This window comes from Lactuca sativa, chromosome 3 (genome assembly GCF_002870075.4).
Source record: "Lactuca sativa cultivar Salinas chromosome 3, Lsat_Salinas_v11, whole genome shotgun sequence".
In the NCBI taxonomy this organism is placed as follows: domain Eukaryota; kingdom Viridiplantae; phylum Streptophyta; class Magnoliopsida; order Asterales; family Asteraceae; genus Lactuca; species Lactuca sativa.
Genome location: NC_056625.2, coordinates 233,862,005 through 233,934,093, shown reverse-complemented (window position 1 = coordinate 233,934,093; position 72,089 = coordinate 233,862,005). Strand labels below are relative to the sequence as shown.

The 72,089-nt window shown below is 37.8% G+C and overlaps 3 protein-coding genes and 1 long non-coding RNA gene across 17 annotated transcripts; 1 reads left to right on the top strand and 3 right to left on the bottom strand.

Moving 5' to 3' along the window:
• The first annotated feature begins 28,371 nt into the window (after positions 1-28,371).
• Positions 28,372-31,624, top strand: LOC111881358 (uncharacterized). 8 transcript variants are annotated; one of them, XR_008231015.1, is made up of 11 exons: positions 28,372-28,450; positions 28,832-29,094; positions 29,508-29,595; positions 29,672-29,775; positions 29,881-30,083; positions 30,181-30,309; positions 30,413-30,483; positions 30,584-30,811; positions 30,917-30,950; positions 31,191-31,255; positions 31,410-31,624. It is a non-coding gene; the product is annotated as an uncharacterized LOC111881358 (long non-coding RNA). The 8 variants fall into 8 exon arrangements; XR_008231013.1 differs by lacking the exon at positions 30,917-30,950 and having other exon boundaries at positions 30,584-30,661; XR_008231012.1 differs by lacking the exon at positions 30,917-30,950.
• Positions 31,625-36,678: 5,054 nt separating this feature from the next.
• On the bottom strand, positions 36,679-48,493 carry LOC128125831 (5'-3' exoribonuclease 4-like). 5 transcript variants are annotated; one of them, XM_052769510.1, is made up of 5 exons: positions 48,363-48,493; positions 47,576-48,239; positions 47,379-47,483; positions 47,236-47,311; positions 36,679-36,888 (listed from the first exon to the last, which is right to left on the bottom strand). In XM_052769510.1, the coding sequence occupies exons 2-5, from the start codon at positions 47,599-47,601 to the stop codon at positions 36,820-36,822; spliced, it is 276 nt and encodes a 91-aa protein (XP_052625470.1). In that variant the 5' UTR covers positions 47,602-48,239; positions 48,363-48,493; the 3' UTR covers positions 36,679-36,819. The 5 variants fall into 5 exon arrangements, 4 of the variants coding, with proteins under 4 accessions (XP_052625470.1, XP_052625468.1, XP_052625469.1 ...); XR_008231010.1 differs by lacking the exon at positions 36,679-36,888 and adding exons at positions 38,269-38,792; positions 46,984-47,133 and having other exon boundaries at positions 47,379-48,239; XM_052769508.1 differs by lacking the exon at positions 36,679-36,888 and adding an exon at positions 39,823-42,828.
• A 549-nt stretch (positions 48,494-49,042) lies between these two features.
• Positions 49,043-50,996, bottom strand: LOC128133078 (uncharacterized). The gene is made up of 3 exons (XM_052770086.1): positions 50,135-50,996; positions 49,468-49,559; positions 49,043-49,384 (listed from the first exon to the last, which is right to left on the bottom strand). Exons 1-3 carry the CDS (start codon positions 50,221-50,223, stop codon positions 49,155-49,157), a joined length of 411 nt encoding a protein of 136 aa, XP_052626046.1. The 5' UTR covers positions 50,224-50,996; the 3' UTR covers positions 49,043-49,154.
• Positions 50,997-57,486: 6,490 nt separating this feature from the next.
• LOC128125832 (uncharacterized) lies at positions 57,487-62,615 on the bottom strand. 3 transcript variants are annotated; one of them, XM_052769507.1, is made up of 4 exons: positions 62,405-62,615; positions 58,467-58,663; positions 57,973-58,064; positions 57,487-57,853 (listed from the first exon to the last, which is right to left on the bottom strand). In XM_052769507.1, exons 2-4 carry the CDS (start codon positions 58,553-58,555, stop codon positions 57,660-57,662), a joined length of 375 nt encoding a protein of 124 aa, XP_052625467.1. In that variant the 5' UTR covers positions 58,556-58,663; positions 62,405-62,615; the 3' UTR covers positions 57,487-57,659. The 3 variants fall into 3 exon arrangements, with proteins under 3 accessions (XP_052625467.1, XP_052625466.1, XP_052625465.1); XM_052769506.1 differs by having other exon boundaries at positions 57,487-57,889; positions 58,467-58,655; positions 62,405-62,606; XM_052769505.1 differs by having other exon boundaries at positions 57,487-57,889; positions 62,405-62,603.
• Between the last annotated feature and the right edge of the window lie 9,474 nt (positions 62,616-72,089).

Here is a 72,089-nt window from a genome sequence, read left to right as displayed (position 1 = left end):
ATCATCTTCTCAGCAAGATGATCAAACACGACATTGAAAGGAAGATTATCGAACAGAAGGTTACTTTCTTGAACGGACTGAGGTCTGAGTGGAGAGCAGTGGTTTCCACAGTCAAAGCCCATGAGCAGTTTAAATCATACACTTTGGCGAAACTGGTGGGTATTCTAAAGTCCCAAGAGAAGATTATGGTACAAGAGAAGAACGTTGTTTCTAGTCTTGGTTCGTTGGCTCTCCTATCTAAAAGTAAAGCTGTGATGGAGGATGAAGAGCTCAACTTGGAGGAATATGACCTCACGTCTGAGGATTATGCCATGATGGTGTCTAATCCTAAGAGGTTCATAAAGAAGAGATTCCCCAGCAACAAAAACCGAAACTGACAGGGGAGTTACAGCTCTGAAAAGGTGAACAATGAACTGAAGGCTGAGGAGCCCAAGAAGGAACCGAAGGCAGATGGAGATTCCGGAGTAAGCTGCTTCTACTGTGGTGGCAAGAACCACTATGCTAAGGACTGTGTTCTTAAGAAGATGGCTGAAAAGGACGATGGAAATGATGAGGAAGCCGTGCTGCAGAAGAGACTGGATGAGTTGAGAAAGAAGAAGTCTACTGCTAACCCTTCTACTAATGCTCTTATTGTGCAGGGTTCGGTTAATGACGATGAGTTCGGTAGCACAGAAGTTTGGTCTACCGACTCAGAAGACGAAGAAGTGAGGAAGCCTACCCATGGAAAAGCGTATGTGGCTAAGGAGGAAAACAGTGGAGGAAAATGCTTCATGGTGACTGACGTATCTCAAATGAGGGGATACAACATCGATGGAGGAAGCGATGGACCGAAGGTACAGGAGGATATGTGCTTTACGGCCAAACCACTCAGCCAGCAGTTCAATGAGCTCGATGAACTAATAAAGAAGGTACAATTTGTTTTTATTTCATCTAAAGTGCCACCATCCTCATATGAGAAAGAACTAAAAAAATGTTAATACAAGAATTTCTCATTTAGATAGTAGCTTAACTCAAACTCGAGTCACCAATTCTAACCTGACTGGTCAATTAAGCAGGGTGGCGTCGAAGAGTGAGGAGCGGCGAATGTGGATTGAGTTAAAAGAGTCGGAATTAGTTAAAGTTAAAGACGAAAACATTTATTTGCAGAGAGACAATTTAAAATTGTTAAAACAACGAAATGTTTTTTGTTTAATTGCTAAACGCTTATATTCCAATATTACTCAACTTCACTTGGACTGTGAGATAGGCCAAAAGATCAATCGCATGATTTTGCCCTTCCTAGAGTTTAAGGAGGATGAAATCGATGCCGAAGCCTACAATTGTGAGAGTGTGATATCGTCTGATGATGTCAATCCGACCTACATGTATGGACTGGACAAAATTGAGTCCTTCATTAAATCCAAAGACCACAAGGACATGCTCAAAAATCTTTTGGACGAAAATGACAGACTTAAACTGAGAACCGAAACCATGCAAAAATTTGACTCTTTAAACGCCAATGTAAGCTCAGAAAACAAAATCGATGTTGAAAATTCATCTGAGCTTAACGAGGACGAAAACATGAGTGAAATTTCTGTAGAGGACACGGTTGACTGCTCAGAATTTGTTAAAAGCGAAACTGAAAACCACAAAAATCTAATTTCAGAAAATTCTGTGGAGTTCGCTCGATTGTCCCAACAAAAGTCCCCGAAATTAGTAGAGAAAGCAGTTGTGTATCAAAAGGTCAGGACCACTCCGAATCAAGTATACAAGGTGACTGGAGTAACCGAACATCAAACAGCTGAACTCACAGCTATTGTTAACGAAGACAATGCTGATGGTTGTGATGAGTACTTCTGGGAAGCTCCAATTGATAATGCAAACGAAACCGTTGGCTTGTCTGAAAGAACCTCCTGGATGAGCAAAGGAAGATACATCCCTGAACCATTGAACAAGCCGGATAATTTCAATGAGCCAAGATATCTAGTTGACATCTCTCTTACTATTCCCGTTCCCATGAAAAGCTCACATGGACCCAAGAAACTTTGGGTTCCTAAATCTGCTTAATTTTTGCAGGTTATAAGTGACGAACAGTTTGACGAAGATTGGTACATTGATAGTGGCTGCTCGCGTCACATGACAGGGAGGAAAGAGGAGCTCAGGGAATACAGATCTCTTGCAAATGGTGGCAACGTCAAGTTTGGAAATAACTCTTTCGACACCATAAAGGGATATGGAATGATAACAAATGGAGACTTCACTATAAGGAAGGTGGCTTATGTGGAAGGACTCCAACACAACCTCATCAGTGTATCTCAGCTTGTTGGAGGTACAGGTCTCAAAGTCTCATTCGATGATGAAGGTTCTGAAATCATAGAGAAAAAGACAAAGAAAGTGATTCTCAAGTCAGAGCGAAAGGGTGAAATGTTTCCTCTAAACATGCAACCCATCAAAGGAAACCCAGCCATATGCTTGTTATCTAAAGCTCAATCCGACGAAAGCTGATTGTGGCACCGAAGACTCTCTCATCTCAACTTCAAAGATATCAACCGTCTTGTCACTGGAGGTCATGTTAGGGATCTTCCATTGCTCAAGTTCGACAGAGAGCATTTGTGTGCTGCATGCGAAATGGGGAAGCAGAGTCGTCAAAGTCACCCATCTGTAATCAACACAAAAGTTGTTGAACCACTCGAATTACTTCATATCGATTTGTGTGGTCCTTCATCTATCGAAAGCATCGGTGGTAGCAAGTATATTCTTGTTATTGTTGATGACTTTTCACGATTTACATGGGTGTTCTTTCTAAAGCTCAAATCTGAAGCGACTCAAAAGCTGAAAGTGTTTATCAAGCAAATTGAAGTACAACTCAAGAAGGTTGTTCGCAACATCAGGAGCGACAACGGTCTTGAATTCAAGAACAGGGAGTTTGAAGAGTTTCTTGCAGAAAAGGGAATTAGTCACAATTTCTCAGCTCCCTACACACCACAACAGAATGGAATAGTCGAAAGACGAAACCGATCTTTGTGTGAAGCTGCCCGAACTATGCTAAGTTTCGCATCCTTACCTCTTTATTTTTGGGCTGACGCTATCTCTGCTGCTTGTTTTACACAGAATAGGTCCTATCTCAACAAGCGATTCACGCTCACACCATATGAGATACTAAATAACCGAAAGCCCAATGTAAAATTTTTCCATGTGTTCGGCTCAAGGTGTTTCATCTTTAACTCTAAAGAACACCGTAACAAGTTTGATGTCAAAGCCGACGAGGGAATTTTTCTGGGTTACTCGCTCTCTTCCAAGGCGTACAGGGTCCTAAACAAGCGTTCAAGAAGGATTGAAGAGACATACTATGTGACCTTTGACGATAGCTATGTCAAGAAGCTGCAGGCCAACGAAGAAACTGCTGGGGAAATCTTTCCTCAAACTGGCCAAGTCACAGTCTCTATCGCCAACTTATATGAGAAATTTCTGGAACTCTTTGACGAACCAGAAAAAGCTTCTCTCTCAGAAGCAGGTGCAGCTGACAACAAAGTTGATCATATGAAGCAGATTGTCGAAGATGCTGCAAGAAGAATGCATGAAGGAGAATCGCTCACTGATGAATCTCCATCCAACAATGCTTTAGTCGAAGGGGAGCCAAGTTCTCATGTCGAGGGGGAGCCAAGCTCACCAGTCCAGGGAGAGCCAAACTCTACAACTTCAACCGAAGGTCCTTCACCAACCGAAGGTGCCTCTCCAACCGAAGATGTCTCTCCAACTGAAGGTGCTTCAACGCCTGAAAGCTCAGCATCTCAAGAAACCCCTGAACCTCATGTTTCTCAAAGCTCATCAATTGAGGGGGAGCATGATGATATGACGCTTGATTACGATAGCCAATCTGAGCCAGAAGAGATGATTAATGCTGAACTAGACCCAACCTTTGATCCGAATTACCCTCCTCTTATCAAATGGACCAGAGATCATCCTATCTCTCAAGTAGTGGGTGATGTATCTAAAAAGGTATTGACCCGATCACAACTGAAGGCAAAACAGACATCCTTATTTTCAAAGGTTGAGTTTTGTATGTTTAACTCATTCGTATCAAAAGTTGAACCGAAGACAGTTAACACTGCCCTCGATCACTCTGATTGGGTTCAAGCAATGCAAGACGAACTGAACGAATTTGAAAGGAATAAAGTCTGGCGCCTCATTCCAACTCCACCAGATGCTTCAGTTGTTGGTTTCAAGTGGGTCTTCAGGAACAAAATGGATAAGGAAGGTAATGTAATACGAAACAAGGCTCATCTGGTTGTAAAGGGATACTGTCAGGAGGAAGGGATAGATTACGAAGAGACGTTCGCTCCAGTAGCTAGGCTAGAATCTGTTAGAATATTTCTGGCCTATGCTGCTCACAAAAACTTTGAGGTTTTCCAAATGGACGTCAAGTGTGCATTTCTCAATGGAGAACTCGAAGAAACTATGTATGTGGAGCAACCTCCTGGGTTCGTGAACGCAAAGTATCCAAATCATTGCTATATTCTGGATAAAGTTGTGTACGGCCTCAAACAAGCTCCAAGATCCTGGTATGAAACGCTTACAAAATTTTTAAAGATGTCTAAATTCAAACAAGGTTCGGTTGACCCAACCTTCTTTCGCAAAAAGGAAGGTAACCACCTTATGATAGTTCAAATTTATATCGATGACATCATCTTTGGCTCCACGAATCCCAGCTTAACAGCTGAATTCAGAAAGTTGATGGAGACTAAGTTTGAAATGAGCTCAATGGGTCCTATTAACTTTTTCCTTGGTTTAAATATAAGACAGGGACCCGAAGGCATCTTTATCAATCAGGAAGCTTACACGAAGACTCTCCTAGCGAAGTTTGGAATGATGGGAGACTCAAAAGTAAAAGTCCCAATGGCATTCGGCACCAAGCTTACCCCTTCACTAGACAAACCGGCTGTCGATATCACGCTCTATCGTCAAATGATAGGCTCACTGATGTATCTAACTGCTAGCAGGCCTGATATCATGTTTTCTGTGTGTTATTGTGCTCGATTTCAGGCTAACCCACGTGAACCTCACATGCTGGCAGTGAAGAACATCCTACGCTATCTCAAGCAAACCACCTCCTTAGGTCTATGGTATCCATCCAACTCAGGCTTCTTCGTTCAAGCCTATTTTGATGCTGACCTTGGAGGATGTGGACTCGACAGAAAAAGCACAACTGGTGGCTGTCAATTCCTTGACGGGAAGTTGGTCAGCTGGCAATCCAAGAAACAAACGTGTGTGTCGTTGTCTACTGCCGAAGCGGAATACATTGCCGCAGCATCCTGCACATCCCAAGTGATTTGGATCCAGAGTCAGCTTCGAGACTATGGACTCAATATGAAGAAGATCCCACTATATTGTGACTCTGAAAGTGCAATTAGGATCTGTCATAACCCAGTGCAACACTCCAAAACCAAACACATAGCACTGAGGTATCACTTCATCAAAGATCATGTGGAAGATGGAAATGTCGAAGTTCACTTCGTAAGAACCACTGATCAACTGGCTGACGTCTTTACCAAAGCTCTTCCTGAAGCATCATTCAATAAAATACTGCAAGGGCTAGGTATGATGGAATCAGAGTCAGTACCTCACACTACCTCTCAACCTCAAATATAAGAAGCGAAACCAACCGAACGTTCAGGTTCGGTTCAATCATCTGACTCGCTCATTACTTCAAAGGTAGTTTTTCTATGTTGTATATTTTTGTACAAAATTTGTTTTTCTTTGTGTAAAAAGTTTTTCCAAATTGCATGTCTAAACTCCTTGGTTTCTTAAAATTTTCCAAAACCGAAACCTACAAAAGGTTCGGGTTCGGTTTTCCAAAATTTTGTTGAACCGAAACCAACCGAAGGTTCGGGTTCGGTTTTTCAAAATTTTCCTGAACCGAAATCAACCGAACGCTCGGGTTCGGTTTTTCAAAATTCTCTGGAACCGAGACCAACCGAACGCTCGGGTTCGGTTTTTCACCTTTTTCCCAACCGAGACCAACCGAACGTTCGGGTTCGGTTTTTCATTTTTTTTCAAAAGTTTTTTTTCATCTTATTTTTTTTCTACTTATTTTTTTTAACTTCTTTTATTTTTTTTATAAATTTCAAAAAACTCCAAAAATATTTTTTTACTTCTTCTTGTGTGTTTGTCTGATTATGGGGATATCATCGATGAACTACTTAAGTGTACCTAGAAGCATGCTGCTGTATGCGTCCCAAGCCCCATAAGATTTTGAATAATAGCCTTCATGACCTGGTATACACAAACCTTGTCTTCCCAATAAGGCTAACACATTTATTCTAATCGTGAGCTACCTCACTCTCTTCTCATATGAGTTAAGAGTTTCCTGCTTGGTCCTTATTTTCGCAGCAGAGGTACTATATTTTCTTACACCATCTCCATAACTCTTCTCCACTACATTCGTTTCATTATCGTAACCCTTGAGACTCTTAGAAACTACCACTGAGGTTTATGGTTACACAACATCTGTGTTTATGATCTTAGTTTCGTGCCACTACGAGCTGAGTGAAACCCAAAATTTAACACCAACGAATTGACGGTGACCAATTAATTTGCTCAAGTTTTCACCAATGAATTGACGAATGTACCTTCATGAAATCTCAATTTTTCTTTTGCGTGATTCCCATGAAATTGTTACACACCATAACATTTCTTCCCAAGGGATCCAGTTTTAAATTTTTATCTGAGATTTTATATTAATCCAAGCCAATACAAAATCAATTCCTACCTACTTGTTCAACAGACTACACCGGTCTCACAAGTACTTTGTTCACTTTCCTTCTTATATCAAGAATAGAATTGATGAATCAAAGCGAAACCACCCTTAATTAGCCTAATTAAAATAAGCCTTTCAACATTTATTAATAAATGTTTGATCGTAATTCAACGGGATTCCACACTTACACTTTGAGGTCTCTCTTGACCTTGAAAGAAGAGATTCGTGCCCGGGATCATCAGTTTCGTGTCATTATTGACATCACAGAATATCCTTAAAAGAGTTGCTTTATTTCTTTTTCTTTTACACTCTTTGCACGAAAATCCTAGATTTTCCAAAATTCCGTTACTAATTATTTACAGGCTGGATTATTACTGGATGGTTAATAATGAAGTTGTGGTCAAAAACTATCCACGTGGGTCATTAATTCAAAACTGCCGTTTAAAAGGGATAAGACGAAAGGTTGCTAACTCGGCGGGAATTAAATGGATAAAAATTCAAACGACGGTAAAAAGGAGGCGCGCGTGAATTTGAAACGGCCGTGCTTTTCCTGACACTTAAGGACGCGTGTGCGATATTGAAGCGTCATCAATCTGGCATTAAAGGCGCATGTGGAAATGGAAACGGTTCCTCTCTCTGAACCGGTGCTTATTGGGCGGCGTAATCCTAGGAAACTGACACTCTCTCTCCTACGTGATCATCGCACGCCCCAATAAGGCTAACACATTTATTCTAATCGTGAGCTACCTCACTCTCTTCTCATATGAGTTAAGAGTTTCCTGCTTGGTCCTTATTTTCGCAGCAGAGGTACTATATTTTCTTACACCATCTCCATAACTCTTCTCCACTACATTCGTTTCATTATCGTAACCCTTGAGACTCTTAGAAACTACCACTGAGGTTTATGGTTACACAACATCTGTGTTTATGATCTTAGTTTCGTTCCACTACGAGCTGAGTGAAACCCAAAATTTAACACCAACGAATTGACGGTGACCAATTAATTTGCTCAAGTTTTCACCAATGAATTGACGAATGTACCTTCATGAAATCTCAATTTTTCTTTTGCGTGATTCCCATGAAATTGTTACACACCATAACATTTCTTCCCAAGTGATCCAGTTTTAAATTTTTATCTGAGATTTTATATTAATCCAAGCCAATACAAAATCAATTCCTACCTACTTGTTCAACAGACTACACCGGTCTCACAAGTACTTTGTTCACTTTCCTTCTTATATCAAGAATAGAATTGATGAATCAAAGCGAAACCACCCTTAATTAGCCTAATTAAAATAAGCCTTTCAACATTTATTAATAAATGTTTGATCGTAATTCAACGGGATTCCACACTAACACTTTGAGGTCTCTCTTGACCTTGAAAGAAGAGATTCGTGCCCGGGATCATCAGTTTCGTGTCATTATTGACATCACAGAATATCCTTAAAAGAGTTGCTTTATTTCTTTTTCTTTTACACTCTTTGCACGAAAATCCTAGATTTTCCAAAATTCCGTTACTAATTATTTACAGGCTGGATTATTACTGGATGGTTAATAATGAAGTTGTGGTCAAAAACTATCCACGTGGGTCATTAATTCAAAACTGCCGTTTAAAAGGGATAAGACGAAAGGTTGCTAACTCGGCGGGAATTAAATGGATAAAAATTCAAACGACGGTAAAAAGGAGGCGCGCGTGAATTTGAAACGGCCGTGCTTTTCCTGACACTTAAGGACGCGTGTGCGATATTGAAGCGTCATCAATCTGGCATTAAAGGCGCGTGTGGAAATGGAAACGGTTCCTCTCTCTGAACCGGTGCTTATTGGGCGGCGTAATCCTAGGAAACTGACACTCTCTCTCCTACGTGATCATCGCACGCCCCAACTGTCACCAATCAGTCACTCAAAAAACCCGCTTCATATTTCCATAAGAGATTTGAAACGATTTTTCTCTCTCCTATCACCTACTATAAAAAGCCGTCTACACCATCTTTTACCTCTTTACTGCCTCCATAATTCCCAAAGCACAAATACTCCCAAACACTCTCCCGTTTATCTTCTTCTCCAAACCTGCAACAATGGCTGAATCTTCTTCTGTTCATGCAACTTCACAGATTCTTCCCATCCGACCCCAACAATGTCTAGTCATTGATCTTAACCCACTGTCGTATGATTCCTACATGTCGCCAGTCATAGAATGCCTAAAGTACTCCCAGCTTGCACCTGCACTGTCCAGAATTGAAACTGTGCCTATGGTGGCTCTATCGTAGGTCTATGCGTCTGCTTACTACGACAAGGCTGTCGACCGGGTATTCTTTGAAGTTGCAGAATACAAGACTTCCATTTCTCGCCCCCGTTTCTGCACTATGCTAGGGTTTGTTGCTGACCCATCGCGAGTTAACCCGGAGACGATTCCGGTTGGGATGCTGTTCAGCATGTTTTACAACATGGGATACACAGAGGTTCTCACCTCTGTCGCCAAGTTCAAAAAGTCTTGCCTACCGCCACAGTGGAATGGTCTATTTACAGTTCTTTTCAAGGGCCTGTCAGAGAGGAGCTCAGGATCTGACGGTGCAAGTCGTCTTTTCCTATCGATAATGTATGGGGTGTACAACGGGATAAACCTGGACTATGGGTTTGTCCTATGGAAACAGCTGATTCAGAGCCTCTCTTCCTCATCCAGACACTCTGAGGTGTCGTTGGCCCGGTTATGGATCTTGATAACAAGATGGGCCATGGACAAGTTTAACGTTCCTACCGCTGATGGTGCATCGATGTCTTCTATTGGTACGTTCCATACCAAGAAGATCATCGTATCCGATGCATCGAAATTTTCCTTCATTGGCTCCATCCCGGAGACAATGTATGCAGATGTGCCCTCCGACAGCAGACTGATCAGGACGATCAAGGAGTTTAGGCCAACTGGTCCAAGGGAACTGACACCGGACATGCTAAGGTCGATTCATGATGCCGACAAACCGGTGGGCAGGGGCAAAAAGGCAGAGAAAGGGAAGCAAGTGTCCAAAGCTCCAAAGGGACCTTCTCCCAAAAAGAGGAAACAACCAAAGGCTGCACAGTCCCCACAGCCGAAGAGGAGGAAGACCCAACAGAAGCGAAAGCTAGTTATTCCCTCCTCTTCAAGCGAATCTGAGGGTGGAAGTTCGGACTCTGAAGGATCTCAAGGAGACGAATCTCCTCAACGAGGCAACACACCACCTCGGTCCCCAACCCCAGAGATGGAACTTCATCAATCCCCAGTTCTTCACCTCCACCAACTATTCCTATTTCCATTCCCACCATAAACCCCACTATTCCCCCAGCCTCTTTCCCTATTCCTCCACCCATATTCACCACATCAACCGAAACACCCCCAGTTACCGAAACCCCACCTGTAACCGAACCACAAACTCAAACCCATACAACCGAACCTACCCATACACAACCACCACCTGAAACTAATCCAACACCCACTCAACCTGAACCCACAAAACCCACAACAACCCCAGCTTCACCACCCCCTCCATCTCCAGAAGACGCCTCCGATGGCGACGACCAATACCTTGGTGGTGATCACATGAACTTTGATTCGGTCTACTATAGTTCGTTTCAAGTTCAAAGTGACGAGGAGGATGATGCTCCAGTGACAAAGAAGCATCTCCGAGAGCTAAACGAGAAGGTTGATCTACTTCTCGCCTCCTCCACCAACCAGCATTCATCTCTTTCTGAAGCTGCCCTTCAGAAGATTGTTGACGCCTTCTCAAGGGCTCAACATGATTCGGTGGCCTCAGCAACTGCTGCAATCAATGCCTCCACCCGAGCCTGTGAGGCTGCGACCGAAAAAGTCGATAAACTATTCACCGACGCTTCCGTCCTGCTGAAGTCCTTGCAGGAAAGCGCCGACACCACCAAGACAACTCTGGAACCAATTGTTCAGCAATTGGCCAACTTCGTCTCAACGGAGTTGACTTCGTTCGCTGCCCTACGCCAAAATCTAAGCGACGACAACTCGGCACTTCGTGCCTCCATCGACGCCCGCCTAGCTAAGCTACAAGAGGATCTTGCTGCTGAGAATTCTCTGATGGATGTCCTGGCGAACAAAACAACCGCCCTCAAGGTCAAGAGCACGCAACTTTACAACTCCCAACAGCAACTGGAAGCTCTTCGATCCGAAAGGGAGGTGATCAAAACGTGTGTTTCGGATGTCCACGCAGCATTATCAAACATCCTGGAAGCACACGACCCCATCTTAAACCATTCGGTGAGGCGAACCCTCGCTGAAAAGCTCTCTCCAGCCATGGACCTTCTCAGCAAAATCGAAGGCCTACCGAGTTTCGTGTCCATTCCGAAACAAGGGGGAGATGAGCAAACAGGATCGAAACCACCTCCTTCCTCCAAAGCTACTCACACAACCGAACCACCTTCAACTGGTCATGCTTCGGGTTCGGGTGTGAAGAACAAGGGCAAAAACATAGCTGAGGAAGATGAAGATGAGGATGAAGACAAGGAGACCATTGCCGACATGTTAAAAAGAAAGAACAGTCGCAATGCTGAAGACGATGCCAGTCGTGTGGCGCGTGAGGCTGAAGAAGCCGAACGCAAGCAAAAAGAAGCCCACGATCTCCTTGAGAGCCGAAAGATGCTCTTCCCTGCCTGGACCAGGGATCGTATGATAAAAGAGGCCATAGAAATTCCAAGCATATTATGGCTCGAGCCGGTTATATCATTCGACTGCAACAACACTATCGATTCGCAGTTTGATATGCCGCTGACTCGAAAGGCGTTCATCTTCCACGCCTTCTCTAACATATTCAAAGTCCCGCATCCGAACGATGAGCTTGACAGGGAGCTCATTGACTTCTACCTGGAGGCTGCTCGCCCTCAATACCTCACCTGGAGCACCCAGAAGATTGTTAATGTTTGGGTGCTGAAGCCTTATGCCGTGGGAAGATTCACAAACGTTAAGTTCAAGCTCATTCGTGGATCAGCAAGAACTGCTCATATTATCTCCCTGTCGGATCTGCCAAATCTGAATCCTCATGACTGGATTGTCCTGTACAATATCCTTCTGACAGATGAAGCCGAATATGGTCCCATCATAGACCATGTCAAAAGGATGTTGGCCTGCTACATCATGGAGGTTGCCCTAATGGATCAGGAGGTCGCCACAGTTTTTAAGAAGAAACCAAAGATAGCACCTGTGGGATCGGCCAGTGATCTAAACCAAATGCAAATGGGCAAGATTGATCCGAGGCGAAACTCAGTAATGTTCACTAGAGCCGAAGGACAGAAATGTCTCTTCGCTTTAGCTGACAAGCATCTTTACACCACAGCTTGCTTGGAGCACGTCTTATCTATTATCAAGCGGTGTAAAGAGAATTCGGCTGATGACATCAAGTACTTCAATGATATGATCAATTGGTACATCCGGTTTAGACAGACCATCCTCTCCATAACCAAGTGTCTGTTTAGCACCGTGAAGAAGAAGGTACCAGCTTCAGCTGCCGGCCCAAGTAAAAAAATGAAGGTCTCGCTCCAAATTGACGCAAAGGGGGAGATTGTTGGGCTGAAGATTGTTTTGATGTTGCGTCTTTTGGGCCCGATAGTTTAGCCTTGTACACTCCGGTTTGGGCCTGTCCAACCGTGAGCCTTTTATGTATTGTATATAAGTTAATGCTTGCATGCATATTAGGTTAATGGTTAAGAGATTATCGATATAGCGATTCATCCAGAGTACAACAGATTTCTTTAATCGTTCTTGTAATCTTCTAATCCTCTACAGTTGATGTTCTTAATCGAGCTCTTCTGAGGATTTTGTTTAATCATTCGACACGTTTGATTCAATCTTGTTTTGTTCTTTTTGCGTTCTTACTGTTTTTATATTCATACACTTGTTCAAGATCTAATCGATCTTCATAGATTAAAAGTTATTTTAATCTCATCAGCTTCTCTGCAAGGTCACGCCTCACAGTATAGTTAAGAATAGGATCATGTGCTTCGAGGATGTTGGAGATGGCAGAGTGGACATCCGAAACACACGACTTTATCACCTCCCTTTCGGACCGAAGAGAGTCAATCTCATGTTGAGAGTTGGAGAGTTGAACGCTCTTGACCTTCAGAGCGGTGGTCTTCCTGGCTAGGACATCCATAAGAGAGTTCTCGGCAGCCAAATCTTCTTGTAGCTTCGAGAGACGCTCGTCAATGGTTGTGCGAAAGGCTGAGTTGTCGTCTGAAAGCATTTGACGAAAAGAAGCGAAGGACTTCAACTCAGTGGAGACTGACGTTGCCAGCTGGTGAACAATAGGTTCCAACGTAGTGAACCTGATTTTAATCAACCGCCAATCCAAGTAAAATGCCTTGTAATTAATAGAACCTGAATTTAGCAAAATCAAAGATTTTCGTGCTTAGGGTGTAAAAGAAAAGAAATAAAGCAATATTTTTGGGAAAATATGTGATGTCAATAAAGACACGAAACAAATGATCTCGGGCACGAATCTCTTCCTTCAAAGTCAAGAGAGACCTTAAAGTGTTTGTGTGGTTTCCCGTTGAATAACGATCAAACACTTATTAAGAAGTGTTGAAAGGCTTCTTTTAACTAGGCTTAGTAGGGTGGCTTTCGCTTCGATTCAAAATTCCTAATCTTGATATAAGATAGAAAGTGAACGAAGTACTTGTGAGACCGGTGTAGTCTATTGAACAAGTAGGTTGGAGATAATTTAATTTGGCTAGGAAATATATATATAAAATCTCAACAAAATTTTAAAACTGGATCCCAAGGGAAGAAATGTTATTGGTTTTAACAATTTCATAGGAATCACACAAAAGAAAATTTTGAGATTTCATGGAGGTACGTCCGTCAATGCATTAGTGAAAACTAGAGCAAATTAATTGTTCACCGTCAATTCGTATTGGGTATTGAATTTTGGGTTTCACTTAGCTCGTAGTGGCACGAAACTAAGATCATGAACACAGTAATTGTGTAACCATAAACCTCAGTGGTAATTTCTGAGAGTCTCAAGGGTTACGTTTGTGAAACGAATGTGATGGAGAAATGCAATTTAGATAGTGTAAGAAATCAAAGTACCTCTGCTGTGAAAAATAGGACCAAGCAGAAAACTCTTATCTCATGTGAGAAGAGAGTTAGGTAGCTAATGATTAGAATAAATATGATAGCCTACTTGGGAAGACAAGGTTTGTGCATACGAAGTCATTAAGGCTATTATTCAGAATCAGGCGAGGCTTTGGACACATACAGCAGCATGCTTCTAGGGACATTTAGCTAATTCAACAATTTCCCCATAAACTAACACACAAATAAAATTAAAGCCAAAAAGAAAATAAAGAACAAAATATTTTTGGAGTTTTTGAATTAATAAAAAAAATAAAATGAAATAAAAAATAAGACATAAAAAAATACAGAGAAAAAAAAATTGGAACCGAACCCGAGCGTTCGGTTTATTTTGGTTGTGAAAAACTTTGGAACCGAACCCGAGCGTTCGGTCTATTTCGGGTGAGATAAATTTTGGAACCGAACCCGAACGTTCGGTATATTTCGGTTGCCAAAGAAAATAGGTTTTAAAAAAGAGAATAACTTTGACAATAAGATAAATGCATTTGGAACAATTATACATAAGATCTACAACCAAGAAAACTACCTTTGATTGATGAGCGAAAAGCAGATTATTCAACCGAAACCGAGCGTTCGGTTCATTTCGGTACATTAGTACAAGACCCGAACCCGAATGTTCGGTCTATTTTGCTTCTTACTTTTGAGTTTGAGAGGTAATTTTTGGTACTGACTCCGATTCCATCATACCAAGCCCTTGTAGAATTTTGTTGAACGACGCTTCAGGAAGAGATTTGGTGAAGATGTCAGCTAGTTGATCAGTGGTTCGAACAAAATGAATTTCGACGTTCCCATCTTCCACATGATCCTTAATGAAGTGATACCTCAGTGCTATGTGCTTAGTCTTGGAGTGTTGCACAGGGTTATGACAGATCCTAGTTGCACTTTCAGAGTCACAATATAGTGGGATCTTTTTCATATTGAGTCCATAGTCCCGGAGTTGACTTTGGATCCAAATCACTTGAGAAGTACAGGAGGCAACTGCAATGTATTCAGCTTCAGCTATAGACAAAGACACACAAGTCTGTTTCTTTGATTGCCAGCTAACTAACTTCCCATCAAGGAATTGGCAGCCTCCCGTGGTGCTTTTCCTGTCTAGTCCACAACCTCCAAGGTCAGCATCTGAGTAGGCTTGAACAAAGAAGCCTGAGTTGGATGGATACCATAGGCCTAAAGAGGTAGTTCGCTTGAGATAACGGAGTATGTTCTTCGCTGCAAGCATATGAGGTTCACGTGGATTCGCCTGAAATCTAGCACAGTAACAAACAGAGAACATTATATCAGGCCTGCTAGCAGTAAGATACATCAGAGAGCCGATCATCTGGCGATATAGCGTAATATCAACTGTTGGCTTATCCAAGGATGGAGTGAGCTTGGTGCCGAACGCCATTGGAACTTTAACCTTTGAATCTCCCATCATGCCAAATTTTGCAAGGAGAGTCTTCGTGTAAGCTTCCTGATTAATAAAGATGCCTTCGGGTCCCTGTCTAATATTTAAACCAAGGAAAAAGTTAATTAGACCCATTGAGCTCATTTCAAATTTAGTCTCCATCAGCTTTCTGAATTCAACCGTTAAGCTAGGATTCGTTGAGCCAAAGATGATATCATCGACATAAATTTGAACAATCATAAGGTGGTTACCTTCCTTCTTACGAAAGAAGGTTGGGTCAACCGAACCTTGTTTGAATTTGGACATCTTTAAAAACTTGGTTAGCGTTTCATACCAGGCCCTCAGAGCTTGTATCAGTCCATATACGGCTTTGTCCAAAATGTAACAGTGATTGGGGTACCTTTCATTGACGAATCCAGGAGGTTGCTCCACGTACACCGTTTCTTCAAGTTCTCCATTTAGAAATGCGTACTTGACATCCATTTGGTAGACCTCAAAGTTTTTGTGTGCAGCATAGGCAAGAAATATTCTAACGGATTCCAGCCTAGCTACAGGAGCAAAAGTTTCTTCATAGTCGATTCCTTCCTCCTGACAGTATCCTTTCACCACCAGACGGGCTTTGTTTCGTATCACGTTGCCTTCCCTGTCCATCTTCATTCTGAAGACCCATTTGAGACCAACAACTGAGGCATCTTGAGGAGTTGGAATGAGGCGCCAAACTTTATTCCTTTCAAATTCATTCAGTCCGTCTTGCATAGCTTGAACCCAATCGGAGTGATCAAGAGCAGTGTTAACTGTCTTTGGTTCAACTTTTGAGACGAAGGAGTTAAACATACAGAATTCTACTTTTGAAAATAAGGAAGTTTGTTTTGCCTTTAGTTGTGATCGGGTCAGGACCTTTTCAGAGACATTACCTACAACCTGGGAAACAGGATGATCTCTGGTCCATTTGACAAGAGGAGGGTAATTTGGATCATAAGATGGATCCAATTCAGCGTTTACCATCTCTTCTAGTTCAGATTGACTGTCATCATCATAAAGCATATCGCCATTCTCCTCCTCGACAGATAAGCTTTCAGGTGTGTCTTGAGTTTCCGGAGCTACAGGGGTTTCAGGTGGTGTCGAGCTTTCGGGTGTTGACGCACCTTCGGGTGTTGTATCACTTTCGGGTGTTGTAGCACCTTCGGGTGTTGTAGCACTTTCGAGTGTTGTAGCACCTTCGGGTACTAATGTGCGTTCGGGAGCAGCTTGAGAACTGTTCTCCCCCTCAACATGTGAGCTCGGCTGTGATGAAAAAGATGGGTCCTCCCCCTCAACTGAAGCATTGTGCTATGGAGGTTCGTTGGAACTTGATCCTCCTTCATTCATTTGCTTGGCAGCATCTTCGATGAGTTGCTTCTGATGATCTACTTTGTTGTCTGCTGCACTGGCTTCCGAGAAAGTAGCCTTCTCTGGTTCATCGAATAACTCGACAAACTTCTCAAATAGGTTTGCGATCGAGGCTGTGACTTGGCCTGTTTGAGAAAAGATTTCTCCAACTGTGTCTTCGTTGGCCTTTAGCTTTTTGACATAGCTATCATCAAAAGTCACATAATAAGTTTCTTCTATTTTCCTCGAGCGCTTGTTTAATATCCTGTAGGCTTTCGAAGTGAGAGAATAGCCGAGAAATATCCCTTCATCGGCTTTGACATCGAACTTGTTACGATGTTCTTTAGAATTGAAGATGAAGCACCGTGAGCCGAATACATGGAAAAATTTGACATTTGGCTTCCTGCTGTTGATGATCTCATAAGGAGTGAGAGTGAATCGCTTATTGAGATATGACCTGTTCTGCGTAAAACATGCTGCAGCAATAGCATCAGCCCAAAAATATAAAGGTAAAGAAGCAAAACTTAGCATGGTTCGGGCCGCCTCACACAAAGATCAGTTTCGTCTTTCGACAATCCCGTTTTGTTGAGGGGTGTAGGGAGCTGAGAAGTTGTGACTGGTTCCTTTTTCGGCCAAGAATTCTTCGAATTCTTTATTTTTGAACTCCAGACCATTGTCGCTCCTGATGTTGCGAACGACTTTCTTCAGCTGTACTTCAACCTGCTTGATAAACATCTTTAGCTTGAGAGTCGCTTCAGATTTGTGCTTCAGAAAGAACACCCATGTAAAACGCGAAAAGTCATCAACAATGACAAGAATATACTAGCTACCGCCAATGCTTTCGATAGATGATGGACCACACAAATCAACGTGAATTAACTCTAGTGGTTCAACAACTATAGTGTTTACAATTGATGGGTGACTTTGACGACTCTGCTTCCCCATTTCACATGCAGCACATAAATGTTCTCGATTGTACTTGAGCAATGGAAGACCTCGAACATGACCTCCAGTGACAAGTTTGTTGATATCCTTAAAGTTGAGATGAGAGAGCCTTCGGTACCACAGCCAGCTATCATCAGATTGTGCTTTAGATAACAGGCAGATAGATGGATTCCCTTTGATGGGTTTGAGGTTCAGGGGAAACATTTCGCCTTTGCGCTCCGATTTGAGAATTACTCTTTTCGTTTTCTTTTCAATTATTTCCGAACCCTCATCATCGAATGAGACCTTGAGACCGGTACCTCCAACAAGCTGAGATACACTGATGAGGTTGTGCTGTAGTCCTTCAACGTATGCGACCTTCCTAATCGTAAAATCACCATTTGTTATCATTCCATAGCCTTTTATTGTGTCGAATGAGTTGTTCCCGAAATTGACATTTCCACCGTTTGAAAGAGACCGAAATTCCCTCAGCTCTTCCTTCCTTCCTGTCATGTGATGCGAGCAGCCACTATCAATATACCATTCTTCGTCAAACTGCTCGTCACTGATAACCTGCAAAAATTAAGCAGATTTAGGAACCCGAAGTTTCTTGGGTCCACGTGAGCCTTTCACAGGAACAGGAATAGTAAGAGAGATGTCAACAAGATATGTTCTTTTTATTAACGTTGTTTCATCTTTCTTTTTAATGGTGAAAACCTTAATTTTATTGGGATTTGTTGCTTTCGGTTTGGATTCTGGTTTAGGTATTTGGACTTTGGGATGATTTTGATTTGTTTCGACTGATGAAACCTTCGATTTTCCTTTCAGATCTGTTGAAGATTAAGGTTTTTGAGTGCGAACAGAATTGAATTTAGAATGTGGTTGAGAGGAATTAGAAGAATTAGAAGAAGTAGAACGAGAGAATTTAAACTGAGATGTTTTCTTGACTTGAGGTTCTAAGTGACCCTTTTGTTTTTGATCATTAGTGGGACCGAACTTAGACCTTTGGTTGCTTTTGCTCTCAGAACCGAACTTATGCTTTCGGTAGCTTGTGTTTTCTGAACCGAACCTTTGCCTTCGGTTGTCATAATTTTCAGAACCGGACGTATCCTTTTGGTTTTTATGACCCTCAGAACCGAACCTCTCCCCCTTCGGTTGTTATTACTTTCTTGCGATCTAACAGTACTTTTCTCTGACTTTGAATTTCTGTCATGATAATAGAAATGGGCGTTTTGAGATTGCCAAAACTGTTTTCTTTCAGAGAGATTCTTCTTGTATCTTTGATTCCTTTGTTGTTTTTGATTTTTCACCTGCTTCGGCTGATGATGGATATTCGCTTTTTGTTTTTGCTTTCTGTCAGCTGGTTCACTTTGAACTGATGATGTTTCGCTTGAAGGAGTGACTTCTTTTGCAGAAACTGCTTTTTCTTCAGGAACATCTTTTGTACCACTAGTACTTGACATGTCGAAGCTATCAGGCTTGTTCAAAGGCTCTGGCACATATCTGCCTTTGGTTTTCCATGACGTCCTTTCTAATAGACCAACGGTTTCGTCAGCATTGTCGATAGGGGCAGACCAGAAGAACTCATCACAACCATCAGCATTATCTTTGTTTATAATGGATGTGAGTTCGGCTGTCTGATGTTCGGTTACACCTGTGACCTTATACACTTGATTTGGAGTCGTTCTTACCTTTTGGTATACGACAGCCTTTTCTTCAAGGATCGGGGACTTTTGTTGGGACAGACGAGCAAACTCCACAGAATTTTCTGAAATAAGATTTTTGTGGTTTTCGGGTTCGCTCTTGACAAACTTAGAACAGTCAACTTCATCCTCTACATAAATTTCACTCATATCATCGTCCTCATTAAGCTCAGATGCATTTTCAACATCAAATTTATTTTCTGAGCTCAATTTGGCACTCAATGAGTCAAACTTTTGTATGGTTTCGGTCCTTAGTTTTAGTTTATCATTTTCATCCAAAAGATTTTTCAGCATGTCCTTATGGTCCTTGGACTTTATGAAAGATTCGATTTTGTCTAGACCATACATATATGTCGGATTTACATCCTCAGACGAAACTACACTTTCACAATTATATGCTTCAGCGTCGATTTCATCCTCCTTAAACTCAAGGAAGGGAAAAATCATGCGATGAATTTTCTGCCCTATTTCACAGTTCAAATGAAGTTGAGTGATATTAGTGTAAAGACGCTTAGCAATTAAACAAAAGACATTTCTCTGTTTTAAAAGTTTCAAATTGTCTCTTTGTAAATAAATGTTTTCGTCCTTGGATTTGATTAACTCCGACTCCTTCAGCTCGATCCACATCCTCCGTTCCTCACTCTTTGAAGACACCCTGCTTATTTGGTCAGTTAGGTTAGAATTGGTGACCCGTGTTTGAGTTAAATTGCTGTCTAGATGAGAGATTCTTGAATTTACATTTTTTAATTCTTTTTCATATGAACTTTGTGGGACTTTGAATGAAACAAAAATGGATTGTACCTTCTTGATTAATTCATCAAGCTCGTTAAACTGCACGCTAAGAGGTTTTGCTGTGAAGCACAAGTCCTCTCGCTCCTTTGTGTCTTCATTCCCACCGTCTGTGTTGTATCCCCTCATTTGAGATACATCCGACACCATCAAGCACTTTCCACCGCTTCCTTCATCTTTCGCAACATAAGCCTTTCCATGAGATGACTTCCTTACTTCATCATCCTCAGAGTCGGTTGACCAGACCTCCACGCCACCGAACTCATCATCTGCTACCGAACCCTGCACAATTAAAGCATTCATTGAAGGGTTAGTGACAGCTTTCTTTTTCTTGATCTCTTCCAGCTTTTTCATTAACATAGCTTCTTCATCTTTCTCCTCATCGTTTTCTTCCATTTTCTTAAGGACACAATCTTTGGCATAGTGGTTCTTTCCTCCATAATAGTAGCAGTTCACACCCGAATCTCCTTTAGCTTTCGGTTCCTTCTTTGGTTCTTCTGCCATCGGTTCTTCCCTGACCTTTCCAGAACTATAACTTCCCTGCCAATTTCGGTTCTTATTGGTAGGAAACCTTTTCTTGATGAATCTCTTCGGGTTTGACACCATCATTGCATAGTCTTTAGAGGTAAGGTCATAGTCCTCTAAGTTAAGGTCTTCATCTTCCATCACACCTTTGCTTTTGGACAGAAGGGTCAATGATCCCAAGCTTGAAACCACATTTTTCTCCTGCAAGACAATCTTTTCTTGGGATTTCAAAATCCCTACCAGCTTTGCCAATGAGTAAGATTTGAATTGCTCATGTGCTTTAACAGTGGACACAACCGCTCTCCACTCAGATCTAAGACCGTTTAAAAACATAACCTTTTGTTCAATCAACTTCCTTTCAATATCATGTTTAATCATCTTACTAAGAAGATGATTGAAGCGATCGAACGTCTGAGTTATAGTTTCTTCAGGACTCTGCTTGAATTCATCAAACTCGGTCAAAATTAAGGTTTAAATGGAATGCTCGAGATCTTCGTCTGTGGAATATAACTCTCGCAGCCTATCCCATATTTCTTTAGCAGTGCTGCACGAACTCACCAGCCTGAAAGTATCAGATTGAAGCGCGAATCTGATTAGTCTCAATGCTTTAATATTGCACTGAAATTTATCTTTTTCGTCTTGGGCAATATCTTTTACGTCTTTCAACAGATCATTATACTCTTTTTGAGTTTCAATGATTCTTGATGTTGCTGAATGAGCGAATGGTCCAGACACGATTGCTTCCCAAATAAGATATCCGTTGTCCTCAAATCCAATGACATAATCTTAAAAGTGATGTGCCCAGACTTCGTAATCCTGGGTGTAAAGGATGGGAATCTTCGTCGTTGATCCAATGTTGTTTGAGATGTTAATAGGATTTGATTGTGACTCGTCCATGCTTGATCGAATAACATGTTTAAAAGATCAGACTTGTAATATATTAAATTAGGGCAAAACGAATAAATGCTGAGTTACGTCAATTATGGGATGACGGCTCAATAAATATTAGTTAATGCGGAATAACCCTAATCGCAACCTTTTTCACAGAAAAGATGTGTATGAATTACACAGCCTCCTGCTCTGATACCAATTGATAAGTTATAAAACAAACGTGAAGATCGATTAGATCTTTGTAACAGGTATTGCGATGAACACAAAATAATAAATAAGACAAGAGTGGATCAAAATATGTCGAATGATTAGATCAAACAATCCTCAGCAGAGCTCGACTAAGAACTTCCGCTGTAGAGGATTTAGGGTTACAAGAACGATAATAATAAAATTCTAAATAATGCTCTGATCGTTCTATTCTATCATTTTTCTAAGATGCATGCAAGCACCTATATTTATATTAAACCCTACTAAACTCACGGATAGACAGGCCCATACCGGAGATACAAAAATGGACTAGCTAACGAGCCCAATAGACGCAACATATTATACAAAACACCAGGTTTACTTTTTTCCATCAAGCACCAGGTTTACTTTTTTTCTTTTCATTTTCTTCTGATTTGTTCACATTGTTCACAGGTAAGTTTCAAGGAAGTCGAATTGGTATGCCCTCTCTTCTCCTTCTAAATCGATCATAGGTTCCTTTTCACACTTATTATTATTATTATTCTTTGGCAGAATTGGTGCAGATCAAAAGATGTAGAAAGGGAAATGGATATCTAGGAATAATAAGGTAACGACTAGAAGCTTATTAACCCAATTACCCCTGAATTGAGAGATTATTTGTTTTATATAGGGAAATGGATATCTTTGAATAATAGGTTTGCGTAGTTTCTAGTTAGGGCTCATATCTAAACTTCCATGATCTAATCATTGATATCTATATTAGTTATTGCTTAGAAGAGTCTTGACAAACCTTTTTGAATTTGGGATTCTTGACAGTGTGTGTTGATTTGGTTCGTGGTGCAAAGGACAAAAAACTTTGGAGTTATGCTAAACCCCCCATTACAATTCACTTACTTCAGGAAGGGTTATCTGAGTGATCAATCTGTTAGGACTCAGGGGTAATTAAGTAATTTACTGCTTTTATTGTTATGATGCTTAAGTAGTAGTGGTGCAGGGGGTGGGGAGATTATAATTTTTCTGTTATTTAGGATTTCATCCTCTAGGAGATTATTGGTTTTTTGAAGTGCCAATTACTATCAATACAATCATTTGTTAGAGTTTCTACAATCTTTACGAGCCATAATTAAAATCCTGAGAAAGAAGAGATTTGAATTTTTTTTATATGTTCCCTAGCTATAAAATGGTTGAAAATTGAAATTAATGTATTTAATGATAATGACAATGATAATCTAAAATATTATTTTGATTTGCTTTTCAGAAAAGTAAAGTAAACAAGAAAAAAGCAAACACACAAAGGAGCATGGTTTGTGTTTACTTGACTTTTGAAGTATTTTTATCCATGATTATTAAAGGTGGTGATAATTTTGGTTGAAATTTTGAATCTTATATTATGATTAGATTTGATGAATGGCATAGATAAAAGCATATGTGGAGTTTTGATAGGTTCTACTATGAGGGTGTCATATAGGAAGATGGATCATTTTTGTGTATCTTTTGCCACCACTAATATGGGATCTACAATGTTGGCCATGGATTTGGTAAAAGAAACAAAATTTATTTATCATCTTAATCAATTTAATAGTTATATGTGACTTATTACATGGAGATTTCAGGTATGGATGGGCCCAAACTACTCTATGATTTTGGAAAAACACTAAAACACTAAAACGAAGAAAAGGGATTATATGCTTAAAACCAAGTCAAAACATAAATTAAATATGTGGATTTTTTTTATCTAGAACTAATATTATTTAATTATATTGGTATATGTTCTCAACAATAGATCTATATAAGTATATAACAATATATGCTTATTAACTTAGAAAAATATTATTTTATCTTATTCTCATTTGTATAAAAATTTTTTATGAAGTACATAATTAGTTAATTGTTGAATCTTATCTTACCTATAAAGTTTTTTTTTTCTTTTTTTTGATATTTTTTGATAACTTGAACTAGATTAAATAATAAAGAATAAATGAAAAATTATGAGGGTTAAAATTTTGACTACTATTTCTTTTAAATTAACTAATCATTCATGGCTGTATGTTTTGCGGTTTGAAATGAAATACAAAGTTAAATATTGTTTTCAAGTTGGTTTAAGCTATAATGATAAATTGAATCAATAATTGTAAATTCACTAAATGTATTTATTTATTCTTAGATATTTTTAATTGAAAAATCTATCTTGTAGTAGTAATATGTTCAAAATACAAAGCAATTTACATTGATATAATTTGACTGACTAAATAAAACAATAATCAATTTAATATCATTTTGAAAATATTTATCTAATGTAATTTGATTAAAATAATCTTATTAGACAACAAAATAGGGCTTTTGAATAAAAGATGGATATTTTAACATTGATGTTTGGATTATTTGCAGTAAAAGTGAGATTTTTTACAACAAATTTGGGATTACTTGACATCCAAAGTGAGATTTTCTCATAAAACATGGTCTTTTAATTACTAAATTGGAGTTTTCTTTACATCAAAATTGGGTTTTTGAAAATCTAACTAATTATAACATTCTAATTTAGTTTTGTTTTAACTAACCAGTTATTACCTTGCATTTCCATTTTTTTAAACTAACCAGTTATAACATTGCATTTTGAACTTAATAAAAAATAAAAAACTAACCAACTAGGAAGGGTAATGTTATAAAATAAAGTTGGAGCTGTAGGGGTTGAATTTGTTTAGATCTAAGCAGTTGTCTAAGCTTATCAAATGCTACTATTTGATCGATCAAGAGTTGTTGTCGAGTTTATTAGAAGTTGTTGTTTTAAAATAAACAACTTTAACTTTATATGAATGATATAACTATAAAATTGTTGTTAAAATTATATAGACAATGAGATTATATAAATAATGAATGATAATTTATTTTAGTAAAAAAATGAAAGTGCTTTGCTTTTTAATGCATTTAGCCCATAGTTGGTGATTTATGGACTTACAATGGCCTTCAAAGTACACCTCCAATGTGAAGTTTGTGCTTAACGATATCAGAAAATGAATTCTCATGAAGGCATTTTTTCAACTTTATCAATTTTTAATTGTTTTTTCTCTATTATGAATATATGTTCAAAAGTATGTTTTTTTCTTTTATGTGAAGTGTATGGCTATTTTGTCTTTTATGTCAAGCATATTCTGTGAGCTTAATCAGTTAGGTGTGCTTCTTCTAACATTGGTTATTGTAACTTCTGATCACAAAGATCTGACTTATCAACTGTAGGAAACAAAGTTGATAAGTCTCTTTTCAATTTCGTTGTATATGGTCACACCTCCAAAGGGAATAGCAACATCGAAAAGGCTAGGCCCATATAACCTTTGTATCAGCACCAGGGGCAAAAACGTCGTAAATTGAAAAGAAACAGGAAGGCTGGGAAGTACATGGAAAATCTACAAAACTCTGAATCCAGCACCAAAAGATAATATCCATATAGAGGAAAACCTCATAGCACGTAAGGAACAGTCCCAAGGGTAAAACGGTCTAATCTCTGAACATGCAAGCTGTTTGAAGGGAACCCACACGTGATTCTCAAATGGCCCTTAAGAAGTTTTGAATTTTGAGTTTTGTAATTTTGTTGATGGTATACTTATAGTTGTAATAATTTGATAATCCATCTCTTGAAATATCTACCTTAACAATTAATGTTGTTGTGACATGATCACTCCTGATCTTGCATAATGAAGATCCAATCATATCTTATAGTACATTGTTACTCTCATTGATAGGTTACTGTGCAAATATGATGGATAGGCTCTTGGTTCACCCTTTCATGGTTAATGGCAATGTGGCTTCAAGGCGTAGAAGTTTGTACTCTGAAAAGTTACTTATTGTTTATGGCAGGAATGAGGTTTCTATATACTTTTCATATCTTACATATCTTATATAGGAATGTACCATAAGGGGGCATGTGCTTGAATGCATATGGACTTTTAGAGTTTTGTGGATATGGATTTTTAGAGTTTTGTGGATATTAAAGAAAATTTCAAGTTTGATACTCTAGTAAAAAACAAAAATCTTGGCCTTTAATGTATTGGCCAACATAATCACATCCGAAAATTTTATGCTAATACATTGTATTTCCAAGGAATGATTATGATTTATGCATTGTTTTTAGCACCATCAACCTTGCAGATATTAGTGGTTTAGTTTTTATTTTTTTTCACCTCTGCACATAATTTAATATTAGCAATGGAATATTTTAAATTTACTCTATTATTTTTGTTTAAGTGGTTCAAAGAATGGTAAATATCAAAGAAAACATGGGAAAATGGAAGAAAACTTAAAATTTATATGTTTCCTCTTTATCCATCTAATTATGATGTGCATACATACATTATTGATATAGATTTAACCGTAATAACATTTTTCCATTCATTTTTTGTAATTTGGAATATGTCATTTTCCATGTCATTTTCAGGTCTACGTTTATTAAGTTTTTTATAAAAAAAAAAATATTTCGAAATGGAAGTATCGATAGAAATGTAGAAGGTTTTTTTTGTATGAAGTTTTTTTTTTTGCATTTAAATTTAGTAGTTGTTTCACTTTCACCACAATGTTATAACTTATTTATCTTACATATAATGTTGATTTTCCTATTTTCCTTATTTTATTTTATATTTATATAAAATTTGATGAAGAGTATGTCCTGTTTTTCATTCATAATGTTGAAATGTGTTTGTATCATAGAAGTATAGAAGATGTTAATATGTAAGAAGGTTTGATGTGATTTACAAATGTATATGAATGATTTCTTATGTTTTATTTATTGTTGTAGAGTTTTGCACATTCCTCCTGATTGTCAATGTTTTATTTGTTGCTAATCTTTTACCTATACTATAAAATCATAACATTTGTTTACCTATAACAACAATTTACTTACCAAATTCATGCAGGTAATAACGAAGTTTATCTCCTATATTGGAAGATTTGGTAAAGTAAGTTGCTATTCTTTGCAATTTGCACAAAAAAGATGCACTGAAAAGCCCATTTAATGATCTTCATGGACAATGTATGTATTTTTGAGTAAAAAAGACTTTTTGTTACTTATCTAAATATTTTTAGTAAATATGTTAGAAACTACATTCATTTGATAAAAATAAAATCGATCTATTTTTTATTTAAATCCGACAACCCGACCAACGGGCAGGTATAACACTAGTTTTTAAGGACCGTCCCACATATTCGGCAATCACGGAGCCTCCTTTTCTTCAAACAACACACATTTTCTTTATTATTCCAACAAAATCTATCACAACAAATCAATCCACCACAAGTGAATTTATTAACCCCCAAGCCTCTTTTTTCAAGCTATAAGCGTTCACTACAAGAAAAGTTCTTTTTAGTGACCACCAAAAATTTGGTCACTAATATGATCATTTAGTGACCATATATTAAGTCGTTACTGAAATTTGTTAATGCTGCAAGTTTAGTGACCAATTCTTTAATAGTCGTCACTCAGTGGTCACTAACCGTAAAAAAAAATTATATATTTAATTTCATAATAAATATTAGTGACTAAAAATAGTGGTCACTGATTTGACCCCTAATGACCACAAATAGCTGTCACTACATCAAAGACTTATTGACCAAAAATAATGGTCATTTAATGTTATTTGTTTAGACCGACACATTGTGACTACTTAATAGGTGGTCACTGAATAAATTTATGACCAAAAAAAAGTGGTCGCTCGGTAAAAAAAAAAATATGACCATCAAACAGTGGTCATTAAACCAAAGAGAAGTTAGTTACGCAAATTATCATTTGGGATAAATTTAATAACATTTCAATGGATAATTTATTAACTTAAATTACAACAATGCCCTTATATTGAACGGAAGAGAAGTCTCATCTCCATTACGCACAATCCTCGCCTCCCTTTCTTCTATCCACAATCTGCATCGACCACCGACTCCATCGTTACCTTGACTTCCGTCTGTCGACTAGACCTGGCAATGGGGCGGGTTTGGAGCGAATCGACCTTGATCCAAACCCTTTTAACAAATTTCAAAATCCGATCCAAACCCGCTCCGTAACCCGCAGGGTTTTGAATAATTAAACCCATACCCTTATCCACCGAATCAGCAGATATCCAAACCCGCCCCGTAACCCGTACGTTTTTTGAATAATAAAACACATTTTACTTAAATCATAAAATCACATTTATTAAATAAAACTAAGTTTTGATTTAGAAAACACATTATGTACTCGAGGACTTTCTATTGGAATTAAAATAATTATTTTAGTTACTTCTTATTGGTTTTTGACCGTCGATTGCATTGATAGAGAATAGAAATTACAAACTTTCTTCCGGTTGATAAATAACCTTATTGATTTATAAATGAAATTGGTGATTACATGATGAAATATAAATGAAATGAAATCATGAATCTTGGGAGAAGAGTAGAAGACTGGAAGTCTAGAAGTTGAGTCCTTGACTCCTATGTAAAAATAATTTAGTCTTTGGCCTTTTATCTTTGGATTTCTGATTGGAATTTAATGTAAACTTTATGCAATATAAAATATAAATTTATATTTCTAAAGTTTATATGGGGCGGGTTATAAACGGAGCGGATCGGTGCTGATCCATACCCGACCCTTTTAATAAAAGGGTTAGCGGGTACGGGTCGTCAACGGGTAAACGGATCAAAAACTATGCTCCAAACCCATATAATTTTTAAGGGTTTGGATCGGATCAGGGTCAAAACCCGCTCCATTGCCAGGCCTACTGTCGACGCTGCTCCAACCCGTGTATGGATACCAACACAAGCTTCTAATACTTACAATTTCATCTTTGCTTCGATTTTAGGTATGTTTCTCAATGCTCATCTACTTCGCATGACGATCACTCTTCCAGAAATAATCAATCAGTTGAATTTTTAATTTTTAATATAGAACATCAAATTGATGTTAAGTTTAGGTGGATTTTGCTATTGTTGGATCATTACTGGTTCTGTTATAGGTTAATTTCTCTAATCTTAATAACTTCAATTTTATGAGCACCAAGTGTTCGATGAAATTCCACAATGAAATGTTAATGGTACAACTCCAGTTCGAACCAAATACCCTTGTAGTAGCCAAGACCTCTGTTTCCGATTTGCATGCATACTTTTGGTTTCAAACTCCGTAGGACATTATATTCTATCAATCTCTTTTTTTAAATACCAAAATGTGCATAGTTTTAACGCAGGTTGTTGAAATGTTGTGGTTTGGGAAACTATTCAAATGGAGTGAGTGGCGGTATTGTGCATGGTGGCAGAGGGGGTACTGAACTGTATCATGGAAGGCTGAGTGAAGGTAGTACAACATATGCCAAACCAGCTCTTTCCCTCTTTATCTATTACTGGAGGCCATGGTGTCCTTGTTGGTGGTGGTTCATTTCCACTGGTCCAAAATTGGCACAACAGATGACTATGTTCCTCTTGCAATGATAAATACTACTAACAACACTTGGTAGGCTTCCTATTCTTAAAACTTTTTACTTATTCCACACTACAACTTATCAATTTGTAGCTTCTAAGTTATTCACCAAGTGTTTACACTCCACACCATACTACACTTATATAAGGAAAGAAATAACATCTTACTTTCATTTGGTCCTTTGGAAAAAGCTAGCCATATATAGCAACATCATTCAAATAAAAAGCAATTTTCATTGCTACAATAGGATTATTTTTTCGAAGTAACATGTCTTGATAAGAAAATAAAATGGAAGTCCAATATTATAATTTGGTAATCTTTTTGAAGAACAAAGCCTCAATAAGTGAAAAATAATGTTGTAAGTTGCTATTTCTTCATTTCTTGCATATATATATATATATATATATATATATAATTAACTGAATCCTAATTTGTATTTACTATAGGAGTGGTGAAGGGAATGGAGAGGCTCTCCCTAGGGAGGATGGTACAGCAACAAAAGGATTTTATGGTACATTCGGCAAGATATATTTGGTAATATTGTGATTTACCTCCTTGTGTTTACCCTTTTAAGTAGGTTCTGATTCTTTATTTATGTGTACATTTGCAGGAATGTCCAGTTGGCATTTTTAAAGATGTGGAAGAAACTAATGATCAAATTATTATTTGACACATATTCATGTAATGCCTTGAGGGAATGAGACTGCTTCTGAGGTATTTTTGTAGAAATTTAGTATTACACAATTTCAAGATTAATATTTTTTATGGAATAAAAAGTGTTTTTTATTTTGTATTTAAATTTAAATTTCACTTTTAAAGATGTGCAAGAAACTAATGAGCATGTGAAGATTGATGGGACACATGAAAGTGAAACTAAGGATATAGTGGGAATGACTGAAGAAATAGTTTTGGATGTGCCATCAGAAATGACTTATTTGCCCCTTACTCGTCAACCACTTGATAAGGATGATGATAATACTAGCATTAGAGTGACTGAACCTATCAAAACGTTTTCTCCCAAGGTAAATCTTTCTAAACATTGTTTACTACTTTACTTTCTTGAATGTCCTTTTCATATATTTTCCATGCTTCAAAAGCTTGATTTATGACTGGTTTTAGGTAAAGCATGCATCAGAAAAGAAACTTACAAGGGCAACACTACTTAAGCAAACATTTATCGGTTTCCAAAACACGCGTCTAATGAAGCATCCAAAGGTTCAATGAAACCTAGAACAAGTGGAAAGAAAGGTTTAGTAATGAAAACAAGAAAAGAAGTCACCAAAATCTTCTAAATTTTCATTTTACAACAATATATAACCATGTTTATTTATTGGCTTTTAACATTGTGAAGGTTAAAGATCTGAAAAAGAATTCAAAGCTCAATCTTCATTATTAAAGTAGTCTCTTCCCTACTGTTAACAGGTTAGTAAAAGTGTGAAACTGCAAAAGTTTTTTTTTTATTATAAATGTGGAATCTAAACTCCAATTTTCTAAAATCTTTTATGAACTTATTTTGTTCTAGGCCAAAACAGACAATTAGTTCAAGCAAATCACTCGGAGTTGATTGTAATTTTTTTTACGACTATGTGTGTGCTACATGGTATGTGATGGAAACAGGGGTGTGAAATTTTAATGAGAAGTAGTCAGGCATGTTAAATTTGTGTTAAGTCAAGAGCTGCAATTTTCATGGTATGAAGTGAAAAAAAGATTTTAATATGTCAAATTTATGGAGGAAACAAAGGACTCAAAGGTAGTCTTTTACAAATTCAAGTTATTTTACTTTATTTACAAACCATTTCTCTTTTTGAGGAACACAAACTTCGTTTACAATAACTGAATGTATTTTTAATGTTAGGAACAAAACTTTTGGTACTTAGGTTTTCTACATGGTAAGAAATGGCAACGTGTTTTCATTTTTGTTTCATATACAGGCATCATACTTTAAAAATGCACAATTATAGCATTGTACTTTCAATTTTATCTTTACTAAGACCTTATACCTTCAAATTACCGCATAAACATGCTTTGTATTTGGATGACATTGTTATAAATTGGTATATTTCATTAACGTAGTATGAAAGTTCATTGTTATTTCTTGCATTTAACCATTTCTAATATCATTCTTGCAGATTGTTGGATAGTCGAATATTTTGCCAGTTTAAGAGAGTTTACACGAGATGCTTCAGTCTCACGGGTTAGTGAGATCCTTATTTACTTTTTAGTTAATAATTTTTTTTCTTCTATTTCAATTTTCCAATTCTATTACAACATTATAAATCCTGTAAATACCAATGCACTTTCATTATTTGCTTATTATAACATCATACTTTCATTTTTTTTTCTATTAGAACTCAGCAATGAGTAGCAGGCCACCAACAGGTCCAGCACTGCCAACTCCAATAATCATTTTTGTTTTTAGATATTGTAGGTTTATTTAAATTTGAGAATAGTTTTTGTTTTATCTTTATAAATGAATCATAGTATATTTTACCATTGACTACTTACTTAAATGGGTTAAATACAAAAAATAGTAACAAAAACCAGTGACGACTTTTTATGGTCACTAATTGAATAGCAAAGTGACGACTTTGTATGGTCACAAATTAACATGGTGACAACCTTTTACGGTCACTAATTGTATAAATCAGTGACAACTTTTTATGGTCACTAGTAGAATAACCTAGTGAGAACTTTTTACGGTCACTAATTGTATAAATCAGTGACAACTTTTTATGGTCACTAGTAGAATAACCTAGTGACAACTTTCTATGGTCACAAATGGAACAAAATAGTGACGAATTTCATTGATTAGTGACAACATTTAGTGACCAAATGGGTCGTCATTGATTTAGTGACCAAGTCATTTTAGTCACTATTTAGTGACTACTTATATATTTTCGTCACTAAATTGGTTTTGTGACGGACCTATAGTGACGAAAAGTGACGACCAGAATTTTGGTCACTAAATCGTTTAGTGATGACTACTTCTATTGTTAGTGACCGGTTTGTTTTCGTCACTAATTAACATTTTTTTTTGTAGTGGTTGATCATAGTTGCCTAAAAATCCATTAGAAAATTGCAGTGCTAATATTTTACTAACCCATTTAGAAGCAGTTGAGGGGAATATGCATCATTTCACCTATCAGAATAGCTACATAAAAGAGTAGACATCAAAGGGTAATTTTGATATTATGTCCAGTTTACAATTATGGAATCATGAATTAATTTCACAAACAAAGCATATAAACTGGGAATATGTCAGAAACATAATGCCATTCAAGAAATGTATAACAACAAAATACAACCACTTTTGACATTTTCGGGTTTATATATAGTTATGGTGTAAACAAAGCATATAATAAAAGTAATGTACTTTTGCACATCTCAAAGACTACACATTATCAATAAACATAATCCAAAATAGGCATGAAAAAAACTAAAAAGGAGAATAAAATGTTATAAAATGGAAAATCATAATTACCAGAAGTCTATTCTTTTGATATCTTCACCATCATTTGAATTTGAGCAAGATAGAAGTTGGTCCAATTTTTAATTGCCAAAACAATGGCCAACATTATTACACACATAAATAAGCAAGTTCCAGTTTTCACATTATGACCTAAAGTAAACAAAAAAAAATACAATTATTGTACGGGCGTTCCCCAACTACAACCAATTATTGCAATCTGTTAAATATGAAAACTGATGCAAACCTAATTCAGTCTAGTTATCAAGCATCGAGTAGAAGAACAATAGCAACCAAAAATAGGTACCTGAAGTGAAAAATGGAACCACAAATTGCAATTCACCATGTGAGATCAACCCAAGCAAAGGAGAATGAAAACAATACCTAATTGAAAATTAACTATGTTGCTATTAATGGTAAAAGTTTAAGCAACATTTTCATTATCAGTAAAAGTGTAAGAACATCAGGAGATAGACCTCAAAGTGACCTAAGTAAAATGGTCTCTTATCTTTGGGTAGTCCTGAGGCACAACTCATGACACCTCTTCCTATTTTACAGTTTCATTTCTTCCGATTGAGCTTGTACCAGACCAAACTTCTCATTAACCTGCAAATCACATTTAATATGTGACGCTAAATGGGCAGGAACCTAACAGGGAGACCGAGAACAGTGTGATCGAGCAAAGGACTTAGCAAACTGCAAATATTCTTGCTAAACATGGATCCATATAAAGTTTTGTGATTAAACTATACATCTTTGAATACAAAGTTGTTTTTATCCATATGGGTAAGGAAGATCGCTACATATTTCCCAACTATGGATAGCTGAAAACCAACATCCCTAGAAATATAATACAAACAGTGGAGCACTTAACAAATATATTGACTATTTATTGATCAGATCGACCATCAATTTAGGTGGAAGAAATGATTTCATTATATAACCACAAGAAGCAATTTCACCTTTAAAACAAATTAAAGGTATCAATATTTTGAAATAAACCACAAGCACATTAGATAGTAGGTTCAAGCAAACATGTGTGAGCATGTACAGTGAATGCAACGATACCGGATGGTGAACCCTTGAATACAGTTAATCACACAAATAATTTGAAAAATAAAATAAAACGCATAACTCATGTGTGAATGAAGATCAACAAAGCACACTAACCACTAATCTATATCTAAATTAGACATTCAAAACACATTGATTCATGATTCTCAAACTTTACCTGATAACTATCACCACCAACACAGCTAGAAGATGTCAAACGAGGAAAAAACTAAAAATCATTGAAAAGAGAAGAAGAAAAATCAAAAGGAAAACTAAGCATCCATGATTGTATAACTTATTGATGTAGAAAGCTCCAAACGTTTCTCCTCAAAACTTAGTCATGTGATGCCTTTCTTCATAATACCTGGTCATATCGTTTTCTTTAATTGCAAGTACAGGGAAATCATATAAAATCAAACGAACACCAAAAGAAAGAGAAAATCAAAGGGAAATCAAAATGAATAAAAAAAATCGATGGAAATAATGCGATTATACTTACATATAATACCTGGATGTGTTATACGGATCAGAAATAGAGTAAAAAAACAACAAATGTGAACCTGAAGTTGTAAAGAGTTCATCAAATATGAAATAAAAAGAAAAAACACATAAATGTTCTTGTAACCACCACCACATGAAGTTATTTACCCTAGGTAATTAACATCAAAGTAGAAGTAGTGGTGGCGGCAACTAGGTGTAGCGTAGATATGGTTGCATGATTGTTGTGGCAGTCAATGTAGGGTAGAGGTGAGATAGGAGAGCGTAATCTGGTTCAGATCTTGAGTGGAGATGGGAGAATGAGGAGGGTTATATAAATGGGGGAAAAAGAGTAATAATCACTAGGCGGAAGAAAAGGAACATAGTTGAGGAGGTTGTTAAATGGACAGGGAACAGTGTCAATGTATCCCGCCTTCTTATCTTGACTTTTTCAGCCATTGACCGGTAGTAATTTTTAATGCATAAAATGATTGTAAATATACATTAAATGCTTCTACGACTTAAAATTCAGCGTTTGACTTGTATATATATATATATATATATATATATATATATATATATATATATATATATATATATATATATATATATAGGGGTAAGATCCGTTGAGAACTCATAGTTTTCCGAAAACCTGAGAACTAAAAGTGGAGCGTTAGATCAAAATTAACTTATTACAGGCATGATCGTCATCTTACCGATCTCATTTAATGTTTAATTTTTTTTTTATTATTGGAAATATTAATAAAACGTTTTAAAAAATTAACATAATAAATAAAATTTCGGAATTTTTTTTTAAAAATGAAGATTTTTTTATTTTTCAGAAAACATGAATTTTTAAATAAAAGTGAAAAAAAAAATTAAAACTGCAACTTTTGTTAAAAAAAACTGCATTTTTTCAAAAAAAACTGCAATTTTTTTCAAAAAAACTGCAATTTTTCAAAAGAACTGCAATTTTTTTCAAAAAAACTGCAATTTTTCAAAAGAACTGCATTATTCAAAAAAAAATAAAACTACAATTTCTTTAGAAAAAAAAACTGCATTCTTTTTAAAAAATCTGCATTTTTTTTAAGACAACATTTTAAAAAAAAATGCAATTATTTAAAAAAACAGTAGTTTAAAAAACAAATCTGCAATTTTTTAAAAAAATTGCATTTTTTTAAAATCAATAAATTAAAAAAAAGAAAGTTGAATATTTAAAATTAAAAAAAAAAAAAAAAAAAAAAAACCTCTAATTTTTATAACAAAAGAAAATCAACGTCTTAGGTGCATATATGCATATTTCCTACACTATAATATTCGTAAGTAAGTCATAAAAAATCTCATTTTTATTAATCAATTTATAAACATAATACTACAAGTATTTTATTCAACACAAAATAAAATATAAAAAAAAAACGACAAAGATTCATAGTGCTATCATTTCTTCATATCAAGATTTCCGTATTTTCTTCAAATTTTCACTCACCTCTTCAATATTTTCCACAAATTCTTTAAAATCTACAAGAAAATTAAGAAAAAATTGATTAATACAAGAACACTCACAAAAATGCACATGCATATATCATGTAAGATTCACATGTGATTGGTATGTGAATTACATATGAATCACATGTAATTCATATGTGAATTACATGCTAGTTACATGTGAATCACATGTAAGTTATATGTGATTCACTTGTGATTTACATGTGAATCACATGTAATTCATATGTGATTCACTTGTGATTTAGATGTGAATCAGAAATAAATCATATGTGAATTACATGTGAATCACATGTACTTCATATGTTAATTACATGTTATTTACATGTGCATCACATGTAATTCTTATGTGATTCACTTGTGATCCACATGTGAATCACATGTAATTAATATGTGAATCATTTTTGATTCATATATAACTCATATGTGAATTACATTTGAATTACATGTGATTTACATGTGATTTACATGTGAATTACATGTGAATCATATGTTATTCATATGTGAATCACTTGTGATTTACTTGTGAATTACATCTGATTTACAAGTAAATATGCGATTTACATGTGAAATACATGTGATTCATATGTGAATTACATGTGATTTACAAGTGTGAAATACATGTGATTCATATGTGAATTACACGTGATTTACTTGTAAATCACATGTAATTCACATATGAATCACATGTGAATCAAATGTGATTAATATGTGATTTACATGTGAATCACATGTGATTTAGATGTGAATCAATTGTGATTAATATGTGATTTACATGTGAATCATATGTGAACCACAATCCAGTGTACCTATTATAACATACATACGCTAGTATTACAACAATGTCATGCATTAAAAAAAACAAAAAAAAAATCCAGCATATTTACATATAATACGTTGGTATTTGAATATACTAAATGTAATAAATTATATGTACTTGTGGCCTGAATAATTATAGCAATGTCATGCATTAAAAAAAACAAAATACCCTTATATATTTAAGAATTATTAGCAAGAAAGATGCAAGTATACCTATTATAACTGCCTTGTCTTCGACATCCATTGTTGTCTTCATGCCATAAAATAGGCAACAGTTTTATATCAAAGCTTTTAAAATCTGCAATAAATAATAATAATTACAATTACATGTTGTAACAACCGAAAAATTCCAGCCAATTTAAATTTTTCAAAAACAACCCGATTTCATTAAATTATCACAAAAAGGTTTTCAATACAATTAAATTAAAGTATTCCCAGAATCACATTACAACATAAACATGAGGAGCGGTACAATCACGCCTTCGCCTTGCCACGGTCTCCTGAAGAACCTGAAAAACATTAAACCACAACTGTAAGCCCGAAAGCTTAGTGAGATATCCCCAAAATACCAACCACATATACCATACACGCATAACATGCCATATCATATCCGATCACAGAACAGCCATGCATTTCGGGTCTACTGTGTGACTGGTCCGCCGCACCGGCCAACAGTCCACCTGGTCCTCCCTCCGAGTCTAGCCATATACATCGAGTCTACAGTGTGATTGGTCAGCCCGCACCGGGCCTTCAATCCACCTGGTCCACTCTCTAAGTCTACAGTATGACTGGTCCGCCCGCACCGGGCCTTCAGTCAGCCTGGTCCACTCTCCGAGCCTTGGCACGTCTGGTCCGTCCTCTTGGGGCCTATAGCCTATCCGGACCGCTTGCTAGGCCTTCGGGACAACCGGTCCGCTCTGGGTATCTTGGCCTACAGCACAAAGCAGGACCCACCTCAACCCAACTCCAGTCCAATCAACCATGTGCACATAAACATACAATCGTATATCAATTCATAGATCAAGCCGATCAAACAAATCACATAGCATATCACCATCCTAACCAGGATACCGACCTAACCGGTCACTAGCATAGCATCACCCTACATATCAGGATACCGACCTCAACCAGGTCTCTAACATACACCATCCTAACTACCAGGATGCAAACATATCAAAGCAATAACATAACAACAATACCCGGATCTCAATCCGATAAAGGGTCGGCCTTGGTGCCTTAGACCCTGTTGATATAGTGAGGATAACTCACCTCGCACTGCCGAAACTCTGAACTGAAGACGCAGATTCTCGAATCACCGACTCACCGAAAATTCCGAACTAGCCAACATAGCACAAATAAACATTAGGCCAAGCACAATACTCTTCTAAGGGTAAATTGACCATTTTACTCCTAACTCAATCCGGCCCAACACTAGGTAAGCTCCCAAGTCCACTAATGGCCCAAAGTCCAGAAGTCCAAAACAAAGCCCATTATTGGCCCAATTTACTAAATTGGGCCCACCTCACCAAAGGGCCTAAACTCATGATCCATAACAACCAATGGGCCCACAATACTCTAACCATAATGTCAAGTCACGGCCCAAAATCCAGTAGCCCAAATAACAGCCCAAACCCTAAGGCCCAAAATGAAAACCCAACAGTGGGAGTACACTGGGCGTACCCTCCTTGGTACGTTGGGCGTACAGGCAAATTCACAACAGGGGGTCGGGGCACTGAATCGCTATGCGGGGCATACTCACTTGTTACGCGGGACGTAACTTCGCTACTCATTAAGTCCCCATAACTTCTTAATGACTTAAGCTCTTAAGCCCAAACTTTAGATCCCTAGGCCAAACATGCCTAAGGTTCATAAAGTCTCAAACTTTATCACTTGGGACATCCATAAAGCTCTTAATCCAAGGTCTTAATCCATTAAGACCCACATATCTCACCCAAGAAACAACCACAACCCTTGGGACCTCATTTTTCTCACTCAAGACCTCTCCAAAGGTCTGAAAGGGCAGATAATCTCGGCCAAATCAAAACATGCATCAAGATGAGGACTTTTGGGACAAGAATGGTGTCAAAGCTTCACAACACATAGATCTACACAATATGAATGTCAAGCAAGAAGCTTTATATCAAATAGGCTCCAAAGGATGATGTCTTCCCAGATCTATAAGCTCCAACCGTTTCTCTCCTTCTTTGACAACTTCTCCTTTCTTCCTTTATGCTCTCCTTGCCAAAATAACCTTTTCAAGGCCAAACACACCCAACAATGGAGGTGGAACGGCTATCTAGGGTTTCTGAGGTTAAGGGAGAGCTTTTGGAGGCTAGGGTATGCACCATGTTCCTTATATAGTGGCTGACCCTAATTTTAGGGTTTTAGAACTCTGAGAGTACGTTGGGCGTACCTCTAGTACGTTGGGCGTACCTCTAGTACGCTGGGCGTACTCAACCTTGCACCCGCGTCCACTTCGCCTTACGCTGGGCGTACTCGGCGAGTCCCCAAATTTCATACTTGTCCCTCATTTTCCACTTTTCCCACAAGATGACCAAAATATCATTTCTATTAAATCCCGGGGACTCACAACTAGGTACTCTTAGGAACAGGGCGTTACAATTCTCCCCCACTTAAATTAGGCTTCGCCCTCGAAGCCTTCGGCACCTCTACTCCAAAACTTCTCCCGCCACGCACCACCTGGCATTAGCCAAACCAGGTTCCTCAAGACACAACCATCGAAACCCGAAACTCACTTTCTCCTTTCTAGCGCTGTCCTGACTACCGCCTCAAGCCGGCCACCGGCTTCACCCTCTAATAACCACACCTATCAGGCTCCACACTTATCAACCGAGTACCACTCCATGGCACTTCCTCGATCCTAATCACAGCAATCACTTGGCTCTTACGAGCTACATATAACCCTAAACCACCGGGGTCTTGATCCGAGTCCAACTCTATCCATCCCATGCTGACAGAATAACACATTCTTCAGCCTCAGAGCAACTCCCATGAGTTCTCCTCTTGCAATCGCATGCACATGCTGCACTAGCGCTAACACCCTCGGGTTAGGAAAACCCGTCACACTCACGACACCTCCAAACATCCCCCAGGATGAATCGCCACTACATACACAATTCCTTGATCAGAATCAAACTGGGAATCTAAGACCCCATCCCTGCACCCCTTCCGAGCATCTCGGCTCTACTCCTGCGGAATCCCTTCCGCGATCTCAGCAGACATCCATTCCGGATGTGATCCCATACCACTGCCGCAATCATGCTGCTCAATGACCATAATTGGACCACTCCAAACATAACTCTACGCTGCTGCTTTCACTTCCGTGAACTTACACTCCCTCTCGGCACCATATTCCTCTCTCTTTCCTTACCAAGAAAATCCAATTGGTTGCCTCATCACTACGACAAGTGCCATGGTGCTCGTCCAACGCTACACCACTCCCTTATAGCATAACCGCTATCCATGCAACACACATGCTCTGAATCTGCTCGCAAGGACTCTCGAGTCCATGCACCATCTCCACTAATCAAGATCAATACCCGGGGCTAGACCCTCTAATGCTAACACATCGCAACATACTCAATCCATTTCCTCAAACCGATCTAACAATACCTGCAGAGTCTTCAGCATGACTGGACCGCCTTACCAGGCCTTCAGCCAATCTGGACCACTCTCAGAACCTTCAGCCAATCTAGACCGCCCTCCAGGGCCTTCAGCCTGGCTGGACCGTTCTTCGAGCCTTCGGCCTGACTGGTACGCCTACCGGCCTTCAGTCTATCCGGACTGCTCAACTAGCATTCATCATTCCGAGTTATCTCTCTGGGAGATTCCTCCCATGCATACCGTTCTAGCCCTCTAGGGGTTCCGAACTCTATCTCCATCATACAAACTCAATCCCGGCCTGATACCAAGCCCTCCACAATCAAGTACCCTTGGTCTGTATCCTGCCCCGCATGCCTGCCACTTACTCATACCAGCCTACGCTCTTGGCTGACAGAATATAGTTGGATCCCAAACAGCTAAACAACCTCACATGCTCATCGATCTTCCAGAGAATCTTCCAATTCTCCCCCACTTATAGCACTGACTATCAATCACCGGTCGCCAACATCGACCTCCCTCAACAACCTTACACAACACAATCACTTACACACGAACTGCGTCCCTTAAGTGCAAACAACCTTCACAAAAACACATATCAACGCTGATCGACCCGAGCTCAAAAGAAACTCAATCTGCAACTAACCACTCCTCAGAATGCAGATGCTACCCATCCCTCAAATCAGACGCCAGATTTCCACTAATAACCCCCATGAATGATAACCAACAAAATTCCCAACACTAACCCATAACCAAACCATAACCCTCAAAGAACAACGAATACTGCACCGAAAACCACACAATGAGACTAGCAGATAAACAATACTCCACAATAACCATAAGATAAACAAGACATCAAGAAAGAAACATACTCGCAGCTGCATTCGGCACTGCTCTGACCTCCTCTGCTGCAAGCTGAAAAGCACGACCCTGAGCCCTTGGGGGCTCCACTCCACCCTGACCTCCACCTGTGATCCTCAAAGTGGCCGGTGCTGGAGCCTGCACCGGTCCTGCAACAAGCTGTGGACAGTTGACCCTAAAATTTCTAACCTGATGACAATGATAACAAATCCTCAAATCCCGAACTGGCGCTGACTGCCGACAATCCCTCGCATAGTGCCCCTCCTTTCCGCACTTGCGGCATGCACCACCGGACCTACAAACTCCGGTGTGACCCTTCCCACACTTCCCACAAGCGTGGCTGCTCTGATCTCCCACCCTAGAATCAACGGTCTTGGACCGTTTCGGCGCTGGTTGCGACTGCACCGGAGCCTGCCTCAGCTCACGCAATTGCAACTCAATCTCCAACTCACGCCGCCTAGCGGCCTCCTGCAACTCCAACAAAGTCTCGCACCTCTGCGTAGACACAAACTGTCTGATATCTCTCTTGACCATACTCAGATATCGGGCCATCTGAGCCTGCTCCGAAGCGAACTCAGGGCAAAACATCGCCCTCTCAGTGAACATCCTGGTGATCTCAGTCACCGACTCCGATCCCTGCTTTAGCTCCAGGAACTCCTGAGCCAATCTCTCTTTCTCAACCCGCGGAACATAACGAGTGCTGAACATCTCTCTGAACTGATCCCATGAAACCGCAGCCCTCTGCGCATCCGAATATGACCCCATGGTCAATCTCCACCAATCCTTCGCCCCGAGCCTCAACAGGTTCAGAGCACACCGCACCCGCTGATCGGCAGGGCATGAACACGTGAAGAAACACCCCTCCACGTCCGATAACCATCTCATAGCAACAATTGAGTCCTGAACTCCATCAAAGGTGGGAGGCTTCGTATTATCGAAATCCCGATACTGAAAACCCCGACCAGCTCCTCCCCCTGCCGCTGGTACAGCCGTTGTAGCCGCCGCGGCAGCCGTCTCTGTGAGAGCTGCATAGCGCTCATCAAAATACTCAACCATGTCGGTCTTGATCGACCCAAACAGTTTCGGCAACTCAGCCCGGAACAATGCAGCAATCTCATCACGCGGGATCTCACGAATCCTCGCATCCAGCTCGCACGTGCTCATCTGACCAATAACCTCCGGCGGTACTGACCTGCCCGGAACTCCCTCTCCTGCTCCCGATCCTGACCCGGATCCACTCCCAGCATGCCTCGAAATCTCCATACTGAAATACACCACAAAATCTCAGATTCTTCCCACTATCCCGGGAACCAACTCTCAATCCAACCCTAGAGGTCATGGTTTCCTTGATACGCGTATGGGTCCTGTGCTTTCAGTAGTACGGGCCCATACTGCCTTCCACACCTACCCATATTTGTATGAAGTACTACCACAACACCCTAGTGAAAACATACATAACAAACGCTCAACCCTCACTACTAGAGGAACACTAGAAATCTCCCACAAGGAAACCCTAGGCTAACAGGCATCATAAATCAGGCAACTTTATCATGAAATCCTGAAGATCCCTAGCCTAGCACTAGCATGCTGTTCTATAAAAGCTCAAAAACAAATATCATGTATGGTATTTTGGGGTTACTTACTGGCTCCGATTGATCGTACCTCCACGTCCTCCTTTACTCATTTTGAAAACCATTTTAAATACTCTTTTGAAAACCCTCCTCGATTTGAGACTGGAGTCACACGAGTGATCCTCCAATTCACTCAAACCAAGGCTCTGATACCAACTTGTAACAACCGAAAAATTCCATCCAATTTAAATTTTTCAAAAACAACCCAATTTCATTAAATTATCAAAAAAAGGTTTTCAATACAATTAAATTAAAGTATTCCGAGAATCACATCACAACATAAACATGAGGAGCGGTACGATCACGCCTTCGCCTTGCCACGGTCTCCTGAAGAACCTGAAAAACATTAAACCACAACTGTAAGCCCGAAAGCTTAGTGAGATATCCCCAAAATACCAACCACATATACCATACACGCATTGTAACATCCCGAAATAGCAAGAGTAGAGTTGAAGGGCTAAAAGTGTTAATTGGGAAAGAGTGACTCGGCGAGTCCATGGATGGACTCGGCGAGTAGAGTCGCGACTTGGTCGCGTGTTAAGTAGCCGACTCGGCGAGTCAATGAGATGGACTCGGCGAGTAGGCGCTGAGTGGAGAAAACCCTAATTCTCGGGGTTGAGCCCTATATAAAGAGCATTATGTTCCCTCCCCAGCCTCTTTATCCCCCCCCCCCCCCCCCCCCCCCTTGAGTCCCAGAAACCCTAAATCGCGGAGAAGCACCATTGTTGAGTGGATTGGAGCTTGGAGAAGTATTTGTTGAAGAAAGTTTGAGAGTTTGAAGGTGTGGAACAAGGGGCTTTGCTTGGATTCGAGTTTCCTTGCAGTTGGGGCGTTCTTTTGAGGTAATATCTCGTTCTTAGGCTGTTGTTATCTTGTTTCTTCATTTTGGGGTTTGAGGGAAGCTTATCTTGGGATATTTTGGAGTCTAGAGGTTAGATCTGAGGTTGCTACCTCAGATCTGGAATGGAGAAGAGTTGGAATGCATGAAAGTCCCTGTGATGAGTGTTGGATGAAGCTATCTTGTCCCAAACCTTAGCCCTAATGTGCAAAATGCATAGATCTCTTTGGATTCACGTAAAGTTTGCCACTTTACGTGATGGATGAGTTGTAGGAGGCTAGATCTATGTTTTGGAGCAATTGCATGGCCTGGAATGCTTCTGAATGGATTCAGAGCGGTGGTAATCGGTGAGTCACATGGGTGTACTCGACGAGTTGCTTGAAGATGAGCTGGAACTCGACGAGTTGGAAGAACAACTCGGCGAGTCGGATGAAGATGGCCTGGAACTCGGCGAGTTGTATGAACAACTCGGCGAGTAGGTTGAAGATAGCCTTAGACTCCGCGAGTCTGTTCTTGGACTCGGCGAGTCTTGTCGAAGAGTCCTGATATTCTCTGGTTGAGTCGAGAATCGGTGAGTCAAGGGATGACTCGGTGAGTTGTGTGCGAGTGGACTCTGAGTTGTTGGACTCGGCGAGTCTCGGGGTGACTCGGCGAGTTAGGTCGCGGATTGAGTAAAGTTCTGAGTATGGGAACTCGGCGAGTCATAGGGTTGACTCGGCGAGTAGAGTCAGTCAGGGGTTGACTTTGACCTTGTCTTGGGCCAAGGGTTGACCAGTGGTTTCCAGGGGTATTTCAGTAATTGTTGATTATTGTTTTGAGTTTAGTGCATTGGTGGTTGACCAGTGGTGGAGATCGTATCAGTGATCAGAGCAGCTTGGGTTATCTGTTCAGTCGGCAGTTTCGAGGTGAGTTATCCTCACTATATCAACGGGGTCTAAGGCACCAAGGCCGGCCCTTATCGGATTGAGATCCGGGTAGTTGTTTCTATGTTATTGTTATGTTGTTGTTGTGATATGTTTGCATCCTGAGAGTTAGGATGGTATATGTTAGAGGCCTGATTGAGATCGGTATCCTGAGAGATAGGGAGGCGCTATGCTAGTGACCTGTTAGGTCGGTATCCTGGTTAGGATGATGATATGTTATGTGATCTGTTTGATCTGCTTGTGGACTGTGATTTGCTTTATGATTGTATGTATATATGTGCACATGGTTGTTTGGACTGGAGTTGGGTTGAGGCGGGTCCTGTTGTGTGCAGTAGGCCAAGATACCCAGGGCGGACCGGTTGTCCCGTAGGCCCAGCGAGCGGTCCGGATAGGCTGTAGGCCCAAAAGGGCGGACCAGACATGCCGAAGGCTTGGAGAGTGGACCAGACAGACTGAAGGCCCTGTGCGGGCGGACCATTCATACTGTAGACTCAGAGAGTGGACCAGGTGGATTGAAGGCCCGGGAACGGGCGGACCAATCACACTGCAGACTCGATGCATGTGGATAGACTCGGAGAGTGGACCAGACAGACTAAAGGCCCGGTGCGGGCGGACCAGTCATACAGTAGACCCGGAGTGCATGGCTGTTCTGTGATCAAATATGTTATGGCATGTTATGCGTGTATGGTATATGTGGTTGGTATTTTGGGGATATCTCACTAAGCTTTCGGGCTTACAGTTGCGGTTTTATGTTTTTCAGGTTCTTCAGGTGATCGTGGCAAGGCGAAGGCGTGATCGTACCGCTCCTCATGATTTTGTAGTGTTGTGATTCTGGGAACATGTTAAATGTTTTGTACTGAAAACCTTTTTGTAAAGATTTTATGGAATCGAGATGTTTTTGAAAAATTTAAAATTGGTTGTATTTTTCGGTTGTGACACGCATAACATGCCATATCATATCTTATCACAGAACAGCCATGCATTTCGGGTCTACTGTGTGGCTGGTCCGCTGCACCGGCCAACATTCCACCTGGTCCACCCTCCGAGTCTAGCCATATACATCGAGTCTATAGTGTGATTGGTCTGCCCGCATCGGGCCTTCAGTCGGCCTGGTCCACTCTCCGAGCCTTGGCACGTCTGGTCCGCCCTCTTGGGGTCTACAACCTATCCGGACCGCTCGTTGGGCCTTCGGGACAACCGGTCCGCCCTAGGTATCTTGGCCTACAGCACAAAGCAGGACCCACCTCAACCCAACTCCAGTCCAATCAACCATGTGCACATAAACATACAATCGTATATCAATTCACAGACAACAAGCCGATCAAATAGATCATATAGCATATCATCATCCTAACCAGGATATCGACCTAACCGGTCACTAGCATAGCATCACGCTACATATCAGGATACCGACCTCAACCAGGTCTCTAACATACACCATCCTAACTACCAGGATGCAAACATATCAAAGCAATAACATAACAACAATACCCGGATCTCAATTCGATAAAGGGTCGGCCTTGGTGCCTTAGACCCTGTTGATATAGTGAGGATAACTCACCTCGCACTGCCGAAACTCTGAACTGCAGACGCAGATTCTCGAATCACCGACTCACCGAAAATCCCGAACTAGCCAACATAGCACAAATAAACATTAAGCCAAGCACAATACTCTTCTAAGGGTAAATTGACCATTTTACCCCTAACTCAATCCGGCCCAACACTAGGTAAGCTCCCAAGCCCACTAATGGCCCAAAGTCCAGAAGTCCAAAACAAAGCCCATTATTAGCCCAATTTACTAAATTGGGCCCACCTCAACAAAGGGCCTAAACTCATGATCCATAACAACCAATGGGCCCACAATACTTTAACCATAATGTCCAGTCATGGCCCAAAATCCAGCAGCCCAAATAACAGCCCAAACCCTAAGGCCCAAAATGAAAACCCAACAGTGGGAGTACGCTGGGCGTACCCTCCTTGGTACGCTGGGCATACACGCCGATTCACAACAGAGGATCGGGGCACTGAATCGCTACGCGGGGTGTACTCACTTGTTATGCGGGGCGTAACTTCGCTACTTAGTAAGTCCCCATAACTTCTTAATAACTTAAGCTCTTAAGCCCAAACTTCAGATCCCTAGGCCAAACATGCCTAAGGTTCATAAAGTCTCAAAATTTGTCACTTGGGACGTCCATAAAGCTCTTAATCCAAGGTCTTAATCCATTAAGACCCACATATCTCACCCAATAAACAACCACAGCCCTTGGGACCTCATTTTTCTCACTCAAGACCTCTCCAAAGGTCTGAAAGGACAAATAATCTCGGCCAACTCAAAACATTCATCAAGATGAGGACTTTTGGGACAAGAATGGTGTCAAAGCTTCACAACACATAGATCTACACAATATGAATGTCAAGCAAGAAGCTTTATACCTCAAATAGGCTCCAAAGGATGATGTCTTCCCAGATTTATAAGCTCCAGCCGTTTCTCTCCTTCTTTGACAACTTCTCCTTTCTTCCTTTATGCTCTCCTTGCCAAAATAACCTTTTCAAGGCCAAACACACCCAACAATGGAGGTGGAACGGCTATCTAGGGTTTCTGAGGTTAAGGGAGAGCTTATGGAGGCTAGGGTATACACCAACATGTTCCTTATATAGTGGTTGACCCTAATTTTAGGGTTTTAGAACTCTGAGAGTACGCTGGGCGTACCTCTAGTACGCTGGGTGTACTCAACCTTGCACCCGCGTCCACTTACGCCTTACGCTGGGCGTACTCGGCGAGTCCCCAAATTTCATACTTGTCCCTCATTTTCCACTTTTCCCACAAGATGACCAAAATATCATTTCTCTTAAATCCCGGGGACTCACAATTAGGTACTCCTAGGAACGGCGCGTTACACATGTCATCAATATATACATCATTTTTTATATAATATAATAATACTTTCAATAAATATATACACAAAAAGGTGAAAAACACACCTTCTTTGGCATGACTACACCTTTTGGAGGTTCTGGAATATGTTTATGAGGTGTTGGATTTATATACGTCACATTTCTGCAAAACAATAACTAAATTTAAAAAAAAAGTTTTTTTTTAAAATACTGTTTTTAAGGAAACTTACATGACATGGTTATTCATAATATCCCCTAAGCCATTAATTAGGGTCGGAAGCACCATCCTGAAACCATTTCTCTCACACAACCACAAGTAACCATTCATTCCACAACTGAATAAATCCAACATAAAAACTTAAAATTAAATTTTTGTATAAAAAAAGGATAAGTAGTTAAGTACATTGCTTAAATAGAAACAACAAACCTAGCATACACATCAATTGACCACATGTATCTTTGAGTTGGGTGCACTTGACTGAAAAAATTATAGTATGCAATAATTTGTGGGGCCAGGGGGTTACGTGGAGATACATATATAAATCAGAACAACTACAAAATATCATATCGTTTATGAATAATCACTTTCATTTTTTTTATACCCCTATTAACACACATACCCTGATGCAGTTCTCTAATGAAGCTCCTTCTAGGGAAGACCTAGATTTTCCAGGTGGAAAAGTCAATTTTATCCCAAAACTAACTTTCACATCTAAAACTATAGAGGAAAGGGCTCATTGTTATCGAGTGTTTAATGAAAATGGACATATAATCATGAATAGTGATTCAGTTCAGGTAAATACTAAAACTTGACTTATTTAATTAACAAGATCAATTCTTTTTATATTTCTTAAAGGTATAAAGGATCTTTTTGTCTTTAGATGCGTTCAAATTTTTGATGATTTTAATCTATGAAAGTAATTATAAAAGATCATAAAAAGTAAAACCTGAGGAAAAGAAAAAGTCATTTATGTTAAAAAAAAAAGATAAAATTATATTCTTCCTTGTCTTTGTTCCTCATAGAAAATAGTATCCATAACTTGCAGTGTTGTCATGTCAGCATACATTTTCACAGCAAGTTCTTTGTTGATCTGTATGTTGAAAAGACATAAAAAACGATATAAGAATTTCAAACTTTAATTAATAAAAAAACGATATAATATTGATGATTTTAATCTATGAATGTAATTAAAAAAGATCATAAAAAGTAAAACCTGAGGAATGACAAAGTCATTGATGTTAAGAGTTGCAGCAGATGCAATATTGATTGCCTCTTCACCAATTGTTGTCAGATAAAATGATATTCTTCCTTGTCTTTGTGCCTCATAGAAAATAGTATCCACAAAAAATAAGTTCATAAAAATTCCTCGGGTTCTCGGGTTCTCGAGAAACTATAAGTTCTCAAAAAATTCCTTCCTATCTATATATATATATATATATATATATATATATATATATATATATATATATATATATATATATATATATATTCAAGGTTTACGAAATTATTTCTGTTATATATTATACAAAATATAATAAAAAATAATGAGGTATATGTTAAAAAAGGACACGTCAATAATATATGGATACCCTTTTGGCCATATTATTTTAAAATTTTCAAACACAATAAAATAACATTTGTTTTGTTGGGTTAATAATTTGATACACTTTTGAAAAATGATATACATAAGTTGTATAAGCAGTCCAAACACCCTCTTGAAACTATAAAACTAAATAAGTTAAGAGCTACAATGTTACATGCATAACTTTCAACATAATTATATTAGATAAAAATAAGTGTATAATTTTATAGAAATAAAAAAACACGTAACATCAACGTTATCACCAAGTATAGGTGGTTTTCCGATTTATATTATTCAAAAGTGCATAATAATTCAACAAAAACAATTCCATTTGAAATTGACGCAAAGTTTGTACTCGTAAATTAACCATGTTAGGTATCATATCAAGAAGTGGTTATTGAATAGCGTTGTGTAATGCATTAGTTACTTGTAACTAGTTGGTTGATTATTAAAAGGAGGGGTGACATCAATTAATTTTGGTGTGATTTTATTGTGTAAACCATCCAACCATGCAATATGATCGCCCGCTTTAAGTTCAAAGGGTGCACCCGAACTATTGTACGTATCGACCCAAACCAGCTCATCTGAGCAGGGACCACAAATATACCCTTGATCGACTGAAAGGGATTGCTGCGACAAATCAGGTATAATAGCTACAAAACAAAACAAACCAAATCGATGGTATTTATAACAAACAATTAATTTGGCAAACAAATATTACAATAAAAATGCATACCAATGTGTAAACGTACTCCTGCAGGTATAATGAACCTCAAGTCCGTGGGAACCAACGTCCTATTCCAACCTGGTAATGTGATCGTCTTTGCACTGGATCGAATTAAACACAAACAAAAAAAATATTAAACAATCAAAAATGAAATCATTGTTGGAGCTTTGTTCTACAAAATTACAATGTGAGACTTGTCCCATATAGGAGGAAGAGAAAACCTTTTCCCACCTTATAAGTCTTGTCCAGACATTTATTTAACTGAATCAAGTAATGGGTTAAGCATCTTGAGTTTGGGTTGTGGTGTTGGACTAGTAAAATTGGGTTAGTAATAGGCTTGGACTCATTGTACGATGACAATTGAACTTATTTAATTCAACAAAAAAAATGATTCCTCAAAAAAAAAATTAAATATTAATTGTCAAAGATAAGGTCTTGGGCCTTTAGGCTCTTCCTGACTAAATAATATATTTTATATATAGTCCAAAATTAATTAGTAATTAATTTCAACTAGGTTCTGAGTTGCGTGTTTCTTGGGAAAAAAAGGGGAGGGTACTCACACACCTTGAAATAATACCACCACATTTATATATAGTCCAAAATTAATTAGTAATTAATTTCAACTAGGTTCTGAGTTGCGTGTTTCTTGGGAAAAAAGGGGAGGGTACTCACACACCTTGAAATAATACCACCACACGGGAAAACAGCTTGCTCTGACACCCTATTCACAAGCACACGAGGCACTTGTTGAGTGTTGTTTGCCATGGCTGCTATCCGATGTTGAAATGAACGACACTTGACCTCGTTTTTGTAGTAATTAAATATTGGCCTTCTAACTGATCCGCTTATTTAATTACCTTATTACCTGAGACACTAATAACCAAACAAATGATCACTATATCACATCTAGACAAATGGTTATTGCATGTTCAAACAAATTTCATGACTAATAATCACAAAGATACCAGGATATGAAACGAAACCCTAAAGAAACTGAATTAATTGATAAAATGATCATCCCCAAACTGAAAGGCGAAATTTATACTCAAAATTCAAACAACATTGCATTTAATTCACATTTAGATGACCAACCCAAATACGCATGCATCACGTTAGACTCAAGACGTACAGACATAAAACCATGAGTCAGCAAAAATCATAGATAAGTTACATATAAATAAGAAGATTGATGCGCCGCACCAATAACTAAACCCTAAAATTCATGAAAAATAACGATTTATTCAATTGAGTTAGTAGCACAGAGAGGGTAAGAGATGTTAAAGGAAGAGCGAAATCGAGAAACATACCTGCTTCGCTGATCTAGATGGAGTCGCGTTGGTGTCAGACAAAAGAATAGACAAATGAAAGTAGGGTATTAACTATTTTACGTTGAAGTTATTTTTAGGGTTCGTGAGTTAATTAGGAGTTGTTTATGTGACAAGTCTTCAAAATAAAAGAAAAATAATGCACGAGTGTTTTTCATAAAGCTTGTAACCGGAAAAACTAACTACCAATTAATAATATTAATTTTAATGATATATATATATATATATATATATATATATATATATATATATTGTATTATATGTAGTTAAGTTTATTAAAAAAAGGTTATTTACTCATCTTTCCTCTCTCTTTCCTCACGGTTTTCTTCTGTCCTTTACTGAGATGATATCATGAAAATTCTCCCCTCTATCTAATACTAAAATGTTTTTTTTATGTCATGTGGATTTGAGTTACTCTCCTTTTTTTTAAAAATATTTTGATATCAGGTTACTAGACCCTTGTGGGTAACTGTGTATCATGATTATGTTTTTATTGATCAATTTGACATATTCTTCCTTTATTGCATTTTTAAAATATTGAAATGTCAAAGGTGACACAGTAACTCTAGCTACCCCTATTAGAGACATAATTATCGATATCTACCTTTCTATTTCCAATCTTAAGTTATTGTGTTTGTTGTTGTTGTTTTGTATTTTTATATATGTAAGTTACGATTAGACTATTTCTGTAACTAACTTTTTTTTCTTTCACGTTATCACATGGTGGAGCTCAAGAAGAGAACATGGAACGGGTTAAATACATATATATTAAAGATAAGCATTAAGTTTAAAGTTGCCAATATCAAATGGTATGGAGTTGGCATTTACTAGATTTTCGTTGTGCTCTGCGCTGCGTGGCTTGTTTTGAATCTTTGGTTGCCTACTCTTTGCCATTAAAATGCGTCTTGATAAAAATCATCGAGATTGTATATATATATATATATATATATATATATATATATATATATATATATATATATATATATATATATATATATATATATATGATAATTCATATGGGAGGTCAATTAAACAAGAGAGTTCAGTTTTGAGAGGTCGTTCACTTGAAAATCGTTGAATTCTACAAGTAACTATCTAGTTGAGGTTGCTCCCCTGAACAAGTGTGATTGTAAGATACAAGTGTGATTTTTATATCTTGTTGGGCTAGTTTAGGTTAATTATGGTTCAAAACTTTTAATTTATTTCATTCTAGGCCCAATATGGCCCATAATGTTGAAATGAATTAATGTGGGTCCAATTAGAGCCCAATTATGGGTTCTAAGCCCATGATAGTCAAATTGGAAGCTTATTGGTCCATTGAGTCCAATAAGGAAGTCCTAGTCCAAAAATGGACTTAAGCAAGAACTTCTAGGGTTTCCAATTGCTTGTTGACTATTTGTAGTATTTGTATGATGTATTTGGTTGAAGTTTTTGATGTCATAATAATAGGTATCACACATGCTCTTAAGTTTTTTATTCAACATTTTACTTAGGTATAGTGATTACAAGACACAAAATTTCTAGTTGTGACACCTAAGCCCTATTTAAAGGGCCTTATAACCCTTCATTGCGGCTACCTTCGACCTTGAGAGCACCAGAGCAGCTGAGAGTCCTTGTGAGTGAGATAAGAGGCCATTATTCACCATTTTTGTGTGTATTTCCAAGAAAGGAAGAAGAAGGCCAAGCTAGGAGGAGCTTGGATCTACTTCCATTTCAGTAGAGGAAACTATTTAAGGTAACATTCAGAGCTTATTCTCGTGTTTTACTTGATATGGTCAAATCTAGGGTTTCTTCATGCCTTGTTTGCCTTGTATTTGGAGTGTGAGAGGTCCCATGGGGAAATGGTACCTAGATCTGGACCTTAGTAGGTCCAGAGAGTCCCAAATGCTCTGCTTTATGCCTTTCCTTTTGTGTTGGGGGCTTAGGTTGCCATTTTAGATGTCATTTCACCAAAAGAAGCCTTGTAGGCGTTGCATGGTAGCCAAGATTGCGACTTTACGTGATGAATGTGCTTGGGAGCGCTAGATCTATGAGTTGTTGGAGCGGATCTGACCTCAGGAGCGAGATTGAGTTGATGCATGGCATGGACTCGCCGAGTCCGAAGAACAGACTCGGCGAGTAGCATGAAGATTGTCCTTAACCACTCAGCGAGTGGTCTTGCCGAGTTAAGGGTTGACTCAGTGAGTCAGGGAGAGTTGGAGAGGGTTGACAGATGGACTGAGTCGAGCTGGAACTCGCCGTTGTTCTTGAGACTCGGAGTTGAGTCGTGGTGGCCCTGTGATTCATGCCAGGTGGAACTCGTCGAGTTAGGGATGTACTCGACGTGTCAAGAGAGGATCCTAGGGAGTCAGTGAACATGTATAGACTCGCCAAGTCACTCTAGTGCTCTCGCCGAGTTCGGTCAAAGTTGACCGTTGACCCTTGACCAGAGTTGACAAGTGTTGACTTGATAGGGGTAGTCAACCTTAGTTGTAAAAGTGTTAATTAGAGATATATGATGTTATAGGAGGATTATAGCTCGGAGGATCGAGCACGAGTGATTTCTGGGATTCGCGACTTATTGAGATATACGAGGTGAGTCTTCTCACTATACTTTACCTTGAGTAGGTAATCAGAGTTATGTGATAGAGTATTTGTATGCTATATGTATGTTATGTGTTGTACTGCATTATTTCTATGTGAATTATGTTGTGCATGTTTATAGAGTTGGAACCGGAAGGTTCCCAGAGTTAGAACTAGTGGGTTCACAGAGTAGGGTCTACGGACCGACAGAGTTATAGCCTTGAGTGGCTAATATGTGTTATGTGTGGTATTTTTGGGAACTCACTAAGCTTTGTGCTTACGGTGTTGGTGTTTATTGTTTCAGGTACTAGCGATGACCGTGGGAAGGCGCCGGCTTGATCAGTACACACACATGGGATTTGTATGATATGTGATCTTGGGATTATTTGTATGACATTGATTGGAGTTTCAAATACTGATCTTTTATGAAAACTAAATGAATATGTTTTTAAATTATGCGAAAAATTGTTTTGAAATTCACGCTGTTACACCTTTGGTCCTCTCGATCGGATACTGCCTAGCATATCCGGATGCTGGCCTCCCCTTCGGTCCTCTCGACCAGATACTGGGGAACTATTCCTCCCTCTACTACTACCACATAACATGTATCACAATATCATAATCTATCTAACATGGCTAGGTATGACTACCCCTTCGGTCCTACCGACTGAATACCTCGGGGACTATCTCCCCCTACTGTCACTAGCACATAGCATCATATCATACTAGCACATAAACATAACACAGGTAGTAGTAATCCCTAGATGAATATCACAGAGACAATCATCTACATACAACTCCTACTGGTGGGCCGGCATTGTGGCCGTAGACCCACCGCTACTGGAAGGTAACTCACCTCGAAGTAGCTGCTGATCTGATCGGGAACTGACTGTCTACTGTTGCTGCTGCTGCTGCTCCAGAAATCCTTCGGCTGCAATTCCCACAACATACTCAATCAAACACTGTTAACTGTCATTTGGGTAAAATGACCATTTTACCCCTGATCATGCCCTAAGTCAAAGTCAGAGTCAACTTTCAGTTGAACCGACTTGCCGAGTTGGCTTTCCAACTCGCCGAGTCCCTACCCAAACAATTGTCCTGAATCCCGTTTCTACTCGTCGAGTTAGGCGATGACTCAATGAGTTCTCCTTCTAAACTGATATTCAAGTCTTTCATCCTACTCGCCGAGTTGTATGAACAACTCGTCGAGTTCATCTTCATCTGATGAACAATTATGCTAAGACTCGCCGAGTTGTATGAACAGCTCGCCGAGTTCTTCTTCATCCGAAGAACACTTATGCTGCGACTCGCCGAGTTGTATGAACAGCTCACCGAGTCCGTTCTTGATCTAAGGAGATTGCCTTGAACTTGCCGAGTCAGGGCATTGACTCCCCGAGTTCCTCCATAGATGAGTTCAGCTTCCAACTCACTGAGTCACACCCCGTGACTCGTTGCTCACTCGACACTACGAAAAGGGGACAAACTCGGAGACTCGCGAACCGACTCGCCGAGTCAGATGAACGACTCGCCGAGTTGTTGCCATGCAACCATTAACTACACGGATTTGCTCGATTCCAGTCCATGCTATTCACAGATCTGGGCTCCTAGAGCATGAATCACACGTAAAGTTTCCAACTTTACGTGTAGATATTCACCAATAAGGGTTTTAGGGTTGAAAATGCACCCAAAAGGGTAGATCTAGGGTCTTCATGCAATGAGGGTCCATAAAGGCAACAGATCTGAGCTCCTGCGGCTCAACCATGCCTAGATCTAAGGGCCAATCAGCTTATTACGAAATAATTTGCACATACAAGCTTGGGGATTGGCTCAAGAATGACTTAAATGAAGTAATAAGCATAGAAACAGGGGGAAAACGGGTTATACCTCAAAGGAACTACTGAGAGAGCACAAAGATGCTTGGATCCCTTCCCTTCCTCTTGATCTACTTCCCTTTTGCCTCAAAACCTTCAAGGACACACAACAATTGCTTCAAACTCTCTATGAATAGCTTAGAACGAGGGTTGGAAGCTCGGGGGGGGGGGGGGGGGGGGGGGGCGGGGGGTGAATGGGGGTTGGCTTGGGGCGGATATGTTGTTTAAATAGGGTGCAAACCCCTGAAACTTAGGGTTTCATCCAACAGCGGTGACTCGCCGAGTCCGGAATATGGACTCGCCGAGTCACCAACTTAAACGTGTCCCGGAGTCCCGTCTCTACTCGATGAGTTGGACCTATGACTCGTCGAGTCCAAGGCTAAAAATGGAAAATACTCAAATAAGATTTACGTACCAGGAACCAGGTGCTACAATGTCTCACAAAATATAGGTGGTCTCAAGTGAACCTCTACCTATATATATATATATATATATATATATATATATATATATATATATATATATATATATAGGAGGGTTCAATTGAGAAAAAAAAAGGTTGAGAATGGGGGAATCATTCTCGACCAATCATTTATTTTTGCAGCAAAAGTCTCCAACGTACCAGCGGAAATGGGAAAGGAATGCACATGTCTTTTCCAACAAAACATGTTTCCTTAAATTATGCTAAACATTACCTTAATATATACAAAAACATAATTTTTTCGGTTTATTTTTTAATTTTTAAGAAGTTATTTTTATCGAAAAAAATATACCAAAATTCATGATTTTTTATTCTCTACAAATAGACATCCATATTGATATAGTTTTAAGATAAAATAAAAAAGTTAATTTTTTTTATATTTTCAGCTATCGTTATTCATAAGTGAATAAAAATGAATCTGGTTTTTACTACAGTACATTCGTTATTCACTTATGAATAAAGCTATGATTAATTTTTTTTTTTTACAATTTAAGTATCATTCATATATGAAATATAGCATATACTAAACATAGTATATTCATATTTACGTAGTATATTCACTTGTGAATGTTAGATGGTATATTCACTTATAAATATTATATGATATTTTCATATGTGAATATTATATAGTAGTACATGGTATATCACATGAAAATAATACATCGTATATTCACTTATGAATAATAGTTGATATATTCATATGTGAATATTGCACAGTATATTCATATATGAATATTACAATGTGTTTTCAGAAATATATAATTTTTTATATGTTATTCATACAGACTTGCATATTTGTTTTGTGTTTTAATAATCACATATTGATTCAGATGAGAAAACATATTCATATGTGAATATAACGTGGTAATTTAGTTTATGCATTTCATCAAACAGTTGGAGTGCATACAAGTTAACTTTTTTAAAAATGTGATAAATATGATACTTTGACTGCTTAAATCTTACAAAATAGTAGATTGGTGGAGAAATATATGAAAATTTCTAACAAAAAAGGATTTGATCTTTTTCTAACCTTAATTTCGATGTTTTATTTGATGAACGATGTTGAATGAATGATACGAATTGATTTTTTTTGTTGATTATCGATGATGTTCTAATGATTCTGGGAGTATAATTAATCGTAGATATTGAACATATGTTCATATTCAAACAGAATTGAAGGTTCGATTGAAAGAGCAAAAAACGAATGAATTTCAACTGTTCGTATTTGTGATTGAAGGCTATTATATCATATTTACAAGTTTGTCACCGTGTCTTTTATGTTTAGAGGCTAATTAAATGAGTGGCTGACAATGATTCCCCCATTCTCAACCTTTTTTATTTTCTCAACTGAACCCACCTATATATATATATATATATATATATATATATATATATATATATATATATATATATATATATATATATATATATATATATATATATATATATATATTCAAGGTTTACGAAATTATTTATGTTATATATTGTACCAAATATAATAAAAAGTAACGAGGTATATTTCAAAAAAGGACACATCAATAATATATGGATACCCTTTTGGCCATATTATTTTAAAATTTTCAAACACAATAAAATAACCTTTGTTTTGTTGGGTTAATAATTTGATAAACACTTTTGAAAAACGATATACATAAGTTGAATAAGCAGTCCAAACACCTTTTGAAACTATAAAACTAAATAAGTGTATAGCTTTCATGCATAACTTTCAACATGATTATATTAGATAAAAGTAAGTGTATAATTTTATAGAAATAAAAAACACATAACATCAACGTTATCACCAAGTATAGGTGGTTTTCCGATTTATATTATTCAAAAGTGCATAATAATTCAACAAAAACAATTCCATCTGAAATTGACGCAAAGTTTGTACTCATAAATTAACCATGTTAGGTATCATATCAAGAAGTGGTTATTGAATAACGTTGTGTAATGCATTAGTTAATTGTAACTAGTTGGTTGATTATTAAAAAGAGGGGTGACATCAATTAATTTTGGTGTGATTTTATTGTGTAAAACATCCAACCATGCAATATGATCGCCGGCTTTAAGTTTAAAGGGTGAACCCGACCTATTGTACATATCGACCCAAACCAGAGCATCTGAGCAGGGACCACACATATACCCTTGATTAACTGAAAGGGATTGCTGCGACAAATCAGGTATAATAGCTACAAAACAAAACAAACCAAATCGATGGTATTTATAACAAACAATTAATTTGGCAAACAAATATTACAATAAAAATGCATACCAATGTGTAAACATACTCCCGCAGGTATAATGAACCTCAAGTCCGTGGGAACCAACGTCCTATTCCAACCTTGTAATGTGATCGTCTTTGCACTGGATCGAATTAAACACAAACGAAAAAAATATTAAACAATCAAAAATGAAATCATTGTTGGAGCTTTGTTCTACAAAATTACAATGTGGGACTTGTCCCATATAGGAGGAAGAGAAAATCTTTTCCCACCTTATAAGTCTTGTCCACTCATTTATTCAAATGAATCAAGTAATGGGTTAAGCATCTTGGGTTTGGGTTGTGGTGTTGGACTAGTCAAATTGGGTTAGTAGTAGGCTTGGACTTATTAAATATTAATGGTCAAAGATAAGGTCTTGGGCCTTTAGGCTCTTCTTGACTAAATAATATTTTTTATATATAATCCAAAATTAATTAGTAATTAATTTCAACTAGGTTCTGAGTTGCGTGTTTCTTGGGAAAAAAAGGGGAGAGTACTCACACACCTTGAAATAATACCACCACACGGGAAAACAGCTTGCTCTGACACCCTATTCACAAGCACACGAGGCACTTGTTGAGTGTTGTTTGCCATGGCTGCTATCCGATGCTGAAATGAACGACACTTGACCTCGTTTTGGTAGTAATTAAATATTGGCCTTCTAACTGATCCGCTTATTTAATTACCTTATTACCTGAGACACTAATAGCCAAACAAATGATCACTATATCACATCTAGACAAATGGTTATTGCATGTTCAAACAAATTTCATGACTAATAATCACAAAGATACCAGGATATGAAACGAAACCCTAAAGAAACTGAATTCATTGATAAAATGATCATCCCCAAACTGAAAGGCGAAATTTATACTCAAAATTCAAACAACATTGCATTTAATTCACATTTAGATGACCAACCCAAATACGCATGCATCACGTTAGACTCAAGACGTACAGACATAAAACCATGAGTCAGCAAAAATCGTAGATAAGTTACATATAAATAAGAAGATTGATGCGCCGCACCAATAACTAAACCCTAAAATTCATGAAAAATAACGATTTATTCAATTGAGTTAGTAGCACAGAGAGGGTAAGAGATGTTAAAGGAAGAGCGAAATCGAGAAACATACCTGCTTCGCTGATCTAGATGGAGTCGCGTTGGTGTCAGACAAAAGAATAGACAAATGAAAGTAGGGTATTAACTATTTTACGTTGAAGTTATTTTTAGGGTTCGTGAGTTAATTAGGAGTTGTTTATGTGACAAGTCTTCAAAATAAAAGAAAAATAATGCACAAGTGTTTTTCATAAAGCTTGTAACCGGAAAAACTAACTACCAATTAATAATACTAATTTTAATGATATATATATATATATATATATATATATATATATATATATATATATATATATATATATATATATATATATATATTGTAATATATGTAGTTAAGTTTATTAAAAAAAGGTTATTTACTCATCTTTCCTCTCTCTTTCCTCACGGTTTTCTTCTGTCCTTTACTGAGATGATATCATGAAAATTCTCCCCTCTATCTAATACTAAAATGTTTTTTTATGTCATGTGGATTTGAGTTACTCTCCTTTTTTTAAAAAATATTTTGATATCAGGTTACTAGACCCTTGTGGGTAACTGTGTATCATGATTATTTTTTTATTGATCAATTTGACATATTCTTCCTTTATTGCATTTTTAAAATATCGAAATGTCAAAGGTGACACAGTAACTCTAGCTACCCCTATTAGAGACATAATTATCGATATCTACCTTTCTATTTCCAATCTTAAGTTATTGTGTTTGTTGTTGTTTTGTGTTTTTATATATGTAAGTTACGATTAGACTATTTTTGTAACTAACTTTTTTTTCTTTCACATCATCACATGGTGGAGCTCAAGAAGAGAACATGGAACGGGTTAAATACATATTAAAGATAAGCATTAAGTTTAAAGTTGCCAATATCAAATGGTATGGAGTTGGCATTTACTAGATTTTCGTTGTGCTCTGCGCTGCGTGGCTTGTTTTGAATCTTTGGTTGCCTACTCTTTGCCATTAAAATGTGTCTTGATAAAAATCATCGAGATTGTATATATATATATATATATATATATATATATATATATATATATATATATATATATATATATATATAATCTACTCCTAACTCAAGGTTTTAGAAAGTTTGTCATGGCTTCGTCATGGGCCGCCATGGCTCCAAAGCTTGTATCTGCTGCCACGCTTTAACAAAATGCTGCCTTAAATCAAATATGTATATAAAAATGAATTACAGTATATATAATTATTAATTATATACAAAATTGTCAACTTAAGTCACGTCTTACGAACGGCATGACTCACCACAACCGGTAAAAGCTTGAGGTTTGACATTGTCGCCATGTCATGCCTAATGTTATTTAGAACCTTGCCTAAACTACTCATTAATTCCATTTATTTCCACGATGAAACTTGAACACTCAACCTTAAGGAAAGAGGACAACACCTTATACCGTAGGTCTAGATGCCATTTGGTGCTTAAAATATTTGTCAAAGCAAAAAGTAACTTATAAATCATTTTTAAAAAACTTGCATAAAATAAAATTTCAAAGAGCGTATGAAGTTTTTCGAAAATTCTTACAAATTTACGAGTTTTCCTTTATAAAAAAAAACATTTATCATTTTCTTTCCTGCATATATAGATTTAAGTGAACTTACAAATTGGTTAATTTAAATATTTAATCTTTTATCATGTATACATAAATTAGATTCTCTTAATATTTTCCAGCTTTTGTTTGTATTCTATTTTTTTATCAAACAATCAATCATTCTAATTTTCATATACATTGATACAAAATGTTCCATCATTTTACACAAAAGTTAATAAATCTTAAAAACCATTTCTTAAATTATTTATCACCCAAAGTAATATTCATTATAAGTGTATAATAAAAATCTCACTTTAAAACGATTATATTTAAATAAGCAAAGTCGAATTTAACTATTTTTATTAAAATGATTATTAACATGAATCTACATTTGCAAATACACATAATATAATTATGGCATTTAGCATTTATAATATTTCCAATAATATATGGGATGCAAAAAATTTCATCCAAATAAATACTGTGAAGAACTTTTATTTGGTAATTACTATAATTTAATGAAATGTACATGTGTTTCTTAAATGACTAGTAGCATGAACAAATAAGCACCCTTTCCACACTTCAAATCTTGTTGGACCTCAGGTATTAAACCTTACCCTAGTCCACCACAAATATATGTATTACTAGAAGTGTACATGAACAAATCATGGCAATTTACTATCCAAACATGCAAATCAGTTATTAGGTCAAATTCTCAGATTTTGACCTAAAACAACAGTTTGTTTGAGGCCACTTTAGTACCACTTAAACCTATAAAAATTTCAACTTTATTCTATATTCAGATATTTCATACTTTTATCTTTAAAAGTACTACTTGCACAGGTCCAACCGATTTTTCTACAATTTTCTATGAATTTTACAAGACGTAATGTCGGTGCAGCTAATATCCGACCAGTCAGTGAAAAAGACGATTTTCACCTTGGTTAGGGACAATACCAAGTCTTGGAAAAAATCATGGACAAACTAAACCCAAAATTAAAACTTTGAGAGTTTACGGATCATAAATACGACTTCTGATGATTTTTCTAGATTTGTTTGAAAACAGGGACAGATTAGTAATTTTTCATAATTTTCCCATCATTGCATTTTAATGGTTAATTGACAACTTAACCCATTAAGCCACAACCTAAATCAACTATAAAGATGTAAATCGAGTTCTTAACAGTAACAACATGTCAAGAAGTTAAAATAACAATTCTAACCTCAATCCATGATTCAAAGTACATTGTTTATATGGGATAACAAAGTACTTTGCTAAAAGAGAAAACACGACTAGGGCTTGAGTTTTCTCCATCATTAAGCCACATTAGGGACTGCTTTGAAGACCTTTTGGATGGTTCAAAACATGGCCTTTTTATAGAAAGATACCTCATGAAAAACCACTAGGATTGACATAGAAAGCATGAAATCTAGAAACAAAAGAAAGGCATCGATTCCATGATTTTGAACAATTCTTGAACATGATTAACAAGACATTGAGGAGTGTTCATAACAAGATTTTGACAGCCAATGAACCACTAAACACACCCAATCGGGCTGAAAAATTAACAATACATAACTTCAAGAATTGAGACTAGGAAGCATTATGATCAAGAGTGTCAAATAAAAAGCAATTGACAATGTTTTCAACCAATTCACACTAATTGAAGATGAATTATCATGAGAAGAAAGACCATAGGCTTACAAAGAGGAAGAAACCATCTCCAATAGCCTCAAGTAATTGTAGTATGAACACATGAAGAAGAAGGATCAAGAACTTACCAAGAGTATTGATCAATTACTAGACTTGATTAGAACCACAACCGATGCTTCCTTCCTTCTCCTGCCGACCGAACACACTAACCCAAAAGTTGTCGACCTCTCCTGCCTTGCCCTCTCTATGCGATCGGTTTTTTTTTTTAATTATATAATTTCCACTTCTGGTCCTCTGTGGCAGCCCAAGGGAAGGGTTAAGCCCCAAGGAAGAGTTTGGGTTGAATAGTACTCGCAAGAAGAAAACGGGCATGGGGAAAAAACGAATGGAGCCTTCAATTTCATTAAACACATGGACCATTGCATTACAAAGTTTCAATTCGATTTTTCAAAAAAACTCCCTACACTTTCATGATTTAATTACTAACAATCATAATCCAATTAGTTTGGCAATCTAAGTTTCTTTTTATGACAATTTAGCCCCCCAACCTTAATTACACCAATAAAAAGAACTATATTTTAACCTATTTTCCACAAAACCAATTAATTAAATTATATACCCCTTCAATTTAAATTAATTCTTTTAGTTATTAAATATTATCTTTTTTTATTTGATTTCTTCCATTTTAACCCTATAAAGCTAATATATATATATATATATATATATATATATATATATATATATATATATATATATATATATCTTCGAGTAACTGAACGTTAACGTCATTGACGGAAGGATTTTCGCGTCGTTACACCCTCCGCATTAGCATCGGTACAATAAATGTCAGGAAATATTTCCTAGATGAAGAGGTTGTAGATCAATAAATGATAAGTCCATAGCATAAACCTCATGATCCACATCCGACTCATCAGGGATGTCTTTAGTTTTTAGTTCTTCTTTAGCAGAATCACTGGTCGGAGTGTTTTCAATTAAATTCTCCCCTTTTTGGAATCATCAGTTTAAGAGGGAGGCACCAGATTAAGTGAAAGATATTGATTATCATCAATAGAGATTAGAGGAGGACTGCTTGGTGGTGGTGGATTTGATGGAGGAGGCAACATGGATGTAGAATTTCCGCCAGAAGAAGGAGCACATTTAGAAACAGGTGGCGGTTGTTGATCATTAGCCGGAGAAGACTGATTTCCTTCATCCTCAGTTTCAATGTGAGCGCTTGTAACAATAAACTTGATCTCAGCGACATCCATTTCGATTGTGGAAAGACTCTGATTCATGTGGGAGGTCAATTAAACAAGAGAGTTCCGTTTTGAGAGCTTGTTCACTTGAAAATCTTTGAATTCTACAAGTAACTATCTAGTTGAGGTTGCTCCTCTGAACAGTTGCTCGAGTGGAAAGAACTTGTTGAATAGCAGAGCACAGTTTAGTCTGAGCTGATGATGGATGATCACACTCTACTTCATGAGCATTATGGGTACAAAATAGTGATATTCGAACATGATCAGGAGGTGAATTACCTCGACCATGATCTGTGGCAGCGTCATCATTGTGTTGAGGTGGAGGAATGTCACACACCAAAAACAAGAACGGTGGAAACGTTTTGGAGCGGAGGACATCATGTAAGTATCACAACAATGCAAAGTAGTAAACAAGCAACAACATCATCCATTGCATTAATAGTATAATTTTAATTACAAGTGTGTTCTTTCATAGTATAAAACAACATAATGAATACTCAAAATAAAAGATGAGTCTTGACTGCTCCGTCTTCACAACACCTAGTCGTCGTACCCGTCTATTTGTGACCAGAGAATACAAGTTATTTGAAAGCGAGTATCATCAATAAAGCTGGTGAATTCATAAGTATTTATGTGTCTTTGATTTGTAAAACTGTAAAGAAAGACTTGCAATTGTTTGAAGAGAAGTTTGTATCAATGAACATGTTTGTAAGTAATTGTAAACGTTTGAAAACCCTAGAAAATCCCATATTTCCTACTAGTATAAAAAGTAGTCTTCTATCAAGACCTGGCTGTTTTGAAAGTAGCATTCTACCAAGACCCGACTGTTTTAAAAGTATGCATCACTGTAAATGTGACAGTTTTTCCTTTGTATAACTATTATTATTATAAAACTATCGTCTACCTCATCGTTTTTGTCCATGTGTCACAATATAAAGGTAATAAGGAAAATAGTCTATCAAATATATTCTACCTCGTCGTTCATGTGAATGTGTCACAAAGTAAAGGTAAGAAGGAAAATAATATAATAACTAAAATTGTATCCTTTTGTACTAGGATATTCATGGCGTGGTAACTCGCCGAACAGTACAACCGTAGACACCCGTCGATGAGCATTTTCCCTACTGTAGCTAACAGCCTTGGAAGTGGAATGGTAAGTCCCAAAACGTATGTAATAGATTATATGTAATAGTATCTATGTAAACGTATATATGTAAATGTATCTATGTAAACGTATCTATGTAAATGTATCTATGTAAACGTATCTCCTGTAATTGTATGTCTCGTATTTGTATGTAATCGTATCTCTTCATATAGTATGTAATGTATTAGTATAGACTCATGAATGAACTGACTCTTGTGTGATTCATTGTACTTGCAATAATAAGTAGTATCTCCTAACTATACCTATTATAGTTACTAGTAATGTACGTGTATAACCGAAGTATGCCTTTACTACCCAAAGGTACTGAGCTGACTAATGGAACTTTTATGTCTATATATGTATACATGATATATAACTAATATTTAGACAACATTCGGATGAAAAACTGATGCCCTAAGGCCACATCCCAACGAGGAAAATGAAATAAAGCGAGCTAACCGTCCTAAGTCCTTTAAACATTACTTATATAACTATACATATATAGGCATGCATTTGACAATATAAAAGTATAAAAGAAGTTTTGTAAAACCTTTGAAAAGTTTAATAACTAAGAAATGATGACTTGATGTCAGTTTGTAAACGATTTGAAAGCAGTTTGTTTGATAATAACAGTTTTAAGCATAAGAAAACCTTTGTTTGAAACACAATTGTAACAAAGTTTGAAAGGAAACATACAGTATGTAAGACAGTTTGATAAAGAGTTTTAATGTGTAGAAACGTTTAAGAAAATCATTTGAAGTAATATGTTTGGTAAAACAGCTAAAAGTGTAGTAAATCCATTTGTATGCTAGTTATTAATCACATGTGATTGATGTACTAACTAGCATGATTCAACTTGTATTCCCCCCCCCTATAAAAGCATTTATAAACATTTAGAAACATTTAAAGGTTAATTAAGGGGTATGAAATCACCTGCAGTGAGTGGATCGTATGGAAGTGTCGGACAAGTGCTTGGTGTTAAGTGAAGACTTAAACACACACAATGATCCTAATAACATATAAAGACATATGTATACATACAATTAGTGATTGTAACACTAATTAAATAGGTATAAACATCCTAATGTGAGGAAAACACTTTAATCAAAGTGCTAGGAGGCCATTGGGTTGCAACAAAGGATTACAAGGCATCGTATTTGAGTTTATGGTCCATGGACCATACTTATTGGAGTTTACGGCCCAGGGGAGTTTACTCCTGACCTTAAACTCTCTAATGGGGCTCTATTTGAGGCTTAAAGGTAAGGAGTCTTAAGTGGTTAAGTGTTCCAAGGCTTAAACAAGAGGCTAGGTGAGTTTAAGGTCCAAGAATGACCTTAACTTGAGTTTACGGCCTGGGGACCACTTCCCCATGAGTTTACGGCCGTAAACTCATGGTGTGAAATACCAATTCGCTTTTTGAATTCCCTAGTTCAATGGTGGTTGGTTCAATGCTAAGCTCTAGTCAATTGGAAGGGGGAAAGGGCATCATTGCACCCTTATAGGGAGTTTACGGACTTAGGAGATCCTTGGCCGTAAACTCTCATTCAACCATTGATCCTTGATGATTATAAGCTCTAAACATGTTAAACCTAGTGTACGACTTAGAACAAGAGTACTTACGATCTAGGAGCTTGAATGGTCGGTTTTGGCCAAGAACACTAGTGTGTGTTCTTGGTGTTCTTGGTGAAACTTGAAGATCTACAAAATGGAATGATTTCACGGATGAAACCATGTAAGATCACTAGTTCATGTAAGATATCAACTAATTAGGACAAGAAGCTTACGAGTTTTGAAGATCAGGGACGAAGATCGGGATGGTACTTGAGAGGATTTCAGCCAACGAAGTGAAAGATTGGAACAAATGGCCAAAATATCAACATATAGGAGGAATTTACGGCCCACATGGAGTTTATGGTCGTAAACTCCCATGTGGTGGCCGTGAACTCCTTGTTAAGGTTATCTAGACTTGTTCTTTGTACTATAGATCCAGTAGATAAACTCCGACACTTATCCCTTAAGTGTACAAGGCTCAGAACGCTTAAATAAACTCCAAATTGTGCTAAATGATAGCAGGAATGAGTTTGACTTTCAATGAAGTGTTAGACTGAACAGGATGGAAAATTTCGGGTTTTCACATCATCCCTCTGGTAGAGGGAATTTCGTCTCGAAATTAGAATTTAGGTAAAGGAGTAGATGTGAATAATCGAGTCAAGAGGTGGGGATACTTACTAATCGATTGAATCCTCGCGCTCCCAAGAGAATTCAGGTCCTCGGTTGGCATTCCATTGAACCTTCATTAATGGTAAGCGAGTTTGCTTCGTTCACTTGAACTCTCGGTCCATGGTCACTATGGTTCTTCCACGAAGGTGAGGCTCTTGTTGAACTCGATCTCGTCGAGTGGGATTACAAGAGTCCTGACGGAAAGGTACTTTTTCAAGTTCGAGACGTGGATGGTAAAATGTACGTTACTGAGTTTGCGAGTAAGTTGAATTTGTGAGTTACAGGGCCGATTCTGGCAAGAATCTCGGAGGTCCTAACTATCTTGGATTTAGCTTTTCATGCTTTTTGAAGCGTATCAAGCCTTCCCAGGTGAGATTTCCCAAAAGAGTATGGTCTCTCACTTGGGATTCCAAAGGTTTCTTTCTCTTGCTTCTCTTCCCAGTCAAGGGTCACTCCCTTCTGGGTCAAAGTCGTAAGAGGTTCCGTAATTCGTGAGGAGTTCTAAATGAACTATGACAGTAGGTCAGCGAGACCTAGAATTTGGCGAATTCCTGTCGGCGTCTTCGGTGTTGACAAATTCTCAACGGTTTTGATTTTGGAAGGGTCCTTTAGAATTCCCACATCACTAAAAATGTGCCTTAGGAATTCAACTCTTCAATTCAAAAACTCATATTTAGAGAACTTCGCGTAAAGCTTCTCTGATCGTAATGTTTCCATGGTTTGTTTTAGATGCTCTTTATGATTACCTTCTTACTACGAGAGTAGATAAGTAGTTCATTTACAAGGAAAATGACGAACTGATCCAAGTAAGAATGGTGTACCTTATTCATTAAGATCATGAATACTACGGGCGCTTTGGTCTTACCCGAGGGGTATCACTACAGACTCGTAGCATCCGCATCAAGTTTGGAAGATTGTCCTCGAGAAATCCTTCTCTAACACTCGCAACTGGTGATACTCGGATCTCAGGTTCATTTCTGAAAAGTAATTTGTTCCTTGCGGTTGGTCCACCAATTCTTCTATGCGAGGCAGAGGGTAATGATTTCTAATGGAAATCTTGTCGAGATCTCTGTTAGTCGATGCTCCTACGAAACAATCCGTCTACCTTCTTGAAGAATAATATCGGAGCTCTCCAGGGCGAGGAGCTTGGTCTTTCAATTCCATTGCTGAGTAGTTCGTTAAGTTTGACCTGGCAGTTCTTGCATCTCCGTAGGTGTTAGACTGAAGGGCGATCTGGTTAGAGGAGTCGTATTGGGTTCTAAGTTTGTTCGCATGGCGATGCGATTACTTGTAGTCTTGGGCAGTCTCCGTCCTGAAGTTCACATTAGAATTCGTACATGGTTCATCAATCACAATCTCGTGTATACGAGCCGTCTATAATTAAGATTGAAAAGGTAGTCGAATAAATGATTCTTCTTTAAGCTCACATCCCAACGAGGAAAAGAAGTTAAAGTGGAATCATCAATTCTAAACTTGTAGAACCTTGATTATATACCACCCCTGTGTATACATTCTTTAGCGATAAATTAACCGTACGAGTCTTTGGATTGAACTTGACGTACTGTACGAGTGGTACTTCGGGGAGGTTTGCTGTGGTTTCTTCGGAAATGATAAAAAACATGAGGTACTCTATGCATGAGTACTTCGAAGTTTTGGAATGATGGTTTCGCTAGCAAGGCAATTTCAGAGAAAGAGATTTACGCATGGAACTGGTATTGTGAGGATTGAATTGACTCAAGTCGTATGATAATTTCGGACTCACTTGGAAATAAAGGCATTAGACTTGATTATAAAGGCGTTACAGACAAAACACAACAGTGCAACTTTTAACAGAGTTACAATACTTTAGATTAACTACAAGACTATTGCTGCGAACAAGGTATACTACAAAAGATAAGTATACGCAGCACGAGGGTCCCTTAACTGACGGGATCTCACAAAAGATAAGACTCGAGTTGCACTAGTTTTAAACAGTTTAAGAGATTGTGACAACCGTCAATTTCCGGTCAATTCAAAGTCAACTAAAGTCAACAAGTCAAACCAGTCAACTCAATTAACCCTTGTGTACTAGGGTTTACGTTGTGTTATTTTCGTACAAATCGTTATTCTAATGAGAAATCATAAATTGAAAAGTTTGTATATCTAGATTTCATTAACCTAAAACTGTGGTAAATATCGAACCAAACCGATAAAACAATGTTGCATACTCATTGGGAGTGTGTAGATCCTTAAACATGCCTTAGTGGGGCTTACGGATCTTGCTTTGCGAAGCCGGACACTCACAAATGTCACACACGAAACCTCTCTCAATCGTTTTCACTCTATCTCTCTTTATCGAGAATCTCTCCCAAATCTCTCCAAGAATGAGGAATCTCTCCAAAATCTCTCTCTATATGAGAAATCTCTCCAAGTATGTGAAATCTCTCCTAAATCTCTCCATGTATGTCAAATCTCTCCCAAATCTCTCCAAGAATGAGGAATCTCTCCTAAATTTCTCTCCATATGAGAAACCTCTCCAAGTATGTCAAATCTCTCCCAGAATGAGGAATCTCTCCCAAATCTCTCTCCATAGGAGAAATCTCTCCAAGTATGTGAAATCTCTCCCAAATCTCTCTACGTATGTCAAATCTCTCCCAAATCTCTCTTTGTATGAGAAATCTCTCCAAGAATGTGAAATCTCTCCCAAATCTCTCTCAAAAGTTCCTTAAACTTTTTGTAGTCTTTCAGGCCATCCCGACCCTTAACCAGGTCAAAAACCGCTTAAAACGGGGCAAAAACGGATAAAAAAGACTTAAGGACCCGAAACCCCTCTTAAGGACCCGAAACCCCTCTTAGGAACCGAACTTGTCAGAATCGAAGGTGTCAGAAGCGAAGGCATCAGAAGTGAACTTGTCAGAAGCGAACTTGTCAGAAGCGAAGGTGTCAGAAGCAAAGGCATCAGAAGCGCAGGCATCAGAAGCGAAGGCATCTATCTCGGACCGAACCCTCTCAAGAACCGAAGGTCCTTTCGGACCGAACCTCGGCCTAGGACCGAGAGGCCTCATAGGAAGCTCTTTTTCACCCGGTTTTCGACTAGTTTTGCGTTTTAGGCCCGTTTATAATTGTTTTAACGCGGTATTTTCATCCAAAACTTTACTTTAACATATAAGGTCCCATATTTATTAATTAATCACGTTTTTGGGGATAAATCGTATCCAAGAAGAGTGGGTGAAGTACAAGAGGTAGAGTGTTGACTTTTCTTTAGTTTATGACACAAGCAACCACCCACACTCACTCCATGACCAGCCACACTCCTTCTATCATACCTAGGTCATGTCAAAGTACTTTGTCATGATTTCCAGCCATTTCCCACGTTCTTAGAGATGGAACCTCCATCCTCTCTCCTCACACTTCATTCATTCTCTCATTTTCCACCAAAAGATCAAACACTTTTCTCTCAAACTTTAACTCTCTATTTCGAGACTCCAAGACTGATCATCAAGCTTTATTATACTCTTGGTAAGTATAATTCATCCTCCTTGTGATTATTACACTTCATTCTACTCCAATCATTGATTGCTTACACAAACTCCATCACTTTGACGTTAGATTCTCGAAAATCTTCAAGGCATCTTCAAGTGTTATTGAGTTGAACACTTCCTTTCTCCAACATTCATCTACTAAAATCACATAAGGTGAGTTCATACCCCTATATTTTCATGTTTTCTTAAGTTTTTAGGGGGGGGGGGGGGGGGAATACAAGTGAAAACACCAAGAACATAACTAAACTTTTCTAACAGCCTTCATCAGAAAAGTTGGACTCCATTCACGGACTGTTTTAGACAACCTAAACATTTTAGTTTTCAAAACTGTTTTAGATGCAAGTAGTTCCAGTTCATAGATTTAAAATGACTACTTGCACATCTCCATACAATTTTTCTACAATTTATGGTGATTTTTACAAAACTGCCTATCATTTCAAACATCAATCAGGACCAGTCTGTGATTATTGACTTTTTCACACAAGTTGGAGGTCATTAAATGTAGATGTATGTTGTAAAAGTCGAATAGTGTGTATTGTAATGATTCGCATTTGTATGTTATTTTACTAAGTCAATTTCGTATGCGAAGTGTCAATGTATAGACTTAGTATATTTTTTGTATGTTCCCTATAAATAGGGACTTAGGCTTGAAGTAGAGACACAATGTCGAAACACAAATGCTGTCTTCAGCTTATTCTGTAATCAGTCTTAATGAAAATGAGATCTGATTAATATTTACTCCGTATGTTCATCATCTTTCATCATTCAAATCTATCGTTTCTTTTCCTAATTCTCGTTAACAATTCTCTTCAATTGGTATCAAAGCGGGTTTCAAACTGCTTAGATCTGATTTTCGTATAAGAATTATTTGCTTTTTGAGTTGAAAAATTAACTCAAAATTTTCCGCGCATTTTTGGTTTTGAAAATCACTTTTGATCTTCAGATTTGAATCGATTCTATATTTGAATTGTTAAGTCGAGTAATCGATTAGTGATTTTTGATCAATTCATTTGATCGAATTCTGAAATTCATCAAGTTTTCAAGTTTTCAGATATTTTCTGTGTTCATCAATGGCGAATTTCAATATGAATACAATGACTTCTTTCTCTCACTTGCTTGGTTCCTCAACCAAAATTCCGATGTTGATTCCAGAATACTATGATTAGTGGGTTGATAGAATGGAAGATTACTTAAATGGAATTGATGAAGAACTTTGGAATTGTATCGATAGAATAGTACAAACTCCTGCTAATGTTCAACAACTTGGATCATCCACTGCATCTCCTGATGTTGAAGAACAACGAAAATGACTGAAGAATAATGAAAAGAGGTGCATGAGGGAACTAAGAGGTGCTCTACCTCCTGTAGTTTACAATTACATTCGTAGTTGTAAAACGGCCAAAGACATCTGGAATACTTTAAAAGAAAAGTATCAAGGTAGCGAAAAGACGAAGATCAATTCTGTGAAGCAATGTCTGGTTGAACTGAAGGAATTCAGACAAGAGGATGCAGAAACTCTCGAAAGTTACTATGATCTTCTGAATGAGCTGATGTTTCGATGCAATAGGTATGGTATCACTAGATCTATCATGTAATTCAATTTAACTTTCATTATGGGTCTTCGCAAGGAATGGCGAAGTGTGAGCATGATGATTAAGAATCAACAAAGTTT

Excerpts from the sequence above, each read along its gene's own strand:
- LOC128133078 (XM_052770086.1), bottom strand. The coding sequence starts at position 50,223 with ATGGCAAACAACACTCAACAAGTGCCTCGTGTGCTTGTGAATAGGGTG. Across the intron at positions 49,560-50,134 it reads TGTGGTGGTATTATTTCAAG|TGCAAAGACGATCACATTAC; the intron begins GTGTGTGAGTAC and ends AATTCGATCCAG. Across the intron at positions 49,385-49,467 it reads AGGAGTACGTTTACACATTG|CTATTATACCTGATTTGTCG; the intron begins GTATGCATTTTT and ends TTTGTTTTGTAG.
- LOC128125832 (XM_052769506.1), bottom strand. The coding sequence starts at position 58,555 with ATGGCAAACAACACTCAACAAGTGCCTCGTGTGCTTGTGAATAGGGTG. Across the intron at positions 58,065-58,466 it reads TGTGGTGGTATTATTTCAAG|TGCAAAGACGATCACATTAC; the intron begins GTGTGTGAGTAC and ends AATTCGATCCAG. Across the intron at positions 57,890-57,972 it reads GGGAGTATGTTTACACATTG|CTATTATACCTGATTTGTCG; the intron begins GTATGCATTTTT and ends TTTGTTTTGTAG.
- LOC128125831 (XM_052769508.1), bottom strand. The coding sequence starts at position 42,124 with ATGGAGATTTCGAGGCATGCTGGGAGTGGATCCGGGTCAGGATCGGGA.